We start from the raw sequence: 72,089 nt of genomic DNA, 5'->3' as shown, positions 1-72,089 counted from the left end.
TGGAAGCTTTGGCGATCAGGGATGACACGCTCCGGCTTCCCTATTAGACCCCCTGCACAGCCCAAACAAAAGAAATGGCCGGCTCCCAGCCAAGCACATACATTTGCAAACTGCCGTCAGTCAGTTCCCAAGGCCAGAGGCTGCATGCCATTAACAAAGGAAATGTGAACCGCAGACTTAACCCATTTCATTCTCCCTGCCGAGAGAGTGGCGCTTCTCATGAACCTCTTTAGGAGCTGGCCTCTCCCCCTTGGTCAGGAAAGATATTGCAAGGAGCAGCTCCTGCATATTTTAATCAAATGTGATCTGGGTCAGTAGTACATAAGAACGCTAATACAGAAGATATACATCTCAAGATTCCAGTCAGCTTACTTTCCACATCCAAAAAAAAGAAGCTGCCACAATATTCATTATTTGTTCCCGCAATCTGGATCCTAAACCTATTGGAAACCATTAATTAAGCCCATTAAAGGAATCCTAACCATAATTTCCTTTACTCATTGGAAATAAGCCAGGGGTTCCCAGGTTCCGTCGTTCACAAATGTTACCTCACTTAGGTTTCCCTTTCAGTTTCTATGGACACTATCATAGTTCACTACAGTGTCTGAATGGGCAAACAACCATTTGTGCTTTTTCTCTAAACCAAAAGCCATAGTTTGAAGGGGGCTTTTTATTCTTGTTTGGAAGAATTGCTAATCAACATTTAGTGGTACAGACCTCATAGCAAACAAAAACAATTGTCAGTACTGCTGAACAAGAAACTGGTAAAGGAATCTGTGTGTGACTAGGAGAGAATGCAAGAATCTTAGTCTATTTCTGGTCTTCCACATTTTGTTTTGGAGGCTCATCTGAACTGAGCCAGAGACTTCAGTTTTTGCGTGTTCATAGAGTTGTCAGGTCTGACTCAGGAAATATCTGGAGACTTTTGAGGTGGAACCAGAATCAAGTTGTGACAAGCATGACTGAACTCCAAAGGGAGTTCTGGCCATCACATTTAAAGGGACTGGACTCCCTTTAAGCCTTCCCTTCATTGGAAATAATGAGGGATGGGTCCACTTCTTTTGGGGTTCATAGAATTGGATCCCTTCATCCAATATTTTTGAAATTTGGGAGGTTTTTTGAGCAGAGGCACCTGATGCTATGCTGAAAATTTGGTGCTGCTATCTCAAAAAACCCCATAGCCCCAGATACCCACAGATTGATTCTCCATTATACGCTGCAAGAACTTGTCTCCATAGGGTATAATGGAGTGCCCAGCAGACACTCACCCCCACACTTTCTGATAACCCTGATGCAGGGGGAGGGCTTCCAAACAAAATGAGCTCCCCCAAGTTGCCCTAGTGAGGTCCAGGGCAGCAGTAGAGGTTGTGTGGGTGGCATTCTTACCACGCCTGCAGGGGACACTGCCCTGCACGGGAAACCAGGTTGGAAGTAAGCTCCCTCTCTCATCCATGCTGCCACCATTTGTGTTCAGGGTAGGTTAGAGATGAAGGCTTTGCCTTTAAAGAAACCTTAATCTCTAGCCTGCTCTCATTTGTTCCTGTCCCCTTCTCCCCCCCACCTCTTCTCAGCCATAACTGGACTTAGACATCTTTGGGAAGCACCATTACAGCCCCAACAATCAGGACAGGCTGCAAAGGGAGGGAGCATGGTCATATGGTCAGCAGGGAAGGGGGAATCAGGACTGCCAAGGAAGCCTACAGACAGAAAGGCTAAAGTCCTGCCACCTCCATGGCATCCCAAACAATCTCCCCATGCCACCTGGCCTCTGGAAATGGTTTTCTGAGCATGCCCAGAACTATCACTTGCTGCCAGGCATTATGGGATATGCTATTTCTCTGCCTCCTGGATTAAACAGGGAAACAGAAACAGCTACAATCCCATTGTTACCAGCCATCATTTTTTCCTGCCAGAAATTATGGGATTGATAACAAGAAAAAATCAAATATTTCTCCAGCTTTTGCAGTCTACTGTTTCCTAGCTAATCCTTATTCCCATTATATACTTGGTATTTGGATCATTTAGACTGAACCTAATAACAACACACCAGTCTCTTTTCTCCAGGGTATTGGTGTTGGAAGTAAAGGACAATGCAATGTCTCTTTGCATCAGTACTGCTCAAGGAGCAGTAGAGCTAGTTGACAAATCAGATATTCCTGTATTCTTTCCCCTGCTGCTGTCTCTTTGTTTATCCAGAATGCTTATCTCAGGGACTTCCTTCCAGTAGTCCCTATCTTTGTTCTTTCTCTCCCCAGTCTCCAAGGAAGCAACAAATGCTCTCTCAACCTCTCTCCATCCTAGGCTTAGATAGCTAGAATGCCTAACTCTGCCTTCTTGTTTCGATATGGATTTCTCTAAAAATTAACAGTAACCAATTTCTTTTTTTGTGTGACCTTTATTCTAAGGCAGTTTTCATCTCCTAGTACACAACAAGCTCATGATAACACTTGGGTTCCACATAGGGTTGCCAAACTCCAGGTGATTGCTGGAGATCTAGAATTACAACTGACTTCCAGGGGACACATAACAGTTCACCTGGAGAAAATAGCTGTTTGGGAAGGTGAGTTCTATGGCATTATACCCCATTGAATTCCCTCCCCTCCCCTCCCCAAACTTTGCCTGCCTCAGACTCCACCCCCAAAATCTCCAGGTATATCCCAACCCAAAGTGGGCCACCTTACTCCCATGATGCTGCTGCAGGGTATCATGTGTGCTTTTTATTGCTACCAACACTACCAGCTAACTTTTTGGTGGGAAACAGAATGGGATGGTTACAATGACAAACAAGGGTGAAGTGCAACCAAAGTACTGCAGGCTCAGCTCAGATGTCAAAGAAAGTTGTGTTCAGCTCAAAAGTAACATGGAAATTCCAAATGGGGAAAGTTTGTATTTGGAACTTCCCAATTCTGAATTTCCACTGGATCACCACTTACATGTTCTCTGCTTTTCTTCAATGTCACAATCATGGATGACCAGAGGGTGATATTGTAACTACCAGATCAGCAGGCATCAGAGAATGTAAAGGCGAATACATCTTATAAAGCAGCTTCCTCTGGGGTGGCCCCTCAGTCTGAGAAACACATGTTATAGGCTGAGCTCCTTGGCTGGCTGGCTGGCTGGCTGGCTGGCTAACCAGCCATCCATACTTACTACCTACCTTCATTGCATCATGTTTTTGATGGCCTTTGGTCAGCTTGTCTGTTACAGTGCATGTTCATATTCTCCAAGAATGTTCATACTCTCCAAGAATGACTAATAATTGTGCACATCACCAAACTATACCTGTATATGCAAAATGTACTGATTATAATGCATACATCCTGCACATTAAACATTTACTGTTGCATACATATAACTCACACAGTATATCACTCACACATATATTCAAAATTCTTTCCTGCTAATTTAAGGCTGCCCGACCCCATGCCAAGGGCCAACAATACATCAGGGAAAAGCCAGGAAACAAAGGACTGGTCATCCTACTGTACAGTATTAGAAGCCAGAAGTTTTAATAATGTTCTTGCATCTATTGTACCAGGAGAAAATTTCAATAAGGACACAGATGCAAACTCAGATTTTATGAGCAGAAACATTTACTAAGGAGCAATGTTTATAGTTTCCAGTAATTTATAGCTTTTAAATGCAAAGATATAATGCAAATAAGTTTTCCCTCCCTTCTTCTTCCACTGATCAGCTCATGAATAAGGCTGAAAGGAGCCTGAATTGTAGACAGAGGCAGAGGAGACCGAGAATGAATTAGCTTGCCCCAGCTCTTCTCCCATCCTTTACTTAAAATGTCATCAACTGGCCATGGGATCACTTCACAGCTCAGCACAAAGACTGTGTGCATGGTTGTGTTTCATAACACAACCCTCCCATCTTAGGCATTGAATCAGGAATATTGCTTCATGAAATGACAACAACAACAAAACATAAGAAATCATAGTAGTTCCAATGCAAGATCTTTTTATCTGGACCACAGAAAGGCAGGGTTGTACCTGTAAATAAAAGTCACGTTTCGTTAAGCAATACTTCCCCTTGCAATAGCATCCCAACATAATCCCAGGTTATCTGCCTCTGATGTCAGAACAATTTAAGGTGATTCAATAACATGCTTGTGACAACGTTGAGGTGAAGCTGAATGTCTTAGCAGCCATCTGAACCCCGAGAGCCAGTTTGGTGTAGTGGTTAAGTCTGTGAACTCTTATCTGGGAGAACCGGGTTTGATTCCCCACTACTTCACATGCATCTGCTGGCAGGCCCGGTGCTAGGGGTTCTGGAGCCCCTAGGCTGAGGCCCGTTTCCCCACCCCCAGTCTTACCAGAAGTGACATCATCAGGCTGCATGTGCTACACACCAGCGCTCAGCCCCAGCCCTCCACTACTTCAAAGGGCACCGGCTGGCTCCCTTTGAAGCAGGGGCAGGCCAGCCTGAGCGCTGACGGGGTGCATTTTCAGGCATGGGGAGTTGCGCGGGGGGACAGGCAAGGCTACATGCCAGCACTCAGCCCGGCCAGCTTCCTTTGAAGTGCTGGTGGGGACCGTCTTTGGTGCGAGGCAGCCCGAGGTGGTGGGTGCTGGTGGGGAGTGTCTTTGGGTGCGAGGCAGCGGGGGTGCTGGTGGGGAGCGTCTTTGGGTGTGAAGCGGCAGCGGGTGCTGGCGGGGAGTATCTTTGGGTGTGAGGCGGTGGGCACAGGGAAATGGCAGGCGCAGGGAGAGGGGGCACCTCATGGCGCCCCCGGGCCAAGTGGCGCCTGAGGTGGCCGCCTACTTGGCCTACTCCCATGCACCGGCCCTGCCTGCTGGAATGGCCTTGGGTCAGCCATAGCTATCACAGGAGTTGTCCTTGAAAGGGAAGCTGCTGTGAGAGCCCTCTCAGCCCCACCCACCTCACAGGGTGTCTGTTGTGAGGGGAGAAGATATAGGAGATTGTAAGCCACTCTGAGTCTCTGATTCAGAGAGAAGGGAGGGTATAAATCTGCAGTCGTCTTCTTCTAGAAAAGAGACGTAAAGACAGGATAAAATATTTTTTAAAATTTTAAAAATCTGACTGAGCCTAAGCACTTAGTAGTAGTGCAACGTGCCATGCAATGAATTCAAAACTAAGAAAGGTACAGCAGAGAGTTAATACGTTAATTATTTCAGTGGGAATTATGCACATAATTATGCACTAGATGCTCCAGTGAGGATACTCCATTGCCACTGGAAAGCTTCATATGCAGTGAAGAAAAAAGGGGCGAGGGAAAATGGGTACTTAATTCAGAGGAAGAAAAATCAGTGCAAATTGTAACTATTCCTGACTATACTGGTCAGCCATACTCTGTGTTCCGCAATGCAAAGGGAAAAAACCAACAGATTGTTCTTTGATCAGAATCAGAATCATAAACAATTATTTAAAAGCAAGCAATTTTTCAGTTTTACTCCATCTAATGTAAAACATATTAACTTAAGTGCAGCCGTTTCCTTCTTTGTTTCTTTTGTACCCTGTATCAATTTTATGCAGGCCTCTGCAGACTACCGAGCCACCTACTGAATCATTTGAGATTTATTCTTATTTAATCTCAGAGTAGGAAGAGACTACCATAGTCACCTAATCCAACCCCTGCCAATACAGGAACTACAACAATAATATTGTTTGCAAGTAAGCATCCAATCAAAACTCTAAGGGTGTTTTCGCACTCACGTTTTACTGGCGCCACGACCCTCCTCACGCCGGCGAATCTGCATGGATTTCGCACCAGAAGCGCCGGCGCACCCAGAAACGCCGGCTACTTCCGTCGCTAAGCCAGCGCAAACGTTTTCCTGCATCTTTGCGATTTCCGTTTGCGCTGGCTTAGCGACGGAAGTAGCCGGCGTTTCTGGGTGCGCCGGCGCTTCTGGTGCGAAATCCATGCAGATTCGCCGGCGTGAGGAGGGTCGTGGCGCCAGTAAAACGTGAGTGCGAAAACGGCCTAAAACTTCCAACAACAAAGGATCTACCAGCTCAAAATAGAGACTGTTCCAGTGTCAAACACATCTCATTGTCATTCTGCTCTGCATTTTCATAGTTTAACTGCTTAAATTGTCCTAAAATTATGCCTTAACAACTCTTTACTTACTAATTTTTGTCAAGCGAAGGTGTTCTCCATATGCAAAGATGTTTGAGTATATATATATACCTTTCTGGACTGGAACCTATTTCAGCAGAAGAATACTGCAGGGTGGAACACAAATCCAGTGCCTGGAGATGAGTTTATGCTCAGAACTCCTAGAATGTCACATGTGATTACTGCCATCCCATCATGTGAAGCTGCCATATACTGTCACATAATTGACGTATCAAGCTCAATACTGTATATTCTGGCAACAGCTTTCCAGGGTCTCAGGTAGAGGGCTTTCACATGATCTGTTAACCTGTCCTTTAACAGGAAAACTGTTATAGAACTGGAGAGCTTCTGAATTCAAAGCAGATGTTCTGCCTTTTATCCCAACGATCCCTGTGAACAGATGATGAGCATCACCAGCATTGAGGACCAACTATGTTAGTGAGAGGACAAAGCTGACAGCACAGATAGAGAAGGATCTCCATGTACGGGAATGATTGTGGAACCTAATGCTATGCACATTTGATCTGTAAGTCAAGACCAGGGAAGTAATTACCACTTGATATGACTGGGGTGGTTAATGTAACTTGTTTATAATGAGACAGAAACCATATGTTAGCAGTGGATGCAGCACAGCATGGTTTTAGTTGTTGTTCAGTTGCACAGTCGAGTCCGACTCTTTGCGATCCCATGGACAAAGTCATGCCAGGCCCTCCTGTCCTCCACCGTCCTCTGAAGTCTGCTCAAATTCATGTTTGTTACATCAGTAACGCTGTCCATTCATCTCATCTTTTGCCATCCCCTTCTTTTGCCTTCTGTCTTTCCCAGCATCAGGACCTTCTCCAGTGAGTGCTCCCTTCTCATTTGGTGGCCAAAGTATTTGAGCTTCAGCTTCAGCATCAGACCTTCCAGGGAACAGTCAGGGTTGATTTTCCCTTAGGACTGACTGATTTGATCTTCCTGCAGTCCAAGGGACTCTCAAGATTCTTCTCCAGCATCACCTCTCAAAAGCATCTGTACTTTTGCGCTTGGCCTTCCTTATAGGGGTTATAGAGTGTTTCGAGCCCGTCCCTGTGGCATCGGTCCCATCGTTGTGGGACCCAGGGGGCCGGCGCAGCGGCCCGCCGAAGCAGCCTGTCACTAATAACACAGGTCGAGATGCAGGACAGGAACCCGGAAGTGACCGACAGGCTGCTTCAGCGGGCCGCTGCGCCGGCCCCCTGGGTCCCACAATGATGGGACCGATGCCACAGGGACGGGCTCGAAACACTCTATAACCCCTCAAAAGAACAGCAGTCTAGCTCGCTTCCCCCGAGCCCTGCCGCCATAAGCCTCAAGGGGGGTGGCACCCACACGGGACACATATCAAATGAAAGAGGGAGCGCAGGGCTATCAGAAACAGCCGGCGGAGGGAGTCGGGAGACCACCCCACTGGGGGATCCACACCCCGAAAGTGATGAAGGTGGCGCAGATAGAGCCAACAGAGCAAACAGGACAAAATAAATAGGCTGCATTATGCAGCACAGTTGAGAAAGTGCCTTATCCCATATACTGATGAAGTAAATACAGGATTTGAGAACAAAATTGCACCAGAAGACACAAACACAAAGCTCCCTTACACTGAATCAGTGCTTAGGTCCACCAAAGTCAGTATTGTCTACTCCAGGGGTGGCCAGAGTTGCTTAACAAAAGAGCAACACAGAATAAAGGTCAGATGTTTGAGAGCCGCAAGACATGAACATCGGATATTTGAGAGCCAAGGAAGGAAGGAGGGAGGGAGGGAGGGAGGGAGGGAGGGAAGGAAGGAAGGAAGGAAGGAAGGAAGGAAGGAAGGAAGGAAGGAAGGAAGGAAGGAAGGAAGGAAGGAAGGAAGGAAGGAAGGAAGGAAGGAAGGAGAGAGGGAGGAAGGAGGGAGGGAGGAAGGAAGGAGGGAGGGAAGGAAGGGAGGAGGGAGGGAGGGAAGGAAGGAAGGAAGGCCGGCCGCCCCCTCCCGCCAGCCGCCCCCCCCTCTTTCGGCCCCCTCCCTCCCTCCCTGCCTGCCAGCTTACCTTCTCCCAGGGCGCGGCCTCCCCTCCGGGCGGGCTGGCTAGGAGGCGCGGCGGCGGCTGGTGCTGCTGGCGGTGCTGCTGGTGGGGCTGGCGGCGGCTGAGGAGGAGGCGGCCGAGCCCACCAACCCGGGGCCTCCTGCTACGCCGCCGCCGCAGGTGCCGCCGGCCCGCCTCCCGCTCCGGCCACGGCCTCCGCCGCCGCCTCCGCCACCTCCCCCTCTGCCGCCGCCGGGGCCTTACGCCAGCTAGAGGAGCCGGCGGGCCGCGCGCGCGGTCGGGGAAGGCGGCAAGTGAGGGACCGAGCGTCCCTGCGCGTGCGCACGGTGGTGTGGCGGGCCCTACACCGCCCACTCTCCTGGCCCCGCGCATGGGCAGAGCCCGCCACACTGCCGTGCACACGCGCAGGGACGCTCGGTCCCTCACTCGCCGCCTTCCCCGACCGCGCGCGCGGCCCGCCGGCTCCCCGCTGGCTAAACCGGGATCTCTGATGGTCCCGGTATAGCCAGCCTGGGAGGTGGGAATTGGGGGCCAGAATCGGGACTTTCCCGGGTGACCGAGACGATCTGGCCACCCTACTGGCTCAAGATCAGTGATATCATCATCTTAGTTGTCAAGGACATTGAGATCCTTCTTGTATAATTCTTCTGTGTATTCTTGCCACTTCTTCCTAATCTCTTCTGCTTCTTAGGTCTCTACCATTTTTGTCCTTTATCATGGCCATCTTTGCACAAAACGTTCCCTTGATTTCTCCAATTTTCTTGAAGAGATCTCTTGTCCTTACCATTCTATTATTTTCCTCTATTGCTTTGCATTATTCCTTCAGAAAGGCCTCCTTATCTCTCCTTGCTGTTCTCTGGAAATCTGCATTCAGTTGGGTGAATTTTTCCTTTTCACCTTTGCTTTTCACTTTCCTTCTTTCCTCAGCTATTTGTAAAGCCTCATCAGACAGCCACTTTGCTTTCTTGCATTTCTTTTTCTTTGGGATGGTGCTGATTGCTGCCTTCTGTACAATGTCACGAACCTCCGTCCATAGTTCTTCAGGCACTCTGTCTATCAACTCTAGTTCCTTAAACCTATTCTTTACCTCCACTGTAAATTCATAAGGGATGTGATCAAAATCAAACCTGAATGGCCTAATGGCTTCCCCAGTTTTCTTCAGTTTAAGCCTGATTTTTGCAATGAGTAGCTCATGATCTGAACCACAGTCAGCTCCAGATCTTGTTTTTGCTGACTGTAGGGAGCTTCTCCATCTTTGACAGCAGAGTATATAATCAATCTGATTTCTGTGTTGCCCATCAGGTGATGTCCATGTGTGGAGTTGCCTTTTAGGTTGTTGGAAGAAGGTGTTCGCTATGACCAGCTTGTTCTCTTGACAAAACTCTATTAGCCTTTGCCTGGCTTCATTTGATAAGGCCAAACTTCTCAGTTGTTCCGATTACCTTTTGACTTCCCACTTTGGAATTCCAGTCCCCTGTGATGAGGAGGACATCTTTTTTTGGTGATAATTCTAGAAGGTGCTGTAGATCTTCATAGAAGTGGTCCACTTCAGCCTCTTCTGAATCAGTGGTTGGAGCATAGACTTGGATTACTGTGATATTCCAGTACTCCTGGAGAGGGGAAGGTATGACGGTGGGAACAGGCGGAATTATAAGGGAAGGAGGCCGAGCCATGACAGTGCTCGACCACCTTCCAGCCTGCGTCCCATCCCGACAGTGGCAGGTAGTAGGGCCAGGTTAAATTACTCGCCTCCGTCACTGGTGTTATGCAATGCCATGTCCATAAATAATAAGACCTCTACCCTTTGGGAGTTCCTGCTTGAACAGGATATGGACCTGGCATGCGTGACTGAGACCTGGGTGCGTGATAGGGAGACCGTAGCTCTCTCCCAGCTGAACCCCCCAGGATTCTCGGTCTTCCACCAGTCTCGGACTAGCGGGTGGGGGGGAGGGGTGGCTCTATTCATATGAGAGGCTTACTCCTTCCGGGCTCTCCCGGCCCCGGAGATTAAGGGCATTGAATGTGCCGGTCTGGCGTGGGACGTTGGGGAGGGGTTGGCGGTCTGGCTGGTGTATCGACCGCCTAATGCACAAGCTGGCGCCTTATTGTCCCTGATGGAGGCTGTAGCAGGCTGGGCATTGGAGTACCCAAGGCTTTTGATCCTGGGTTACTTCAGTGTCCATGCTGATGACACGACCTCCAGTCAGGCGATGGACCTAGTGTCATCCATGGCGACACTAGGACTCTCCCAAATTGTTACAATGCCCACTTACCAGGCGGGACACATGTTAGACTTGATCTTCGCGGCGGGAATTTTAGTGGACGATATTACTGCTGAAGCAGTGCCATGGTCGAACCACTACACCCTCAAGGCTTGTGTGGATGTTCCACCCCAAGCCCATTTAGGTGGCGAGCGTATTTTAGCTCGCCCACGGAGCCAGATGGACCCCGAACAGTTCCAGATGGCTCTACGGGATCCCTGGCCCTCTGGCGATTCCCTGGATGACCTGGTGGAGTCTTGGAATGACAGGCTCTCCAGGGCCATTGACGAGATCACACCTAGACGTCCTCTGCGCCCTCACTTAAAGCTAGCACCCTGGTATAACCAGGAGTTGCGGCAATTAAAGCGAGGACTCAGATGACTAGAGAGGCAATGGCGGTGTACTCGAGACAAAGTGACTAGAACATCTTATAGAGAATTTATGAAGTCCTATGAGATGGCAGACAAAGCCGCAAAGAAAACATACTTTGCGGCTAAGATTGCGTCTGCAATTTCGCGCCCGGCACAATTGTTCAACACAATTCGGACTCTTATAACGCTGCCACAGGGCAGTCCAAATTCTAATCAATTGGAGACTGGCTGTGAGGCTTTTGCAAATTTTTTTGCAGATAAGGTCGTGTCGCTCCGCCGCAACTTCCCCGCCACATTGGAGACAGTATGTGAACATGAGGCTCCGTGCCTGTCTTCGGATTGTGTTCTGGATGGTTTCAATGCTCTAAGTCTGGAGGAAGTTGACAGGATCCTCTTGTCTGCACGCCCTACAACTTGTAATTTGGACCCTTGCCCCTGCTGGCTCATTAAAACTTGCCAGAGGGAGCTTAGGTATCCTGTACAGGATATCATAAATAGATCCCTGATGGAAGGGCATTTTCCAGCACCTCTTAAAGAGGCGGTGGTCCGCCCCCTCTTGAAAAGACCAATGTTAGATCCGGCCGAATTGGCACACTATCGGCTGGTCTCGAACTTACCCTTTTTGGGTAAACTTATTGAGAGGGCAGTGGCGTTGCAACTACAGAGTTTCCTGGAGGATGCTTCCGTTCTTGAGCCCTATCAATCGGGCTTTCATCCGGGTCATGGGACGGAGACAGTGCTGGTTGCTCTGGTGGATGATCTTCAGCGGCATCTGGATCGAGGCGGCTGGGCAGTACTGATGTTGTTAGACCTATTGCTGCGTTTGATACGGTCGACCATCGGTTGCTGACCTGCCGTCTCGCCGACGCGGGGATTTAGGGGTTGGCTCTACAATGGCTTTCCTCTTTCCTTGATGGTCGGGGACAAAGGGTGGCGATCAGGAATGAATTGTCCCGGAGGCGCCCACTTGATTGCGGGGTGCCTCAGGGGGCAGTACTTTCCCCGATGTTGTTCAACATCTACATGTGCCCCCTTAGCCAGATTGCCCGGAGGTATGGGCTGGGCTGCCACCAGTACGCTGATGACACCCAGCTCTATCTACTTATGGACGGCCTGCCTGTGTCCCAGAAAATCTGGAACTGGGGTTACAAGCCATGTCTAGATGGCTCAGGCTGAGCAGATTGAAACTAAATCCAGCGAAGACAGAGGTCCTTTGCTTGGGTCGCCATGGTCCAGGGTGGGGGGAGATTTCCTTACCAGCCCTTGACGGTGTGCCTTTGACAGCGGCACACAGGGTCCAAGAGCTTGGGGGTACTATTGGAACCTGCCCTAACTATGGAGGCCCAAATAGTAGCCACTTCCAAGTCTGCATTTTTTCACCTTAGGCGGGCAAGGCAATTGGCCCCTTTCCTGGAGAACGACGATCTGGCAACATTGATCCATGCAATGGTCACCTCAGGGTTGGATTACTGTAATGCCCTCTACATGGGGCTGCCCCTGTGCTGAACCCAGAAGTTGCAGCTAGTGCAGAACACCGCTGCCCGGCTGTTATTAGGGCTCCCTAGATGGGAGCACATTCAGCCAGGGCTTCGGGGACTGCACTGGCTGCCGATAATATACCAAGTTCGGTACAAGGTGCTGTTTATTACCTTTAAAGCCCTATATGGCCTAGGACCTGCTTACCTTAGGGACTGTCTCTCCCCATATGTTCCCCAGAGAGTGCTGAGATCGGGTTCTCAGAATCTCCTTACAATCCTCGGGCCAAAGGAGGCCCGTCTAAAGTCAACTAGGAACAGGGCTTTTTCGATCACAGCCCCTTGCTGGTGGAACCAATTGCCAGAGGAGGTGAGGGCCCTGTGGGACCTTGGGCAGTTCTGCAGGGCCTGTAAGACAGTCCTCTTACGGTTGGCATACTGACATCTGAACATCAGAATATCTGAATACCTGAATAGCTGAATTTTAAGAAGACTGTAGCATAGCACGCTGACAGTTGTGTTTTATTTTACTGTGTAAATTATTAATGTATTTTAATTTTTGATTTATTGTTAGAATTTTATGTTGTGAGCCGCCCTGAGCCCGCTTCGGTGGGGTAGGGCGGCATATAAATCGAATAAAATAAATAAAAATAAATAAAATATGATATTGAATAGTTTGCCTTGGATACAGACTGAGATCATTCTGTCATTTTTGAGATTGTATCCCAATACTGCCTTCCTCATTCTCTTGTTAACTATAAAGGCCACACCATTTCTTCTGCCCACAATAATAGATGTAGTGATCCACTGAGTTAAATTCACCCATTCCCATCCATTTTAGTTCACTGATTCCCAAGATGTCGATGTTCAGTCTTGCCATCTCTTGTTTGACTACATCCAGCTTACCTTGATTCATAGATCTTACATTCCATATTCCAATGCAGTATTGTTCTTTGCAACATCAGACTTTCCTTTCACCATCAGACTCATCCACAGCTGAGCGTCCTTTCAGCTTTGGCCCCGCCGCTTCACTCTTTCTGTGGTTACTTGGACTTGCCCTCCGCTCTTCCCCAGTAGCATATTGGGCACCTTCTGACCTGAGGGGCTCATCTTCCAGCGCCATATCTTTTAGCCTTTTGTACTGTCCATGGGGTTTTCTTGGCAAGGATACTGGAGTGGATCACATTTTGTCAGTCAAATACCTTCTCAGAAGAGATGAGATTCCATTATCGGGAAGGAAGGCTGAATGTAGCTATTTTGAAGACATGTATTGTAGAAAAGCAGCATAGTGTGGCATAGAGTATTGAACTAAGAGCTGAGAGATCCAGTTTAAAATCCACACTGTGCCAGTTGACCCTGGCTTGACTAGACATTTGCTCTTAGCCTAATCTCCTTCACAGGATATTTTGGTGAGGATAAAATGAAGGAAGGGAGAACAATGCACACCACCCTGAGCTTCTTAGATAAAAGGTGGAATTAAAATGTACTAAAAGAAAATTATGAACAAACCAGTAAATTCAGTCCTCCATTTCCATAACAGGCAACTACCTATATGGCCAGTGTCTGGAATCATACCTGTAGCTCAAGGGACATTTAGTACTAGGAATCTTGCACTCCCCATTCTTTTGCACATGAGGATCTTGATCCAACACATGAAATGTACATGCAGTACATGCATCTTCTGGAGTAGATTAGGAGATGTATATATTTATATTAGTTACCAATGCACTGTTATTTAAAGAAACTTTTGTTCACGCTGATATCTGAGATTGTGCTTCAGTACTGTACTCTGAATTTAAGCGTGACAGGGTTTTATGACATCAAAATATTTTAATAGTTTTTACAATGTTTTCCATGACTTTTTAGATTGCAAGTTACTTTAGGCCAGGTGTCCTCATACTACGGCCCGCGGGCCAGATGTGGCCCGCTGATGACGTTTATGCGGCCCGCAGGGTTATGGCAAAATCAGACCGGAAGTGACGTTCGACCTAAACTCGTGTTAGCAACGCACACTTCCGGCACTGGGCTGAGGCGGCGGAGACAGAGTGTGAGGTGATACCGAGGTGAGGTGAGTTCCTAGGCCGGGGTGTGTGGTGTGGGGAAAGGAGAGAGATGCAGAAGACGGAGAACTGACGGCCTGCGGCCTTGTACAGTAACGGCAGTCCGGCCCTCCAACAGTTTGAGGGACAGTGAACTGGCCCCCTATTTAAAAAGTTTGAGGACCCCTGCTTTAGGCGAATAGTCAGCATACCAGTCACCCAAATAACTAAATGTGTGTATAACTTCTAGGTGATGCATGTTACCACTATCTTTCACCAGTGGCTGCTGCACCGTTATTTCTTCTCCATGTTACTTATTAATCTCACTCTGCTTTTGTGGCCTTCTAGGAATGACTCTTTACAGGACAGGAAATTACACTGAATATACATTCTCCACATAATATCTGTCTCTCTCAGTTGTATTTGTCAATGCTCACAGCCTTCCCTTGCAGAAAGCAGCTTTACAATCTATACCTTAAAAGCATAAAAACTATATTTATAACATTTCTTATTTTGCAAATGGAAAACACCACAAGTAACCAATATTGATGGTGTAAGAAGTACAATGTGGTATATTGCTAAAGCCGTAGGAATTAGCAACAAAAGTTATTTCAGTTGTCATTGCATTCTTGTGCAGTTGGATGTTTCCAGAATATGAATGCAAGAAACCGTGTCACAAGGCTCTATCCTGCAGCTGCGTATATCAGATTTCAGTGAGAGCAGATGGCCTTCAATCTTACATATAGTGGACTTCCACAAGATTTAAGCAGCCTGAATGTGCACAAAATGACAATATTCTTGATCCTTCAATGGAGTATGTGTGTTTCTTCTTTTACATGTTTGTACCAAGCTCAGTTTAATTACTAAATGAATAAAATCCTTAGAGAAGTTGATGTTAAAATTTTATTTTGCACAAAAGCTTTAATTTTATTGCCTTAATTAAAGTATAGTAAAGATTTATGAAACTTTTCAGACTGGAAAATATTCTGATATTTGGGGCATAAATGTGTAGCATTCTAGAATCAGTTTTTTAGAATGAAGCTGGAAAAGCAATTTTTACCATAAGCACCACATAACAAATCCTTACAACATTAAAAACAAACAGTACAAAAGCAACATTACATGTGGAATGATTCTACTGACAGCCATTTCACACACAGTACAGCTGCAAACTCAGGATGGACATCAGATTTACCTTCAACAGCAATTACAGTTGAGCATGCTTCCTGGTGAATGAACCATATAAGGGCCTGCTTATCATTTTCACATTATGCAGTTTAAGTGGGGAAAGAAAAATGTTAGGTGTGTAAAGGCCTGCAAAAACACTATAGACATCTCGATTATAATGTTAAATTGGAATAAATTCTCTGATCTTTAAACTATTCCATGAAATGCAAGGATTTTAAAATAATCCAAGAAAAAAAATGAATATTCTTTGGAGTATTACCAAGATTCAAATTAAATTTGTTTACCTGAAATTTTTAATTGTTCAAAAGAAAGTTTTTAACTGGCAGAAAGAACCTTTGATTTTGTATAAATGCAAAATTTATTAGACAGTATTCTTGTAACTTGAAATGCATATAAAGCCAATGAAGTGTGCAAACTGTTATTTTATGTAATTTATTTTGTTATGAATCCACACCCTAGCATATTTTATCTACCTTTGTTTCAGATTCATAATATCACTGAAAATATGCTCTCAGGATACACCCTCATGTTTGAATTTTGACTGTTGTTATTCATGAGTCCAATGTTTATTTTTCTATAGTCATCAAATATTCATTTGAATTATATTTTTGGAAAAGCTTTTCAATGTTACTTAAAAATAGTTATCAATCATCCTCAATGAAAAGTACTGTCAACTGAATAGAAAATTTCAGTATTCATTATAGATTTTCTTCACTTAAATATTATTTTAAAATGTTTACTTTTAAATTTAATGTTAGTTTGGGGATCATATTTAAAAATGCTACAAAAATTTGAGTAAGGATATGGGTTTATTATCCTGTAGGTATAAAAACAGATTTTAGGGCATTCTGCATCACAGAATGAGCATGTTGCGACATTATAAATAGATTTAATATTATTGCAGAGTGAAATAAAAAACATTCATACCTCCTCATTAACCTAAACATGATTTAGCCTCTAAAATTAAGATTCTTTTTAAATGTAATGGAACATAAATGGACAATCATATTTACAAGAATGTTATATGGAAACCAAGACGCTAATGTTAACATAAAATACATTTGGTAAAAATGCAATTTCTTGGCAATCAATGCAGTAACACTGTATACATTTTATACATACAGGTGAAATAAATCCTTAAAAATATTTTTTGGGAAAGAGCAAAATACTAAAGTTATTATTTTTGCATAAGAAAATCTCATTTTGAATCAAAAAACTATTTTGGTCATACACAATATATGAAAAGGGAAAAAAGGCAGAAACACAGCATTGCTTTTGAAATCCCCACACCTCATTTATCAGAGGTGAGATGTTTTCTGCATTTTACTACATTTTCCACTCCAAACTCAAAATGTTCCTAACTTATTTAGAAAAAATAATATCAAGAAAATATTTGATTTACTATGTATCAGTTTCTATCCTATGGGGGTGGGGGAACTGACAGGAATTTCTAAAAGTACAATATGCCATTAATTACATTTTTGTGACTCTACTGTGAATCCTTTCTCTAAGCATTTAAACTGAATTCATTTCTCATCTATTTTGTATCATTTTGTGTAATGCACTAGTACCAATAATGCAGAAGGACTGCAAAGCTACAAAGTCAACACATTTTCCACCGACAATGTCTGTTGTGTATTTTGATATAGTACCTTGTGACAGAGTACAGAGATGAAATCCTTCATATAACCACAACACCTAAGGTACAAGTACTTACTATCAATATTTTAAAGTTACCATTTTAAACTTCTCAGAATGAAACATGTTGTTACACCTCCCTAGAGACTAACTCCTAAGGGTCTTAATGTGCAATAAATGCGCAGTTGCTGCTCAGTTAACTGAATTGTTATTGGGGAGGTGCATCCGAAGGTAGTGTTCTGTTGTGCAGCAATCATAGTTTTCTCTCAGACTGCAACCATTTGTCACTGGGGGAATGAAGTTATGCTGTTCAAAGTGCAATGTGGAATGTGATTCTGTGAGCATCTTGGGTACCTCTTGCCTACTGCTCATATCATTAGTGATAACAAATACCACACTTCCATACTGTGAAATGTTAACTTGAACAAAAATTAAAATGTCTTTGATTTATTTAGAGATTCCACTGTACTATTCCACCACAAGAACACTTAAGTAGCCTTTCATGAAGAAAAACAAAACTGAACAAAACTATCCCTGACTTTTAGTACCACCATTTTAAAATTAATGTCCCTTCTCTTTCTTCCCCCTTATGTTTTTTTACCTAGCTGTAAGACCTGTGTTCTCTCTAGTCACTTCTGTTAGCTGTCTCTTCTGTTAAATATCTCTTCTGTTACTTTTTTTTTTTTAACTGCAAATAGATGATGTGTGTACAGCACAGCAACCACCACACTGGCTCTTCCCAGCCGCAAGGAATTTCAGGATGTTGCACTATCCAATGTGTAGGGACTCGATACTACAACTGGTGGATTAGGCTAGTGTTAATTCGACCAGTTATAAGGTTGATCTCAATAACTTCACATACATACTGACATGGAAAAGAAAATAAATGGTATCTGTATTGAGTAAAACCTACAACACATCACAACAGTAGAGTGGATTTTTATCTGATACCTTAAGTAAAATGCCAAAGGTTTTATTTTGAAAACTTTTGACAATGAACATATTTTAAACTGTTTTAAAACTGTTATCAAGAGATTCGACCAAATGATACATGCCAACAGCACACCAGAACATTACAGTTCCATTCACATTGCTGATAAAGAGGCTATTGCCTATAAAAGCTCATATCACACAGGATATCAGTTTGTTTCTCTGATTCCACATCATGTTTTACTTTGGGGGGGGGGGTAGAATTACCTCTCCTTCCACAAAAAAAACTCCCCAAAAAACCAAATTGATAATAGAACCAATCAAACAAGTCACAATAAGAAAAATCCATAACAATTCCCTACTTTAATAGATACCAATCTATCAAGCAGGAATCTGTCACATGACTTTCACATTTCCCTGCAAATCATATCAGAATGCAAAAACTTTATTTTAAAAATATTTTTAAATCTACAACCAATTATATGTGGACCATATAGTCTCTCTTCAGTGTAATTCTTGGTTGAACATTTACAATAGTGTTTGTAGATACTGAAATTGTTATCTCTGTGTATAAAGACTGCACACTCACACACACACAAATCCCTCCCTTGTTTGGAAAGATCTTCATGTTCTACAATACATCACCAATGAAATGCAAGCACCAGACTAGTTGCTGTGCTACAGTGACTCCAAGTGGATTTGCAAAGTAAATACAATATTGGAATGTAATTAATAAACCATAGTGTGTGGGGGGTGAAGTATGATGGAGGATATAAGATTCAGTAATCCTCCACAAATCTATGAACATCTTTGTCTCCAACAAGTGAGGATACTCCCTATACTTAATTTTGCTTCTGTTGATGGCTTGATCAGGCTCTGCACATGCAAAGAAAGTGTTTTATAGAAGGAGGGAAAGCTAACATTAATTACTGCAGGATAGGCAAACAGCACCCTTAACTGGATCATGGCCAAACATGTACCATCAAATAGCCAGTCAGAAATGTCAGCCTTGAGAGCACCAATTATCTGTTCAGGAATTAAAAAAATAGATCTGAGATTAATGTTACTGTGCCCTCTGCAAAAGTGACAGTTTCTCAAAGCTGACAGAATGCTTCTGCACAAAATCCCTGACATATCATTGTGTGTGCAACTTGCTCCTCCACTATCTGATTCTTTTGCTTATTCTCCTCACGGAAGAGTATTCGCTTGCCAGAGTTTGAATATTTGACTGCCGTCTGATGTGAAAATGTCAATGGTGTGATATACATTTCAAACTGTCATGAATCTATGCCAGATCTTGAACTCCAACATAAACGCACTTGCAGCAAAAAAACATTTCAGCACTTGCAAGAGGAAAGGAAAAGGTTAGAGGCCCTGGATACTGAAAAAATCAAACATAATCTGCTATTTACCAAACAAGCCTTTTGTTATCGGGGCTCAAAATTTCATAGGCTTCTAGCGTGGAAAGCCAAACAGCAAGCCACCAACCTGAATGTGAAGGGTCTCAGAAATCGCGAAGGCGTTGTATGCACTTCTTCAAAGTCTATTTTAGATATTTTTAGTCAATTCTACTCTTCTCTATACCAATCCAAGAACCCACCACCTGAAGCGATCTCTGAGTTTTTTCAATCCGTTACAACACTCCCCACTTTGCTAGAAGCCCACAGAAAGTGTCTTGACCGCCCCATTGATGAGCTGGAACTTGCTGAAGCCATCAAATCATTGCGCACAAACAAATCGCCAGGTCTGGATGGCTTCACTTCTGAATTTTATAAAGCTTATAGTTCTACATTATCTTCCTACTTACTATCTCTTTTTAACTATATTCTCGATTCTGGCTCAGTCCCTCAGTCTTGGAGTCTTGCCAAAATTATTGTTTTACACAAAAAAGAGAGAGATGAATTAGACCCCAAGTCTTACCGACCGATATCTCTTTTAAACACCGACTACAAACTTTTTACTAGCAACTTAACAAGGCGACTGAATAGTTTTATGGCAAATTATATTGCCTCTGATCAGTCGGGTTTCATCCCTGGTCGTGACTTAACTGATGTCACCCAAAAAACACTGAATTTGATTCATCATTGCAAAACCAAAGCTGTTCAGGATGCCTGCATCCTATCTATAGACATAGAGAAGGCCTTTGACTCGGTCGAACCTCTCTACCTGCACTCCTTACTAGAAAGAATGAATTTTGGTCCCAAATTTCGTACTCTTATTGACTCCCTCTATCTCTCTCCTTCAGCACTACTTCGGATTAACAATTTAAACTCAGCTATTTTCAGTCTGTCTAGAGGCACACAGCAAGGCTGCCCTCTCTCGCCCCTACTATTCGCTCTTGCAATTGAGCCGTTGGCCATCAAAATCAGGAACGATGCTCGCATCCATGGTATTCTCGTGGGGACCGAAGCTTTTAAAGTTAGTCTCTTCGCAGATGATATAACCTTGTATCTTACCAACCCTTCCTTGTCACTTCCAGCAACTCACTCTCATCTTTCAGACTTCGCTATCGCCTCAGGCCTCACCATAAACTTTGATAAATCTCTCTTGCACCCCATTACCCTATCTTCTACCTCTATTTCTTTTATCAGCAAGCACTACCGATACAAATGGGTTAGAAAATCTTGGAAACACCTTGGTGTTCACATCCCGTTAGACTTCACTACTCTCCCAACCGTTAACCAGACAGAAATTTCCAAATCTATCAATTCTCTCCTATCCCACTCGGGGAAAAAATTTTTCACCCTTTTGGAGCGTATCTATCTAATTAAATCATTAATTCTACCTAAGATTGTGTTCTATTTACGGGCGGTCCCTCTGTGTGTTCCAGCCTCTCTGCTGCATAAATGGCAATCCCAAATAAATGAATTTGTGTGGCAGCATCGGAAGCCAAGGCTCAACTTTGCCTCAAGTAGACGGCCTATTTCGCTGGGTGGATTAGCTGTCCCAGATATTTCAAACTACCATGATGCTATTATCCTCACTAATTTGGTGAAATATTATAGGTCCTCCTACGTGGCGGACTGGAAGTCGATCGAGGATTTTTATCTCAGGGCCCCCTCTTTCCAGGAGGAACTCTGGTGTGTGTCTAAGCGCGTCAAAACTTCTTCTTCTTCTCCGAACCCTTTTTTGGCCTCCATGCTGCAGGTTTGGCGTAAACACTGTAATAAGTTAGCTCCCCTGACCTCCTCCTTAACCACTTTTGTTAGACAGCCCTGGTTCGCTCCGGCGCTGAGTAAAGACTCGTTTATGCAAGGAAACGTCTAGGACTGACCCGATTTGCTGATGTTCTTCTTAAGGGGGTACTGAAAGATAAAGTGACTCTGGAGGCTGACTCTGACCTTCGACTACCCTGGTTCGAATACCTTCAACTTAAACATTTATTAGATACACATTCCTTCAGTCCCCCTCTGCGCGTCCACCTTGCTGGCTTTGAAAAGATCCTATTTGGTGATTCAATCCCGATCAAAGGACTGATATCAAAAATATATCAATTGCTACTCAGCCCCCTTAATGCAAAGCCGCACTCCTATCAAGGTGCCTGGGCTCGAGATTTGCAGATAGAACTAACTGAGGAGCAATGGCAAGCCATCTGGGGTTCTTCCATATATAAAACGAAAGCAATGAATGTCCAGCTTCAAGCCCTTAAAGTCCTCACACGATGGTACCGTACCCCAGTGCAGCTAGCGCACTCGTCTTCCATCTCACCCCTCTGTTTCAAGAACTGTGGACAGACGGGCACTTTTCTCCACTCCTGGTGGCACTGCCCAATCATAAATAGCTTTTGGAGACAAATCTATCAAGAAGTACAAGAACTCACATCATATTCTCCTCCATTTACGCCCGAATTTGCCCTTTTAAATCTTCTAGATAACTCAAATATCCCCGAATCTGCAGAGGAATTGATCTCACTCATGTTTGTGGCTGCTAAATTTGCAATAGCTCTAGTTTGGAAACAACACTCTCCCCCCTCACGACAAACTTGGTGGTTAAAATTGTGGGATTATTTTGCACTGGATAAACTCACTTATGACTTAAGCCCTCATCGTTCCCAACAAATTGCTTCCTCAAATTTTATAGAAAAATGGCGACCTTTCATTGATAAAGTTTATGCTGATAATAGAATCCCCAATGCCTCATACCACACTATATTGATGTCCTGTCAATTACTTTCGTAACTGCACTCTGTAATGTTTCATGGTGTCATGATTTGATATTTGATGCATACTCATGGTTTTCGTTTGTTATATCTGTATCGCACTTCTTAACTCAATAAAGCATTCTTAAGTTTAAAAAAAAATGAATCTATGCCAACTTTCCATGCTGCTGTAAATTGTTGATGACATCTTTGGTTGTGATAAAGGCTACAGCTGAAACGAGGAACTTCTGGCACCTCTTCCCATTGTAGAATTTGCCAGCTCTCCAAGTGCAGAACTGTTCAGTGGAACTGGGTTTGCTGGGTTTGTAACTATAGCATTGTTTCTCACAATACAAGAACTCGTGGGCATTCGATGAAATTGCTGAGCAGACAGGTTAAAATGGATAAAAGGAAGTACTTCTTCACCCAAAGGGTGATTAACATGTGGAATTCACTGCCGCAGGAGGTGGTGGCGGCCACAAGTATAGCCAGCTTCAAGAGGAGTTTAGATAAAAATATGGAGCAGAGGTCCATCAGTGGCTATTAGCCACAGTGTGTGTGTGTGTGTGTGTGTATGTGTATATATATATATATATATGTATATATATATATATATGTATATATATATATATGTATATATATATATATATGTATATATATATATATATATATATATATATATATATATATATATATATATATATATATATATATATATATATATAAAAAAATAAAAATTGCCACTGTGTGACACAGAGTGTTGGACTGGATGGGCCATTGGCCTGATCCAACATGGCTTGTCTTATGTTCTTATTGTAAGCCTGTTGAGCCAGTTATAAATTCTGCATGATTTGTTTATAATAATATTGGTTGTCTGGTATTGAGCACTTATAACATTTCTTGCATTTCAGTGCTGAACTGAATGGTTGTATTATCGGCACAAGATTTTGAAAAATTGTTTCATGGAATGTAGTTGGTTGAAGTAAGATTTGCTGCTGAGCCTGCTTGCGAGGAGGGCAGGATACAAATAAAAAGTTGTTGTTGTTATTGTTATTATTATTATTATTACTATTATTATTATTATTATTATTATTGAGTAATATACATTTTGATTTTTGGATATTGAGGTTACTTTTTAATAAATGAGTGATTGTTTTTATATAAATAGTTTTGTACATGGTTTATTATGGGGATTGGACGAATCTCTCTACACAGTGGTTATTAATATATTGTCTCACTATAAATCCTGCCAAGCCAGGCATGGAGTGGGCTCATACTGACAGACAGAAAACCCTTCTTCTGTCTTCTTCCAGTTCCCACAATACCCGTGTCAGATCACTGGACTACATCTCCTAGGGTACACTGAGGTGAGGTGCCTTGGAAGCAACACAAAGAGGCACAGTGTGGAGAGGAGAGAGATTCTTTGTCTGCCAGCCCTAGCTGGCCTTCTACCAGGCCTGGCTGTACCAGCAGATGTAGCCACAGCCCAGCCCCAATACAGTAAGTGGAGGAGTATAGAAAAATTCTCATATCAGTTTTATTATTACCTGTCCACCTTCTCCTCTTTCCGACTTCTGTGAACTCTAACACAGAAAAAGCACTGAAATAATGAAAAGATCTGAATATTATCAAATATTAATGACTTCTGTTGATTTTAATTTGTTTTTATTGCCACAGCAACTTTAGTGTAAATGGCTTTTTTGGTTATTTGATTTGTAATTAAAAAAAGAATGCAGCCAGGCACATATGAGACCAAGCGATTCTCTAAATATTGGCCCAAAACTAGTTTTTTCTTGAAAGGTAATATCCAGCACTGAATTGTGCCCAGAAGCAAATTGGTAGCCAACATAGCTCTTTAAAGACAAAATACGTTCTCTGTAACTCCTGCCTGTCAACAACCTTGTTATAGAGTTTTAAAACTTTAAAGCTTCCAAACAGCCTTCAGAAGCAGTCCCTCATAGCAGTAATCCAACTGGTCATGATCAATGCATGGATAAAGGAGGGTTGCCAGATCCAACTCAGGAAATAACTGGGGACTTTGGGGTGGAACCTGGAGACTTTCCTATTCCTTAAAATAAATAATTAAAATACAACGGAGCAATTCCCTTGAATATAGTCTTCATTTCCTCCTCTTTTCTGCCTTCAGAGGGTTCCCCAAGCAGCTGCACTTCCGCTAAATGAAAATGAACACACACACACAAAGCAGCCACAAAGCAACCCCACACTTTTGCGATCTGTGGCAGTTTGCTCACAGAAGTTGCTGGATGTATCAGTTTGCTGTATTTCAACCAACTTCTTCAGACTAACACAGGAAAATGAAACTACTGAACAGAGCAGTCTATGACTATCCATACAAATAATCAAGTTCTGGTTAATTCTTTACTATCCATACAAAAACTTCTGAAATGAATGCCAAACAAACAGAGAAACTATGCTGGCTTCCTCTCTCACACTCTCACCCCTCCCCCTCGCAGCTTTGTCCTGCTGATATTTAAAGGCACACACACCTTCCCAAACTCAAGCAGTTCTTTGCAAGCTTCTTCTAAGCCTACCAAGATTTGAAGGCACATGGTGGCTGTTGGAGGGGAGAATCTTGCAAAACTGAGGGATCTCAACTGGGTGCTGAGGAATGGCAAGCTTAGATAAATGTATCCAGGTCCCACCACTCAAGCAAAGACCACAGCTGGCACACTGTGCAAAGTTAAGCAAAGGCTCTGTGTGACACAGAAACTTATCTAATAGCACCCCCAAGCTGTGATCCAGTTCCCTCAGGAGAAATGCAGCTCAGTTCAAAACAGGCTGACTCCTTAATCCCTGTCTGGCAATTCTGTCAACCAACAACACTTCGGATGGAGGTCCATCATGCCTTTGCTACATGCAGATATTTATATATGACATGGACACACCACCTCTTGCTTGAACGCCAAGAAGTATTATTTCCAAAATTTAAAAAAAACATGCAAGGTTCATAAAACTGAAAATAATTTTGATGTCTCTGCCTTGATGCAGGCTCTCCCAAAATTTTAGTTATAATTATTCTGTACTATATAATTCCTAGAGAAGTTAACTCTATCTAGATGCTAGTGGAGAGGTAAAGGCCCAATTAGGTCCCACCGTCACTGGGTCCCACCATCAGGCTGCTGCTCAAAAAAGGGGATTTCACTGGAGCCAAAACTCTGAGATCCATATCATACAATCAGCCCCAAGACTGCCCTTCTTGTTCCTTTTTCTGTGTAAGCCAGTAGGCTGAATGGTGCACTCTCCTTCTCAGTGGAATTCACTTCTGATTTCTGCACCATACAAACCAGGCACCATTATTGTAGCAAAAAGACAGATTCTAGAGCTAACACATTTAAAGTCTTTATCATATATTAATTTTCATAATCATATTATTTGGTTATTTAGAAATAAGCCATGTATGAAAATTAGCCACTGAAGGACTTCAGTAAGAGGAATCAAGATGTGATTTTACAAAAAGAAGTATGCTACAGTGTGTAGGCCATTTGTTAGATACATGTATCCCAGGTAGGATTGCCAATCCTCAATTGGGGACAGGGGATCCCCTAATTTAGAGGCCCTCCCCCCACTTCAGGATTATCAGAAAGTGGGGGCAGTGTTTTTGAATGTCCGCTAGGCATTCCATTATACCCTATAGAGATTGGTACCCATAGGATATAATGGAAAATTGATCTGTGGGTATCTGGGGTTCTGGAAGGGTGCTTTTTGAGGTAGAGGCATCAGCTTTTCAGCATAGCATCTGGTGCCTCTCCTCAACACCCCCCCCTCCAAGTTTCAAAAATATTGGACCAGGGGGTCCAGTTTTATGAGCCCCAAAAGAAGTGCCCCCATCCTCCATTATTTCCAATGAAGGGAAGGCATTTAAAAGGAATGCGGTCCCTTTAAATGTAATGGCCAGACCCCCTTTCAGAGTTCAATTGTGTTTGTCACACTCTTGCTCCTGGCTGCACCCCCAAAGTCTCCTGGCTCCACCCCCAAAGTCCCCAGATATTTCCTGAGTTGGACCTGGCAACCCTAAAGCCAGGGGTTATTTGACTTGCCATTTGTAGCTCTTCTGAGTACTGTTTCCCAATGTTACACCTGCCCTATGTTTCAGGAAAGTGAGAAGGCCTTTGCCAGGTGGGGCTTGTGATTGGGTAGGTGTTCCCAGGGTGTACAACTTGCCTGCCTGAGTTGCAGGCCTCATGCTAGTAACAGAATAGTAAATGTGACTCTTTTTGGTTGATGGAAATTACAAATGTGACACTCCATGAGCTGTGGAGTGCATTCCATTGATATAAACCCTTGAAAAGTTCATGTTCTACTGAAGAGTTTGATTTGGCATTAGATTAAGCATTTATTTGAACTGCTAAAACCACTAAGACAGTGAAAATAAATTAGGTTAACACTTTCATATTATACTTTCAGTATGAGGTAAATGCTTCCTGTGCTGCGGTGAGCACAAACAGAAATGAAGATGTTTGCTTGAATTAATGAACTAGTGATCACTCTTTTGTCTGTACAATTTCATTTGAAAAGTATGCATTGATATTGTTATTATTTTACCAACAAAATTGCAAATATACAAAAGTAATCACTGATTCTGTACTGAGCCTGCCAAACAAAGTAGTGTTTTGGTGCAGGAAAACAATATCTAGAAGCGTTTCAAAAATACGCGCTTGGCTCTCTGGCTCAAATAATCTGCTTTTTGCAGTCTCCTGATTGGCATGGGTATCCATTGGCCTGAACTACCCTACAGAAACTGAGGCTTCTGAGGGTCTTTCCTTGAGAAGCAGAGTACACTATAGAAATCTACAATGATTCAGCAATATTTATGTCCCTTGAGTTAGGGTTTTGTAAAACTATGAGGATCAAACTCACATAAACAGGTTTTCTCCATAATATCAGAGTAGGTAGATATGATATGATTTTGAGACAGCATGCAGGAACAAGAGTCATTCAGTTTAGTAGGACTGACTTCCAAGGAAATGTGCATAAGATAAAACTGTACAATGTAGCCTCAACAAGTCTGCATTTTATTACATTGAAACAGCCATGCTTGAGAAGCTGACAGTACAGGCAGGTTATAATTATGTATATAAGCAGGCTCTTCTTAAATTCTGGAAATCCAAGGTGACCCCTGCTTCATCTGGTCATGGAATTTTATACCATTAAAGCACCATGATATGCTAGATAGATCCCTGATATTTGTGAGGCTCTTAGCAAAAATATGAAACGGGTCTTGTGGCACCTTAAAGGCTAACGTATGTATTATGGCATCAGTTTTGGTGACCCTGAGTCTATTTAATCAGTTACACAGGTCCATGAAACAAGCTGTGTGCAATCATTAGTGGTCAAGGTCTGGAGATATAAAGGGAAAAATCCTAGAGGTCTATGACGGACCTTGTTCCCATTATAAACTCCTGTACCATTACAGCACCACATGTTGGGCCCATTGGCATGGAAAGGTGTTGTTGGAAAATGCAGTGTCTGGTGTACATTGAAGATGAGAAGACCCTGAAGGAGACATCAAGAAGACAATTAGATGGGATAGTGAGAACAGCACCTTCCCTCTCCTGTTAAGTGTAATTCCTTGTCTGTCTCCAGATGGCTACTCTTAGGGCAATTCCCTTTTTCTTCTCAGAAGTGCCACACTGTCTTTCTCTCTCAGCTAGAGATGTAGTTATAGGGCCATAGCCAGTGGAGTAGCATAGCAGGCAGCACCCTCTATCACATCAGGGGTGCCCCCTATTGCAACACCCTCCCACAAAAAAAAAATTCTTGGCCATGAGTCCTGACTCAAGCCCCTCACCTTCCAGCAGAGCTGGAGCTGAAGGGGAAGCCGCCTGGCCTGTCACCAAAGGCATGAGAGGGACTTTCCAGGGCAGGGTTGACTGAACTGAGGACTTGGTGGGCTTTGCCTGTTCCCCAGGAGCCAGGACCTTTCCTGATCAAGACTTGAAGCAGGGGCAGAGCGGAAGGTTGAACAGCACAAGAGGCAGCTTGACTCCAATGTGGAGCTCTCTGCAGTTCCTTTCTTGCAGCCGCCCTTCCCCACCCATTTAACCTGGCTGTAAAAGACGATTATGTATGAGTCAGAGGGGAAAGTGAGGGTGATGGTGGGATTGAGTGACGGACAGGTTATCCTTTGGTCTGGGGGAACTCAATCCCCCTCCCTGGGATGCACTTTCTTTACTGGGGCTGAGAGGAAAGTCAGCCCCATGGCAATGTGAGTGGGAGTTGCAGCTGGCCAGCAAATGACTCCCACACCATCACAGTCCATTTCCTAGTGCCCCCTGCCAGCACCAGCTCCCCAAGCACTCCTTCTCTGAGAAAATGCCTAACTATGGTCCTGTGTAGTTAGGAACCTATCGCTGTCTCTCCTCTTTCTTATCAAGTATATTAGTTCCTAAATAAACCTTTATCTGCTCTTTAATCAGATTGAACTCAATTGCTGTTTCAATTTTGCTGCCAACAAGGGTTATGGAGACCCAGATAAAGCGCATCTCTGATTAAAGAAAGAAAGATCACCAGAGACTGTTGGCACAAGCAGGCGAGAGCAAAGGAACAAAGATGGCAACCTCCTGTGGCGAATAGCATGATCACAGAGAGCAACTATCTGATTTGAACAGAACAAAGACAACATCTCATTGAAAAAGGGTTGTGAACTGTTATCCAGACTGACTGTCCAGCTGATGATGCAAAGTATCAGCCTGCATGGAATGCCAAGAACAATCGGGTAAGAGGTGCTATTATCACTGGTTTAATAGACAAAAAGGCAGATGTCATTCTGTAGAAAAATAGGTGGTGGAGCTCATCCAGGGATTGTTATGCAGCTGCACATACTATTCAATGGACAAGGAAGTGGAACAAGGAGGTGGGGAGGTCCCATCTGTCCCAGCTCCCTCCTTCATGCCCTAGTCTTAATAATAAGGGCCACCTTACTTTACAATTATTATAAATTATCGTTTGGTTAGATAGTTGTTGGGGAATTTTCTCTTTTTATAATTCATAAACACTTTCTCTTACCACAGTTTCCCAAAACATCCTAATGCTCCCAGGATCAAATACATGAGACCCAGAAACACTTTTCGTAAACAGCAGATAAGATTTTCTATTTTCCAGCATTATCTCAAGACAGTGCATTCAAGCCATTTATAAAAGAAATAAAACACTTTACAGAACAAAGAAGGAGTCAAGTGTATCTTTAAGACCAACAAAGTTTTATTCAGAACGTAAGCTTTTGTGTGCTCCAAGCACACTTCATCAGATGAGGAATCAGGTACAGTGTGCAGGGCTATACATAACTGGTAGGCAGTGGTTTAAAATGCAAAATGTTTTAATTTTACTATTTTGTTATTGGATCTTAAATTTGTACCATTTTGCATTCTAAACCACTGCCTACCAGTTATATATAGCCCTGCACACTGTACCTGATTCCTCATTTGATGAAGTGTGCTTGGAGCACACGAAAGCTTACGCTCTGAATAAAACTTTGTTGCTCTTAAAGGTACATTTGACTCTTGCTTTGTTCTACTGCTTCAGACCAACACGGCTGTTCACTTGGATCTAAAACACCTTGCAGTTAAATAGCAAACTCCTATAGTTAGAACTCTTATACATTCTTATATAGTTAAAATAATTTCTAGTTTTAGTAGTTAGGCTTACACACTCTATTTCTCAGTTAGCAAATCTTATACACTCTTATACCTGCTAAATTCTAAGTTTGCTTAAGCATAGCAGGTATGATTCTATCAGCTCAATCTTTGTTAAAGATCTTTAACCAAGCTTTCAGCTAACCTCCCCAGAATAGCCCGTTGGCTTTCTAAGGGGGCAGCATCACTAAGGGAAATTTCTAAGGCTTATATAGATTCTACCATGAGAACTGATCACTTATCTCTGATAAATATCTCTTTCCCTCGGTCAATCTGACAATTTTCTCACCAGCTGCAAGTACAGATGGGCAACCATACTGGCTAATGTCCATCTCTCTTTGGATCTCAGACTGGACTCAGATAAGGTCTGATGAGAACTTTTATCTGATTTTTCCCATCTCCATTTAACATTTTCTAGCCAAATTACCTTTTTCACATCTAAGATTATCCTCAGATAAACTCTCTTTCTGACCTAGATTCTATCCTGGCAGCTAAATCTACAAGTTTATAGGCATCAAGTGATTTTTAGTGCTCCAAACAGTGTAAAATTACTTAGACCTTTCTTGGATCATTTCCAATAAGGGGATCAGCTCTGACTTTTTTTGCAACAATAGTTATATGTTATTTACTTTCAGTGCCATCCTAAGCAGTTACCATTCCAAGCCTTCCATTGATTTTGAATGGTGCAACTCTCTTCAGGATAGTTTAAGAGAATAGCTGTGCTGGTCTGCATTACAAGAGCTAGATTTGAGTTCACTAGCACCTCAGAGAGCAACATGATTTTCCAGGTAAAAGCCTTTCAGAGTCTCAGAAGATGAATGAAGCTTTGACTCTGGAAAGCTTATACCCTGAAAATCTTATTCTCTAACATGCCTATAGTTGCCAAACTCCAGGTGGAGATTTCCTGGGGCTGCAACTAATCCAAGCCATAGATATCAGTTCATCTGGAGAAAATATCTGCTTTGGAAGTGAACTAACTGTAAGGTGTTATATCCCATCTGAAGTCCCTCCCCTCCCCAAACCCTGCCCTCCTCAGGCTCCATCCCAAAAATCTCCAGGTATTTCCCAACTCTTACATTCCTTAACATGTTGTATACTGGTAACCCTTAATGTGCCACTAGACTCGAATGTAAGTCTCGTTAGGATGCCACCATTACAATGCCATGGTGGCACACACAGAGAGAGTTCTGCGGTTTGTGTACTTTTTTTTGCTTGTGCCCATTAATAGATTTTATGCTGAGCACCATCCTCAAAAACCACTCCTCCTCCCCAAACCAGCCTGCCAAAAAAGAAAATAAACCGCACTTGAACTTTGCACATCTCCTCGGTACTTTCCCTCTCGTATGGTGTTTTTGAGGCGGGGTGGGAAAGCTTGCAAGTTCTTCCACCACCGTCTTGCAGCCTGAAACGGTGCACGGCGTTATTTTGATTCGGCCATCAGAGACACAACACGGGCGCCCACCCTTAGGGTTTTTTCATTCCGCTTTGCTGGCTTCGTAAAAACAATCCAGTGTTTATAAAACGCGGTTTTATTCAACGCGACGCGGGTTTGCTGGTGGGGATGGTCTGGTTGCTACAGCCACTCACCCAGCGCAGCAAAACCAGACTCAACCTATCGCACGGCCGAGCTCGCACAGCTCAAGCACTGCGGGAATCTCCGACTGAAGTTCCTCTTTCGTCCAGCCCGCCTCTTCTTGGCAACGAGGAAGGTGGGGCGGAGGGAACAGCTCGTTTATCTGCTTTAGGAACGGAAGCGACCGAAGCGGCCGCTGTTTTTCTCCGCCCTGCGGCCCTCTCGCCTTGTTTTTGTCCTGGTTCCCCTCAAAACAGCAGCAGTCCCTTTCCTGGAGAGGGGAGAGATGGGGGTCGCGCGGCCCTTTGCCGCCTTGGCGCTCTTGGCTTTGGCCTGCTGCGGTAGGCCTGGCACGGAGGAACCGCAGATTGAAGGTACCGGCGGGGGCGTGGGAAAGAAGACCGTTTGGGCTCCAACTCATGGAAAGGCCTTAGTCTCTGTACGCGGCGGGGTAGACCTTTGAATTCTAGCGAGAGTGCACTGGCTGGGCAAAGTGCAAAGGAAAGGGACGCTGCGGGGACTTCCTTGTATTGTTGGACTTCTGTGGTGCTTGCTTCTAGGACTGTAGATAAGATTGGCTTAGTTGGTTGGGTGAGGTTTCCACCCACTCACCCCCGTCCCTGTGTTTTTCTGTTTGCTTTCTGGATAGGTTGAAAAGGGATGTAAAATACAACAGCATAAACCAGACAACGTGTTTTGGATTGCTATTTCTCAATGGAGGTGGGGGAGAAATGTGTGTTAAGGAGAAAGTGGTGCCTAGATTGGTTTTAAATCTTGTGAAACCATTTATAGTTATAACTGCAATGAAAAAAGACATACAGCATAGCCCCCTTGCCTTTTTCTTTCCTTTAGTTTTCATCTTATTTTTTCCCAAATTCTGGTGAGTTGATTTGTTTTAACTGCAGATCTGCTTTAATGGTCTCAGCATTGTCATTTGCTCTTTCTGACTGTGGCTATAATTTGTTTTATTTAAGCGATTTATTATTCCACTTTTCTTCCTGATTGGGGCCTAAATCATTTCACAAAGAAGTATAACAAAGAAGAATGAACAGTTTGAATAAACAATATGCAAGTCAGATAAACATCAAAAAGCAAAACACCAGATCCTGGGCAGGTCCTGGATCTGCTCATTCAGGGGTCATGGGCTGAGGCAGAAGGCCCAGGGTTTGTTTGTACCTGAATACAAGGAAGAAAAGAAAAGCTCAACCTTGATGTTATACAGCTGGCAGTTCCCAGACTCCCCACCCTTCAGAATTTTGATCAAGATTCCTTATTTTTATCAAAATGGAGGACCTTATCGATGCCCAGCATAGACTGTTGGCATACTAGGATGCTTACCTGAGAAGGCTATAATAAGTGGGTTTCTGTGTTTAACAAATCAATACTAGTAGGGTTCTCTGATGGTACATAATTTAAAGCCACGTGAGAATGCATGATTTGGATTAGCTGAAAATCTTGTTTTGCTGAGTTTCGCAAGCTTCCCCTTTGGGAACTGGGAGCTTCAGCTTGCATCTGCTGTTGATCGTTGCTCTGTTCTAGAATATGAGACAGTGAGTTGTGAGCAAGACCCAGATCTTAATCCCTCTTGGAATTCCTGCAGCTTCTCCCTTATAAATACAATGCCTACTGATTTTAAACGATGAAGGAGATCAGGGGTCGTTTTTGCAGAAAAAAGGGTGGTAGAGCTCATCCAGGGATTGTTATGCAGCTGCACCTACTATTCAGTGGACAAGGTGGGAAGGAGGAGGTGGACCTGTTAGAAAGGTTCAGGAGCATAGCTGAATCCGAGACCTGAAGTAGATGATATTTTTAGATAATGGAGAGAAAGAGAGAGGCCATGTGTTTAATAAGCATCAGGAAAGACTATCACAATGCATCTTATGAGATCCCTATAAGTCCTTGAGTCCCAATGAGAAAGGTGTGCTACAAATAACGCAAGTGAATATAGGTAGGAGTCAAGTCCTACCAAGTGTTAGTGGTGTGGGCAGATGTTGTCCCCAGCATAGTAATTTACTCAAATGCAGTTTTGTGCATGTAGTGAAAGAAGTGCATGGTAACTCTTAACTTTACATAGGAAAATAATTAGAGCTATTTTTATGGTTTACTTGTGTGCCATTTATATTTGGTGTCGACACTGCCTGTAGCAAAGAAAGGCCCTCTGTTTAACCAGAATGATTTTGTTTTGTTAAGCCTGTGACACATTTCTTAATTTCATAACTCTGCTTCAAAATAGTATTGATTTAAGATGAGGGGTTTAGACTGTATTCATGCTCCCATGCATTCATGTATGTGTGTTTTTGTATGCATACCTGCAATATATTGCACGCACACACTGAATGAAGTGTTTTTGTGTTACGAGTTGGTGTAGCATAGTGGCTAAACTGTGGAGAAAATATAGCTAAAAGGTCTATGTCTTCAGAATTCAGATTTTCTTAGATGGAAGACCTAGGTATAGGACTAATATCAACCAATAGCTTGCAATCAGGGTTTTTGATTGAGTGCTTCTGTGCCATTTGTTCTACAAAGAATGCTTTGTAGAAATTGAAGTTATAGTGCAATTAATGTGCAAACAAATGTGATTTCCTTCCTCAGTGAAAGCTGAAGATGTTTAAAATAGAAACTTTTTACTTCCCTTCGTCTATGTTAGGCTGAAGAAAAATGCAAAGGTGTACATCATTTCTAGCTTTACAAATATGAACATATATGAACATATGAAGCTGCCTTATACTGAATCTGACCCTTGGTCCATCAAAGTCAGTATTGTTTTCTCAGACTGGCAGCGGCTTTCCAGAGTCTCAAGCTGAGGTTTTTCACACCTATTTGCCTGGACCCTTTTTTGGAGATGCTGGGGATTGAACCTGGGACCTTCTGCTTCCCAAGCAGATGCTCTACCACTGAGCCACTGTCACTCACTGTCATTTACCCAATTTAGAGTCAAATAAAACCATAACTTATGCCTGCTGTTGTGGAAAGAAGTCCTGAGTATTTGTTTTTTTTTAAAAGTCAAAAGGGTTGATTTGTGGATTGATGTACATGCACAATTGCAGTGACCTCCCTTACCACATTCTGGATATTGAACCCATTCTCCCTTGCACACTTTTAATGTAGGTGGCTCCATTCTCCCCCCCCCCCCCCCGAGTTCTTACCTGCCATTATACTGGGTAATCAGGACTGTCCTTTCTTTTGGTGTAGTGGTTCAGTGGAGCCAGTTTGGTGTAGTGGCTAAGTGTGCAGGCTCTTATCTGGGAGTTCCCCACTCCTCCACTTGCAGCTGCTGGAATGGCCTTGGGTAGCCATAGCTATTGCAGGAGTTGTCCTTGAACGGGCAGCTGCTGTGAGAGCCCTCTCAGCCTCACCTACCTCACAGGGTGTCTGTTGTGGGGGGAACAGATTTAGGAGATTGTAAGCCACTCTGAGTAAGAGACAAGAGCAGGGTATAACTCTGCAGTTGTCATTGTCTTTTGGGGTATGTGTGACTTTCAGTCTGAAACAGTAGGTTGTATTGTCTGTTACCTTTATTTACTTTCTTTTCTTTAAAAATAAGTTAGCTGTCAAAGTCAGCTGCTACAGCCAAATTCTAAATAATTCAGAATTGCAGTTTTCAACATGCCTGCTCTTTTTAGAGCAGGCGAGGAGGAGTTGCCCCAAAGAAACAAATACAAATGGACAGGGCCTTTTTTTTGTAGCAGGAACTCGTTTGCATATTAAGCCACACACCCCTGATGTGCATATTAAGCCACACACCCCTACCAGTCTGGCTTCCGCCCGGGCCACGGGACGGAGACGGTGCTGGTCGCTCTGGTGGATGACCTTCGGCGACATCTGGATCAAGGCGGCTCGGCGGTGCTGATGCTGTTGGACCTGTCGGCAGCGTTCGACATGGTCGACCATCGGCTTCTGGCGTGCCGCCTTGCCGACGCAGGGATTCAGGGGTTGGCCTTGCAATGGCTTTCCTCTTTCCTTGACGGTCGGGGACAAAGGGTGGCGATTGGGGAGGAACTGTCCCGGAGACACACGCTTGACTGCGGGGTACCTCAAGGGGCGGTCCTCTCCCCGATGTTATTTAACATCTATATGCGCCCCCTTGCCCAGATGGCCCGGGGGTATGGGTTGGGTTGCCATCAATATGCTGATGACACCGAGCTCTATCTGCTTATGGACGGGCGACCCGCCTGCGCCCCAGAAAACTTGGACCGGGCGTTACAGGCAGTGGCTAGGTGGCTTAGGCTGAGCGGGCTGAAGCTGAACCCGGCGAAGACAGAGGTCCTTTGCTTGGGTCGCTGCGGCCCGGGAAGGGAAATCCCCCTGCCAGCTTTTGACGGCGCTTCGCTAACAGCGTCGGGCAGGGTCAAGAGCCTAGGGGTGCTGTTGGAGCCTTCATTGACGATGGAGGCTCAGATAGCAGCCACTGCCAAGTCCGCGTTTTTTCATCTTAGGCGGGCGAGGCAGTTGGCCCCCTTCCTGGAACGTGACGACCTGGCAACAGTGATCCATGCTACGGTCACCTCGAGGCTGGACTACTGTAATGCCCTCTACATGGGGCTACCCTTGTGCCGGACCCGGAAGCTGCAGTTGGTGCAGAACGCTGCTGCCCGGCTATTATTAGGGCTCCCTAGATGGGAGCACATTCGGCCGGGGCTCCAGAGTCTGCACTGGCTGCCAGTAATGTTCCGAGTCCGGTACAAGGTGTTGGTCATCACCTTTAAAGCCCTATATGGCCTAGGACCTGCCTACCTTAGGGACCGTCTCTCCCCACACGCTCCCCAGAGAGTACTACGCTCAGGCTCACAAAACCTGTTGGTAGTCCCCGGGCCAAAGGAGGCCCGTCTAAAATCCACCAGGGACCGGGCCTTCTCAACAACGGCACCTTACTGGTGGAACCAGCTGCCGGAAGAGGTACGGGCCCTGCGGGATCTAGGGCAATTCCGCAGGGCCTGTAAGACAGTCCTCTTCCGGCAGGCCTATGACATTAACTGACAATGAAAACATCCTGGATGGAACAAAATGTATTTATAGGCCGCCGGTTTTAATTATCCTATTTTATCATGTTTTTTATTAACCTATAGTTTAATTGTATTTTAAATGTTTCAATCTGAAGTTGTCTAATTTATCATGTTGTAAGCCGCCCTGAGACACTTAGGTGAGAAGGGCGGGGTATAAATCTTAATATAAATAAATAAATAAATATAAATGTAGCCAGTCCTCCAAGAGTTTACAGTAAGCCCTGTACTAAACCCTGTAAGTTCTTGGAGGATTGGCTATATTGGGAGGGTGTGGCCTAATATGCAAAGGAGTTCCTGCTACAAAAAAAATCCCTCCAAATGGAATTATCTACCTGTCCATTTCTGTGCAATATGAGATTGTAGTGACATTCTATCATAGAACAAGAATACTACTACAGTAGAAAGCTGTGTTATCCAGCACTGTATTCTAGCTCTCACTGCCACCGGTGCTACTATCTTGCTGGCAGTGCCCAAGGCAAGATCCCTGGCTCCATGTTCTCATGCCACCAATCAGTTGTATAGCATGCAAGGATATAAAAGGCTGGAATTCATCTCAGCCCTTTAAATCCATGCCCACTACACAGCTGATCAGCAATATGGAGGGGATGCAGTTCTGGTCATGGACACTGATTGAACTTCTGGCTAGTGGGCAGTGTTTGTGACCAGGAGCAGTCATTGGAACCTCACATGGTTAAGCATCATTTGTTGTTGTTGTTATCTGGCAGCCTCACTTCTCTAAGGATGTCAGTTAACACAGATTTTACTGTAGTACGATTAATGTGCTTATCTCCCCCACCCTGCTGGAGACAGGGAGAGTGTGCATGCTGGACTGTTATGGTGCCAATACAGCATTTTGTTAGGAAACACTGCATAGCTGTATGGTGGTTGCATTCAGGGCTTTCTCTGGCCTCTGTTCAGTCTGGTTGTGTGTTCTGTAATTAAGTATCTCTAATGCTTATCAATAATGCCCAACAGATTTTATTGTGAGCATTAGAATTGTTCTTTGTAACTGTCATTGGTTCATAAAACAGTTCAGAATTGTATAGCACTTAGGATGGTGTTAGATGTTTGTTACGTTATATGGGTTATGGTTTTCTTTGGGGGTTCTTTTCTTTGATCTGTATGATGTTACACACCATTGAAAAGGAAAAGGAAAGGTCCACTATGCAATCACCAGTCGTTTCTGACTCTGGGGTGATGTTGCTTTCACAGCGTTTTCACAGCAGACTTTTTACGGGGTAGTTTGCCATTGCCTTCCCCAGTCATCTATGCTTTTCCCCCAGCAAGCTGGGTACTCATTTTACTGACCTCGGAAGGATGGAAGGCTGAGTCAACCTCGAGTCAGCTATCTGAAAACCCAGCTTCCACCGGGGATTGAACTCAGGTCATGAGCAGAGTTTAGGACTGCAGTTCCACAGCTCTAACACTCCGTGCCACGGGGCTCTTTTACACACCATTGCTTTGCCTTAATTTTCAATGTAAACATAAAATTTTAAAAAGGCAGGAAGACTATAAGAACAGCTGCCATAGTGTTGTTCTTTGAGAAATATAGCCGTGCTATATTTTGCTAACAGAGAGAGAGAACATGCATTAGCATTGCTATACTTGTGGTGATTGAATTTTCGAGACCTGTTTATAGTATGGCATTGGAAGAACATATCCATATAGCTTCGCACATGTCCTTGAGATTTTCGCAGCATGGAAGAAAGTGTGGTGAGCATGCCTTATACTTGCCAGTGTCTCCAAGACTCACTGAGCCACCAGCTGCTATTGAGGTGAATCCTTGAAGCACAGTCAGTGCTATTGGGGCTCTCCTTTCCTCACATGTCTCTGGACAGGTACAAAAGTTAATCTTCTGTTCACCCACACTACCCATTTGCCAGCAGACCAATATCTTTATTGGTTGAAATTGCACATTTTAAAACACTGGAGCAAAAAAAAAGAGAGTTTCCTATGCTAATTTAGAACATTTATATACCCCTTGTTGGTTCAAGAGCCAAAATTGTTAATTTTAGGGGCGGGGATTGTTTTCATTTATAAAACCATCCTTTTAAAGGGAGGTTGTCACACTATAGTACCTGGTTTGATCATAGCCCTGAACTCTGTACTGTAAAGGATTGTAGTGAGTGGAAAATAGAGACATTAAAAAAAAGATTATGTGGGGTACATTAATGCAGGAGAGTAGAAAAGAGTATTGTATATAGTGTTCCCTCTAAGCTGAGTTAGCATGAGCTCACACACAGTTTTTTAGTCTCCAGCTCACACATTTTTGTCTTAGCTCAGGAAAAACAGCCCCAGAGCAGGCTAATTTATGCAGTAGCTTACAACTTTAATGCCCAGTAGCTCACAAAAAAATTTTGCTTACAAAACTCCACAGCTTAGAGGGAGTATTGATTGTATATTGTAAAAAGATTAATTGATTTTCATGGGGTGAAATGGTATGCAAATTCTCTGCCTGGCTGTGCCTTGGAAAGTCCCTAGCTCCAGTAAAACAGTTGTTCGGGGCAGGTAATAATTTTTTCAAGGCTGATTCATGCAAAACATGTCAGGTGTTTGCCCCAGCTGATGCTCCAGGCTGGTAAGATTTTACTGCCTGTCTGAACATATCTGAGGGATACACTGTAGCTGATGTCGAAAGATTTTCTTGAAACCAAGCAAGCTTCTTTGTAGCTTGAGGCAGGGTTCCAGTAGTAGCAGCTGAAGGAAGGACCTACTAAATGTGTCAGCATATTTTGAGGTAGAGCATTGGGTGATACATAGTGCTGGCCTTCCTGATGGCAATGGCAACAGCACTCTCAATTGCATACACTGGCCAGTGCTGTTGAGGAAGGGATGTGTAGGTGGTGCAGGCAATTGAACATAGGCATTAGGTGTTCTTGCAAGCTGGAGAAGAATATACAAACAGATAGGTGCATGCAGGTGTGGGGGTGAAAAGAGAGGACCACCCACTTTCCACTCCCATTTTGGCTCAGCATGAGTTTCAGAGAGATTTTTCTGAAAATGAATTTACTTCCCAAGAAGAGGCAGGTTTGGGGGAGTGCCCTGGAAGTGACATCACTTGGTCCTTGACACCACAGGAAATGACATAATTCCTGTCTCCCAGCTCCATCCCCAAAGTCTCCTGGCTCCACCCCCAAATTTTAGTGGGCCACGAAGGAGGTGTAAAAATAACCGGGACACGGGAAAGAAAAGTTTGGGAAACCTTGTTCTAAGGTAATATAGGGTGCAGAAGTTTGCAGCTGTCTTTCAAATATTGAGCATATTTTCAATTTTACTTGTACACAACTAAAGATTTAGACTTTAAAATTGCATAAATAATGCCAAATAGTACAATTTGGTTTGATAGGATAGTAAATATTGTACAGATTTAAAAATTTTCCCAGATTTCAATTCCCAGGTATTATTCCATGGCTTCAAAATTTTGAGTAGTTTTACAGCCCTATATTGAAAATAAAATGCTGGATTTCCCCCCTTTAAAAGTATCTCATAGCAATGATCAGGCTCTAGAGTTTCATTGAATATATGCCTGAGATACATGTACTGCATGTACAAAATATTCATACATGCTGCTGTTAACCGCCCTGAGCCTGTCGGGGGAGGGCGGGATATAAATCTGATAAATAAATAGTCTAGTCCTTTTATTACTTTGGATTTTAGTACATTCAATTGTAATGTTACACCTTGGTAGACAATAGTGTTTAAACTATGGCTTATACCTTGTAGCACATACACATACAGGCTTCTTAGTGACTATTTCAAATTTTGTTGAATTCTGTTAAAGCATTAATAATCTTTACTTTTGCAGTGCTTCTACCAACTAATGTTGAAATAAAAACATATAATTTCAAGACCTCCTTACATTGGGATTACCAAAACATGTCATCAGAACCTCTGTTTACAGTACAAATCCTATGCTATGGGTAAGAGTATTTGATATTGACTGCAAATATACTTTGTCTTGCATGTTATGCTTTTCTGTTTCCTCGAATTTAATTATTTTCTTATAAAGGATCAGTAACAAACACAAACTTGGGGAAACCTTGAAGTTTGCCATACTATATAATACATTGAATATGAATTTCTAACATTTCTCTTTTTCTTTTGTAGTAGCACTTATACAGAAGTAAGTTCTTGTGTAAATATATCACAACATTACTGTGACCTCTCCCAGAAGATCAATAAGAAATGCCATCAATTATGGGCAAGAGTTAAAGTTCTCGTTGGATCACATGAATCTGAATATAAAAAGAGTAACGCATTTCGCCCTTTCAGGGATGGTGAGTTGCCAATGAAACATAAAATGTTCACTCTTTAATTTTAGCCACCGTTCAGAGGTAGTATATTACAGTATTTTTGTCTCTGCAGGTCACAATACGTTGTTTAGTGTCTGATTAATGACATGAGATTTGAGATTTTTTCATTATTAGTGATATTAGTGATTAAAACTGAGTCTTCTACAATGGCTTCTCCTTTCCTAAAGAGAGAGGTACTAGGCAGGTAGGAAATTGCACTTTGTGTGCTGTTTAGACCCAGGTAGTGCTGCTCCTCTGTGGCACAGAACTGCAAGCTGATTCTTCCTTGTTGCATGCCTAAAGTAAGGGGCAGAGCTCTGCTTACCATGCCTGACCTAGCTGGGGTCTTCACGGCAGGGCTATAGTGATGGTAGAAGATCTTGTCATACCTAGAAGTATACACATTTTATTTTTCTTAGGAAATTGCTTTTTGGAGAAAACATGCCAAAACAATTCCCCCCACCTTTTATGATGGAGTAGATCTGAGAACTTCAAAAAGGTACAGTAGGTTTAGATGTGAGATGATCAGAATTCAGTCTTTCTCACGCTCATCAGATGCTTTATACATTGTTGATAGTACAACTCTGTCAGTGTACATGTCATCTTGCAGACTTGCATAAACAAGTAGACTGATCATCAGTATATCTACTTCTCAATCTGGCCAAATATGTGAATACTTAAATCCATTAACAAGTAAGACAGATCTTTCTACAAACTTGTCAGAAGCTTTGGGTTTTCAGAAAAATCAGAAAACTTTAGATAATAGCAGTAGTGTCTGTAGCTTTATAAAATGAGTGCCTTATCAGTGGCCTTTGCTAGGCTAGTACAACAGTATTGCCAGCCTTCAAACTTTGGTTTCTGTCAACAAACTAGTTGCTGAAAACAACTATCAAAATATACCTATACTTTCCAGTTTACTGGAATGGCTTTTCTTAGTATAGTGTCATGCACTTCCATATTAATATAAGTCTTGTTGTTTCAGCCCGAATTGGACCACCAAAGTTTAACCTCTCTGTTGTGGATGATGAAATTATAGTTGTTATTGAGCATCCTCTCACGCCTTATCATGAGAGGTACCCACTTAGTGTGAAGGAAAACCTCACTGATTTCTCCTATAAAGTATTCCTCTGGAATCAGGCAAGCCCACAAAAGGTATGTCTAAGACTAAACCTTGCCTAATATAAAAATAGTTTTGATGTAGCTGTTACCTGAAATGGTCCCATCTTTACATTGGGGATATTAGCTATGAGACAGGGGGGTGGAGGGCACAGGGAGGTCACACACCTTTAGCAAGAAGACTCCAGATTTGAAATGGATTTAAAGGTTTTTACTGAAAAATATGCTGGTTTACAATCACACTCAAGCAATCAAAATATACAGTCAAGAACTAAGAAAATAAGGAGTGAAAAACAGAGACCTTTAGGACCATTTATGAGGTGATATTTCCTTTCCACAGGGGTCATTTTGTAGAAAAAGAGGTGCTGGAGCTCATTACATTACTCATTAGCATAATTCATTTGTATATGCCACATCCCCTAACATCGACAGAAGTGCATCAGTCACAACTTATTAAAAGATTTGTTTCAGGAAACAAATGAGTTCTGGGTATCCAGGAGGAATCAGTGACACTGAAAGCTGCATTTAAACAAGCCATCACACCCCAAGCAACCGTGTTAGCTCTCAGGGCAGAACTAGGAGAGGGTAGCTAAATCTTGGGGAAATGTGATGGGAGGGCAACAATGCCAGTCAGAACCACTTCTAGGTAAAGATCAAAGAGTTCTGAATGGCTGCTAAATGAACTGTTGAGAGCACTGCCAGAATAACAAAGCAGTTTTGATACTGTGATTGCAAAACTGCTACCTGGAGCCCAAATTAGACAAAATGCTGAAAGATCCTGATTGAATCTCCCAGCAGCAGCTGTAGGGGGTGCATTTAGGGAAATATGGAGGGGTGTTACAACCAGTGTTCCCTCTAAGCTGTTAGGTGAGCTAGCTCACACATTTTTGTCTTAGCTCAGGAAGGATGACCCCAGAGCACACTAGCAGCTCACAACTTTAAGGCCAGAAGCTCACAAAGTAGAATTTTTGCTCACAAGACTCTGCAGCTTAGAGGGAACATTGGTTACAGTCCTATCCCAGAACCATTTTTTGGACCTCAATCAATTTTGTCGCTGTTACAGACACAAGGAGTCCTGCCTGGGAAAAGCAAGCTGGGGAAGTGGGCTCAATCTGCCTCTTTCACCCTGCTCTGCAAGCAACTCCCTAGCCTCTGCCTCTTTCACCCTGCTCTGCAAGCAACTCCCTAGCCTCTTTCACCCTGCTCTGCAAGCAACTCCCTAGCCTCTGAGGCTAGGGAGTTGCTTGCAGAGCAGGGTGAAAGAGGCAGATTGAGCCCACTTCCCCAGCTTGCTTTGGGTTGATGGGTTGAAGGTCAAAGCAGTGATTGAGTTACCCAGCTCCCTCCCTTCTCCCTTCCTTCACTGGGAGAGCAGCTCCCTGCCCCTCAACAGAAGTTCAGCTCGGCCTTCATCTGGGACAGTGCTGCCTTGTGTGTCAGTTTCATGGTCCCTGTAAGGGCATCACACGCACACACACCCTACCTCCTCCCAACAGTGCTGGGCTGATGATGAGGAGACAGCTCTCACACACGCACACACTGCCTACCCCCCCCCCCCCTCGCAACAGTGCTGGCCTGGGGAAGAGCACCAGGCCGCACTGCTGACAGGGAGATGGCTCTCTCACGCACACACACTGCCTCCCCCCCCCCCACACCACTGGGTGAAGGGCACCAAGCTGTGCTGCCAACAGGGAGATGGCTCATGCACACACACCATCTCCTCCCCCCATATAACTCTGGCCTGGTGAAAAGCTCTGGGCTGCGCTACTGATGGAGAAATGGCACTCCCTCACACACACACTTCCTTCCCTCCGCGGACAGCACTGGCCCAGCGATGAGTGGCGGACCATGCTGCCAACGGGGAGAAGGCTCTCATGCATACACCACCTCCCCCCTTCCGGACTGTGCTGGTCTGATAAAGAGTGCTGGGTGGTCTGCCAGCAGGGAGACAGCTCTCTCTCACACACACAAACCACCTCCCCCCAACAGCATTGGCTTGGCAAAGAGCACTGGGCTGGGATGCCATCGGGAAGACAGCTCATACACACACTTACTGCCTACCTCACCCATCAGGTTTCCAGAGCAGCACTCCAGGCAGCTCCACTCCAAACTCAGGCCTGCCTTTCCAGATGTGCATGCATCTGTGTAAAAGAAAATGACAAGAGGGATGTGCACAACCAATGTGTCATGCCAAGGAGACCCATAACTACCACATATGGTAGAAAGAACCTTCATGTTTTTTACATTTCAACATCTATCTGGCATCTTATTGTTCATCTTTGCCAACTTTTTAGGAGTCATATACCATCTATACATCATTTTAAAACATTTCTCTTTAATACTATGACACGTCGAAAGCTTTATAGAGTTCTTCCACAAATATTCCCAAGTTTCCATCTGTATTTCTTTATTTACATTTATTGCCCACTTAATCATTTGAGATTTCACTACTTCATCTTCCGTAGACCATTTTAAAAGTAATTTATATAGTTTTGAAATTAATTTTTCATTGTCTCCAAGCAGAACTCTTTCCATTTCTATTTGCACTTTTCTTATTCCTTCCGTTTTAATATCATTATCCACCAAGCTCTTTATTTGTTGCATTTGGAACCAATCATATTTATTATTCAGCTCTTCAGCAGTTTTCAATTCTGTTTTGCCACTTTGTATTTTTAATAGTTGATTATATGACAACCACTTTTCTTCACCTGTCTCAGCTTTACTTTTATTACTTCTGCTGACACTATCCATAACGGTTTTCTCTCATCTCCATATTTCTTATATTTCATCCATGTATTTAGCAAATTATTTCTTATATAATGGTGAGAGAAAAAAAAATCTATCTTTTTTCCCCATAATACATATAAGCGTGCCAGCCAAATTTATTTCCATGACCTTCCAACGCTAAGAGTTTTTTGTTTAACAGCATTATCCATTCTTTTATCCACACTAAACAAACTGCTTCGTGATATATTTTTAAATCTGGTAATTGGAATCTGCCTCTCTCTTTTGCATCTGTTAAAATTTTCATTTTAATCCTTGGTTTCTTCGCAGCCCACACAAACTCTGAAATTTTTCTTTGCCATCTATTAAATTGTTTACTGTCTTTCACAATCGGGATAGTCTGAAACAAATACATTATTCTTGGCAGAATATTCATTTTAATTGCAGCTATACTGCCCAGCAATGACAAATTGTTTATTCCATTTTAACATATCTTCATCCATTTTACGCCATAGCTTCTCATAATTATTTTTGAACAAATCAATATTCTTCATTGTTATCTCCACACCCAAATATTTTACCTTAGAGGTAACATCACAACCCGTTAGCCTCTGCAATTCCTTTTGCTTATTTACTTGCATATTTTTACATAGAAGTTTTGATTTTTCTTTATTAATACAAAGTCCCGCCAATTCCCCATATTCTTGTATTTTAGCTAACAACAAAGGTGTGACTTGTATGGGGTTTTCATTTATAAACCTTATATCATCTGCAAATGCTCTATATTTGTAAATAAATCCTTTTACTTTTAATCCTTCTATTTCTTTATCTTCTTGGATTTGCATCAATGAGATTTCAAGAGTCATTATAAACAACAGTGGGGAAAGCAGACAGCCTTGTCTTGTACCTTTGCTAATTATCATGTCTTCTGTAAGATCTGCATTTATACATAGCCTTGCACGTTGTTCAGTATATATTGCTTTTATCATCCTTATAAAGTTTTCCCCCAACTCCATTTTCTCCATTACTGCAAACATAAAGCCCCAATTTAAATTATCAAATGCTTTCTCTGCATCCACAAAGAATACTGCTACTTCCTTTTCTGGATGTCTTTCATAATATTCTACAATATTTACAACAGTTCTAATATTGTCTCTTATTTGCCTTTTGGGGAGAAACCCCGCTTAATCTTCCTTTATAAAATTTGTCAAATGTTGTTTAAGCCGTTCTGCCAAGATTCTTGTGTATGTTTTATAGTCATTATTTAATAGTGAGATTGGTCTATAATTTTTTACATTCGTGACATCTCTATCTTCCTTTGGAATCAAAGAAATAACAGCTTCCTTCTACATATTTGGTATTTTCCCTTTTATTCTTATCATGTTCATCAATTTCTGAAGTTTCAGTATTAACTCCTCTTTGAAGGTTTTAAAAAATTTTGCTGTGTATCCATCTGGCCCAGGTGCTTTTCCATTTTTCATTGCATTAATTTCTGCTTCAATTTCTATTTTTTCAGTTGGATCATTCAAAACATTTCCCATATTTTCTGTTAAGGGTGCTATTTTAATCTTTTGTAAATACTCTTCCATCTTTTCTTTTTTTATTTTAACACCCTTAAATAATTTGGCATAATACTTAAAGAATTCTCTTTTTATTCCTTCTTGATCTACCACCTCTCTTCCCTCCACCACAATTTTATTAATAATTTTACTTTCTCTCTTTTTCTTCAGTTGCCAGGCCAAATATTTTCCAGGTTTATTTGCTCCCCCAAAAGATTTTTGCTGCAATCTTTTTAGATTCCATTCCAGTTCTTTATTTAACAAATGTCTCATTTGTGTTTGTAATATTGTAATCTCCCTCATAATTTTCTTTTTCCCTGGCCTTTTTCTCAGTTCCCCTTTTTTCTTTATTTCATTTTGAATGTCCAGCATCTGTTTTTCTTTTGCCCTCTTGTCTTTATTATTCAATGTAATCAGTATTCCTCTCATTACTGCTTTATAAGCATCCCACATTGTCTGAAATTCTATATCTTCTTTATCGTTTATTTGGAAGAAAGCTTTAGTTTCATTTTCTAGAGATGTCACTATTTCTTTATTCTGTAGTAAATCTTCATTCAATCTCCATCTTCTCAACTTTTTAGACAATTTTGTAATCCACATTATTGGATTATGATCAGCCCCTATTTTAGGTAAAATCTCTATTTTCTTTGTTATAAGGCCTAAATCTTTATACCCCACAACATGTCAATTCTGGAAAAAGTTTTATGTCTTGCTGAAAAAAAATGTATAGTCCTGCACTTCAGGATTAAATTTCTTCCATATATCTTCCAAATTTTCTTGTGTGACCAATTCAAAAAAAGACTTTGGCAATTTTCCTTCTTTGCTATTATTTTTTCCCCCCAGACCTATCCAGTGTGTTCTTAATTGTTTCATTAAAGTCCCCCATTATCAAAACTTGATCATATGTCACTTCATCAAATTGTTGTATAATGTCTTTTTAAAAAGCATCCTTTGCTCCATTTGGTGCATACGGTCCCAGTAACGACCTTTTTTTGCATTTAATATTTCTACCACTACAAATCTTCCATCTTTATCTTTAAACACTAATTTCGGGTCCAATTCTTGATTAATATAAAAAAATCACTCCCCTTTTCTTCTCTTCAGCCAATGAATAAAATTCTAGTCCCAACTGCTTATTCCATAAAAATTTGTAATCCTTTTGTTTGATATGCACTACTTGTAAACAAATTATATTACAATTTTGCTTTTTAATCCAATTAAACGTTGCCTTTCTTTTTTGTGGTGAATTTAGTCTATTTATATTCCAAGCTAATAATTTGTAATCCATCATGGTGCAAATTCTTTATGTTCTTCATAAAATCCATGCAGTTCCTGTGTGCTTGTAATTGTAATCCTTTTTCCTTGTAGCTCAAAGCTCAAACCTTCAGGTATTATCCATCTATACCTCATTTCATTGTCCCGTAATTTTTCTGTCAATTTCTTATATGCTCTTCTGTCATTTATCACTTGTCTTGGCAACTCCTTCATAATTCTTACTCTGCTGCCTCCCACTATCAATGGCTTTTCAAAGTTTTTATTCATGATTTTTCCCACCATTTCTTTTGTCATATATCTTATAACCACATCTCTTGGTAGATTTTTTTTTTTTTGCATATAGTGAATTCACTCTATACATATAGTCATACATGTTTCTAGTCCCTTCAGGATCTTCCTTCAAAAATTCTGCAATTATTTTTATTATCTATCCTTTCAAATCAGTTTCTTCATCCTCAGGTACTCCTTTCAGATGTATCTGGGTCTCCATCAATTTGCAGTCATGAATTGCCACTTTTTCTTGTATTTTTAACAAGGTGGAATCATGTACTTTCACTCTCCCTTCCACCTCTTGCACTTTTTTTAATGTCACCACAGTCTCATTTCTGAGATCCTCTATATCTTTTTTTAGCTCTTCAATATCTTTTCTGATTTCTTTTTTAGAAGCAGTTATCATCTCTTTCATCCCTTTCATTATCCTGGCTTCCATTGCATCTAATTGGTCCTGCATTTTCTCCAGTGAAGCAGTCCTTGCACGGGTTTGCTTGTGGTTTGACATGTAAAAACACCAAAAATTTTGACCTCACCAAATTAAATTTCAACTATCACATTTAAACGAGTGAGGCTTGCTCTTTCCAATAAGCCTAATTTCGCTGTCCTCAGAGCCTCCTGGGCTCAGATATTAATTTTTAAAGTTTTTATTTTTTTCAAAATGGCGGTCACAACGTTATGCTTCACTTTAAAAAAATTTTCCTTTTCCTCTAGAGGCTTCTAAAGTGGTTATTAACAATAATATCCAATAGTCTTTACCTTATAATCGTTACCTCTGTCGGCTCCACCAATTTTTAATGTCCCAAACACTTTAAAAGTTTAATTTAAATTTTAGCCTCCTAGCAATGGCCGCCGATGTTTTTCTATAATATTATAGTCCTAGAGTAGGCTGGCTGCTTCAATGATTTCCCTTTTCCATCCGATACTTCCTGCTTTGCTTGCCACCAAATCCCATTTTCGCTGGTAGAGAGATCTCACGATATTTGATGTATTTCCTGTGTTGGCTGTGGGAGCTGCAAATCTATGATGATGGGGCTTTTTCTCCAAAACCACAAGTAGACAAAACAATAAATTCCTTTCCACTTTTTAGCACTGTCCTTTAAATTTACAAAGTCCAGATTTCGCCCCTTCTCCCCTTCTTCTTCCAAGCTTTCTAGATTTCAATTTTCCACCTTCTGATTTTATTTTGTTTAACTTTAATTAGTCCCAGAATGAAAGATAGCAATCTGTACCTTTTCTGTAGTTATCCAGATCAACACCGGTTTTGTATAGTTTTAGATGTTTAGCAGTATCAAAGCAGATTAGGATCCTGTCGAGCTTATGTCAAATAAATGACTCTGGAAACTTCTGCAGATGATGAAAATGCAACTCATCTCCGGAGACCCCTCAAAGCCTCAAAGGAGCCCCCCCTCCCCGGGTCTCCCTTTTAGCCAAGGTAAATCGCCTCAAAGCTTCCTGTGCATATCTTGGACTGATCTCTGACTGAGAAAAGTAGGCAGTAGGCATTAGATTGCCTTCCACTACCCCGAACAGAAGTTCCAGCCTACTCTCCTGAGAAGCAGTTCAGCTCGGCATTTTCCAACCCTGGAAGGTCCTGGTTGAAACTTTTTTAAAACCCAGACTTTTTACTAAGTAGTTTTATATTTTTAGCTGTTTTACTTCTAGTATGACATATGTTTATGAATATTTTTAAGATGCTCATTGGTTATTTTATGCTGTTTTTATGCCCCTAGCATGTTTTTAATGGCTTGTTTTGTCTTTATATAGTCAACCTGTGCTATTTTTTATTATACTTTGATTTTTGTTTTACTTATAAATTTCCTAAAGTAGGACTCTCAAGAGGCAGCATATACATTTGCTTAATAAATAAATAGAACTGAAGAATCTGAATTTTCAGAGGCAGACAGAATGGCATAAAAGGGGAACAGAACCAGATTATATACTTTGCAGTGAACAGAATCTGCAACAGAGCAAGAACTAAATTTGTTTGGAGATCCTGAAACAGAGAGGAAGTTACAAGGGAGCCAAGTCAGATGAATAGGAAGAAACGGGAAAGAACCAAGTGACCAAGAAAAAAAAAGTTGAAGTAGCAGAATTGCCTGAGCAAAAGTAGGGGACAGCAGAGGGGAAGAAACCAAGAGTGGGTGGCTTTGCCATTCATAAAAAGGTTTTCTCAGTTTATAAATCTCAAGTGATAAAACTGGACAGAACTATATTTTGTTGTTTTTGTTATTTTTGCTGTCAACAGTTGACTTGCATCAACCCAGTAGTTTCAAGAAAAGAGGTAGTTTGCTATTGCCTGCCTCTGTGTAGTGACCACTTAGTATTCCTTGATGGTCTCCCATCCAAATACTAACTAGGTCCAACCCTGCTTAGTTTTCAAGATCTGACAAGGTTGGGCTAGCCTGGGCCATCCACACTGGTTTATTTTATTTATTTATTTATTTTATCATATTTATAGCCCGCCTTCCCCAAACGGGCTCAGGGCGGCTATAGCTGAATAAAAAGCCACCGGATTACCCTTCTGGTTTACTTAGTTGCAGAAGGTAATTTACCAGAAATAAAGTTCTGAATTTAAGTTCTTTCTTTCAGGATGATCCAATTGAACCAGAAGAATGTGATATGTATGGGTGTGTTGCGTATCTTCAGGCTCCTTTGGGGTTCACATACTGTGTTTCAGTTCAAGGAATATCAGAAGCCTATTCGCTGTCTGGTGAAGAATCAAAAGCAAGCTGTATTAGTCTGTCTTCCAGATATCCATTAGGTAAAACTATTTGATGACACAAAGGACCTCATAATGTGCACATCAGTGGCTGTCGGGGATTGTGGGAAATAAAATCCCAATTATATTATCCAACCTGATTTTCATAACACTTCCATAACCTTGAGTACCCACAAAATAATTGTATTTTCAAAATCAGTAGTGGGTGTTCATTCTTGTCTTTCCTGATAGCAAGTATTCATAGGGTTCATATGTCAATAAAAAGACATAAGGCAAGCAGAGCAAATCCTCCCTACCTCCCATTCTTAAGAATAGCTGTTTCTAGGAGAGCTGGTGGCCCCTTGAACTTTTTGTGACCAGGATCTTCCTAGGTGACGAGGATTATTATATTTCCTAGTGTTTCAGGAATCACTAATCAGCATTAATGGTAGGGCTTATTATTGAAATGTCATGTATGCTGCTGTCATTTATACAGTGCCTAATGTCAGCTAAAGGTTTCCCATTATGATCCCATAATGCCAGTTCCCATGACAGAGACAACCAGGGAGCATGTTTACTCATTAATAAATCCTGTTCAGTTGAATGGGACTTCCTTGAAATTACGCTGAGGATTTTCAGCTTTAAGTCAGCAGTCTCCCACTTCAAAACATCACTCTTCTCCCAGCATGGGTGCAATTTTTTCTTTAATCAATTGTTCCTTTATCAGTTAGGTTCTGAAAAATACCACCAGTTTGTGGTTTGATTGAGTTTGTGTATTCACGTAACAACACTTTGTCACAAAACTGAGAATGAACTTTGTGTGTGTCCGCACTTGGAAGTCATGGCGACCTCTGGTAACTGACTTCTACTGGGGGCCTGGAGAATATTTAGAGTGATGGCTGAATAAAGCCTGCCCCTGTCCTCCCAAGTGCTGGTATTTCAAAAAGGTTTCCCATCCAAGTACTTGCTAGAGTCAACCCTGCTTAGCTTCTGAGATCTGATGAGATCGGGCTTGCCTGGGCTATCCAGGTCAGGGTGGAATGAATTTTTTAAAAAATTGTATTTCTGAGTCAAAGTGGAGGAAAAAAATCAAATCTAAAAAGAAATGGGAAGTGAACCTGCACTGGGAGGCTGAGACCAGCATACTCACTCTGCTCTCCAGCTGTAGCACACAGCCAGCATCTTACAGTCCTTGGTTGGCTCTTCCGCAGTCACTTGAGAATTGTGAGTTTGTTTGTTCCAATAAACATGGACAGCTGTTTCAGATCTCCTTTCTGAGCCCAGAATTCATAGTCTCCAGACAAACAGTGTTGTTTTTAAAGGAAACGCTGCAAAAAGCTTGAAGCAGGTAGACCAGTGAGGAGTCTGTCATTTGCAAAGTGTTCAACTCCAAGGGAAGCAATGATTAGGAAGAACAAAAGTGCAATGAAAATTTTTTAAATGGAATGAGGGAAAGGAAGGCTGCTGGAAATTAATGGGGAAGAGACTGCACTACAGACAGCTGTTTGATAGAGAAAGGGCAAGGAGAAATACAGGCCAATCATTAGCACTTTGGTAGTCTGCACAGGGCAGATTGGCACTGCAGTTGCATTTAACCTAAAAATCACTACGAAGCAGAAGGTTGCAGCAGTTAGGCACTGTCCTTGTCTGGGTCCTCTGTAATTACCAAATGAATGCTTTGTGCTCATTCCAGAGTGTCTGACATTGAAAAAACTACAATTTCAGTGCTAGGGTTTCTCCAGGTACATCTAGCCTGGTATTTGTTGCAGCACCAGCCTCAAAGTGAAATTTGGAGAAATAGAAGCAAGTGGCAAGGAACATAACAACTGCAATGATGTGGAATAATTGGCCTCAAGTAGGTACTTACAGTCATGTCCAAGCCTGATTTTGGTGCCTAGTGTTAGAATCTAGAGACTGGCTGGAGATTCTGTTGTTATGCCAGCTAATCCCTATTCTGCTAAAGTGATCTTGTGGTGATATTGACATCCAGATTCTTGATCCTATATAACTTGAGTATTGATGCTGCAACCACCTCCAGGTTTAGCCTTCTGGCTGTCACTGTGACTATGACCTCAATCCAGTTTTGTTGTGGGTTCCCCCTGAATACAGACCAGGCTGAGGTCATTGTTGGTGACCTGGGATTAGTCTATTGGTAGGATCAGTCATTCTTGTCACTCGGATACTTGCATCTGAACCTCGATTCTCAAAAGCAGTTCTCTAGAGAGCCAGCAATTGGCTCTCTAATGTAGATGGAGTTGGGCATGAATCAGGAAGATATGTTTCATGGCTGAACCACAACTTGAACCAAGCTGGAAGGCCCGTTTATGAAGCAAACTGGTTTGTGTGGTCCATGGCCTGCAGGCCCCATTGAAAAGGACTGCAGTCCCTTTAAATGGGGGTTGCAGAAAGCCTGAAAAACAGTGGGGAGGTGGGGAGAAGCTTCCTCCAACTGTTCAGCTGTTTCGACTGCCTTATGCAGTCCCTTTAGTTTAACTGGAGAGCCAGTTTGGTGTAGTGGTTAAGTGCATGTACTCTTATCTGAGAGAACTGGGTTTGATACCCCACTCCTCCACTTGCACCTCCTGGAATGGCCTTGGGTTAGCCATAGCTCTGGCAGAGGTTGTCCTTGAAAGGGCAGCTGCTGTGAGAGCCCTCTCAGCCCCACCCACCTCACAGGACTGTGGGGGGAGAAGATATAGGAGATTGTAAGCTGAGACTGATTCAGAGAGAAGGGTGGAGTATAAATTTGCTATTCTTCTTCTTAAGGGACTGCAGAAGACAGACAAAAAAATAGCTGTGGGTTGGGGAGGAAGCTGCTCCCTGCTGCTCAGCTGTTTGGTTCTGTCTTCTGCATTCCCTTTAAACTTTAAAAGGACTGCAAAAGATAGCCTGAAAAACAGCAGCCAGCAGAAAGAGAAGGGACTTCTCTCCTACCTTTCTGCTGGCTGGGGCCTCAGATCTTAGTCCCCTCTTCCATTCTTCTAGAAGTCTTTTTCCTTTCTGCTGGTGGTGACTCCCCATGGCCAGCAGAATTGAAGGGGAATGGAGTTATCAGATCATCCCTTCAATTCTGCTGGCAGGAGGGAGCCACTGCCAGTTGAAAGGAGGGAGGAAAGATTTCGAATCTTCCCCCCCACCACCACATTCCTAGCAGGGGTGGGAATCACCCTGGAAGAGACTTCTCTTCCACTGTTCTCCTGGTCATGGCTTTCTGCAACTGGGAGAAAGGGAAAGATCGTCCTGAAAGGAGCTTCCTTTCTCCTGGCTACAGCTCACTGCTGCCAGGAGAAAGGGGGCAGGGATCATCCTGGAAGGGACTTCTCTTCTGCTTTTCTCCTAGCCATGACTTGCCATGACCAGCTGAGAGAAAGGGGGTGGGGATTGCCTGGTGAAGGTATTTCATGTAGCCCTTTAGCCACCACCACCACCCCCCCCCCCCGCTTTGAAGCTGCAGGGAGCAAAACTGAAGGATTAAACTACTGCCAGCCATTTAAACCTTTTGTTTGCTCCCCACTGTTTTGAAGGGAGGGAGCAAAACCAGAGGGTTAAATATGGGGGTAAAGTGCTTCCAAGGAATGGTTCACTTCCTCCTCTCTGCTGGCCCAGCTTACTCAGGCCCCCTTGCACAGCCTGTTTAAAGGGGCAAATTGAGGGAGATTGAGACAGCTGAACCGGCAGAGAGGGACTGAAGCCCCAGAAAGCCAAACCAAACTGACCAAAAGTCCAGTAAATGTTCCAAGAATGTGCCTTCCCTGATCATTGGTTCCCGAGCTCTGAACCATCCCAAGTTTGGACCAAATTTTGGCTTGTGAGCTAGTTCATGCCCATCCCTAAATGTAGAGCTAGCTTTTGTCCTTCATACCTTTGTACTATTGTAGTGTGTTCTTTACCTGTGTAAGAGTTTGAGAACATCTGACAACATAATGTAGCTGTCTGTATCTAATCTTTTTTGGAGAACAGAAAAGGTTAGGATATCATAAACAAATGAGAGCAGACTTGCTTCTTCAGTATTCTCTCTTTCAGAAATTTATCCTGGTAGAAACCTGCCCACTCAGAACTATAAAGTCCTTTAGCATCTGTTTTAAAGTAGTCATGCCATTATGTGCTATCACAAAAACCTGTGATTTCAGATTATACCCTGGTGGTACCATGCAGATTAGCTGTTTACTACTTTGACAGGGGCAACCGTTCTACGAAGCACTCCCCCAAACCGATCACCCTATTGTTGCTTTAGGTGTCAAAATTTACCTTTCAGAAAATGGTACAGTAGGCACAGGTAGTGATTGAAAACAAGTTATGTAAACAGACTGGCAGGGAAGGGATGGGATATATACATAGGTTTCTGGAATTTGTAGTGTGTTCTTTACCTGTGTAAGAGTTTGAGAACATCTGACAACATAATGTAGCTGTCTGTATCTAATCTTTTTTGGAGAACAGAAAAGGTTAGGATATCATAAACAAATGAGAGCAGACTTGCTTCTTCAGTATTCTCTCTTTCAGAAATTTATCCTGGTAGAAACCTGCCCACTCAGAACTATAAAGTCCTTTAGCATCTGTTTTAAAGTAGTCATGCCATTATGTGCTATCACAAAAACCTGTGATTTCAGATTATACCCTGGTGGTACCATGCAGATTAGCTGTTTACTACTTTGACAGGGGCAACCGTTCTACGAAGCACTCCCCCAAACCGATCACCCTATTGTTGCTTTAGGTGTCAAAATTTACCTTTCAGAAAATGGTACAGTAGGCACAGGTAGTGATTGAAAACAAGTTATGTAAACAGACTGGCAGGGAAGGGATGGGATATATACATAGGTTTCTGGAATTTAGAAGGTGTAGGCAGACAGTTAAAACTGAACACAACTATGTCTGAGGTTACTGACTTCACAAGATACAGTGTTTCCCTTCAGTTGGTTTAACTTTCACTGAAGGTATCCTCGATGTTAAAGATCTTTTTATAATTGTTCTAGATTTCCAGTTAACTTCCTCACTTTCTAATCACTCAATCTTGAGTGTACCCTGCTTTGTCCTTTGGTTATAAGACTAAAGTCTCTCCACTAGACCTCTTTCTCTGGTGAGATCATTACTATCTTCCCTTGAAGATAAATAACCTGTGCCTTTGGCACCCTTTTGAGGGCCTTTCACTGCCACCTCAAATCCTTTTGCGAAAACCTGATCTACCAGAATGTCTTTTCCCCCTTGGACACTAAGCTTAATACAGGAAACTGTTTTCCTTCTCAAGATGTGATTCTGTGTTTTACACATACAGAGACTGTTCTTAACTGCTGGGGACAGCCTCCCACCAGAGTTTCCACTATACAAAACTACCGTATACGGACTGTGAATCAGACACTGCTTTGTTTCTTGTCATACACTAAAGAGTATCACAAAGACCACTAATTTCTTTTCCAGTTGGTCTTCAACTGCTCCACCTCAGTAACTGCTTTCTCCAACTAACTGCCATACTCTTTTGAGGGTTAGAAGCAGTTCACCAATCAGAGTGAGTTCCATTAGCTGTCACTCACTTGCAGTTCCATTAGCTGTCACTCAATGCCCCTGTATAAATCGATGGTGCGGTCTCATTTGGAGTACTGTGTGCAGTTCTGGTCGCCGCACCTCAAAAAGGATATTATAGCATTGGAGAAAGTTCAGAAAAGGGCAACTAGAATGATTAAAGGGCTGGAACACCTTCCCTATGAAGAAAGGTTGAAACGCTTAGGGCTCTTTAGCTTGGAGAAACGTCGACTGAGGGGTGACATGATAGAGGTTTACAAGATAATGCATGGGATGGAGAAAGTAGAGAAAGAAGTACTTTTCTCCCTTTCTCACAATACGAGAACTCGTGGGCATTCGATGAAATTGCTGAGCAGACAGGTTAAAACGGATAAAAGGAAGTACTTCTTCACCCAAAGGGTGATTAACATGTGGAATTCACTGCCACAGGAGGTGGTGGCGGCCACAACCATGGCCACCTTCAAGAGGGGGTTAGATAAAAATATGGAGCAGAGGTCCATCAGTGGCTATTAGCCACAGTGTGTGTGTGTGTGTGTGTGTGTGTGTATATATATATATATATATATATATATATATATATATATATATATTTGGCCGCTGTGTGACACACAATGTTGGACTGGATGGGCCATTGGCCTGATCTAACATGGCTTCTCTTATGTTCTTATGTTCACCTCTTAGCATGCACATGCCTGCTGTCTGCCACAACTACCAAGGAAGGGATGCTTGGCATTGGATACGATCCCTGCTTATTTGCAACATGTAACAAATCTAGACATAAAATAGTAGTAATGAAGATATTCACTGTCCTGCCAGTGTTTCAAACTGTTTTTTTTTTCATTTTTGCAGGTATAATAGGAGCTGTCATAGGAGGAGTTGTTTTTTTTGTTGCTGCTCTTGTGATTCTTGCAATATTGTTGGTACGTGTATGGGCTAGGCAAAGAAACATTCCACTGCCCAAATCTCTGGTAAGTTCCGTTTAACAGCCTACAACATCTCTTGTTCTCTGTGTTTTAATATCCGAACAGGCTTAGTTTTGCCATTTCCAGTGTTTATATTGATACTAGACGACAATCAATAGAGCAAACCAAGTTCAAGTGAAGAAGATTTCTTTCCAAATTCCTCTGGTATTCTCAGATTCCATGTGCATACAGAATACAAGTATTGTCTGATGGTTATAACACAAACTGATCAAAGCTATCAGAGCGGATATTTTATCAGTAGTGCTAAAATACTGTTTGTAGTGTCATCCTTTTTTTGTCTTTGTCAAATAATTCAGCAGTTTCATGTTTTATTGTTTCCTGAAGATGCCAATAACAGTTTCAGTTTGGATGCTTAAAAGCAGTAGCTCCCTGTGTACAGCTTGTTCCATCAAGCGGATCAGTCCATGTATTAGTGGGTCATAATCAACCTTAGTGTCACCTTAATCCTAGCGGTGTCTCTACTGTCACTTAGTCCATGAACTGGTGGGAAGGTAATCTTAAGTGAAATCTTTGTGGCCATCTTGAACCAAGAAGGTAGGCAGGATATAAATATTCAGCTTTGTTATTGTTCTTCAGACTTCTCAGGCATTCTTTATTATGAAATTTGTTTCCTACACACAGACATATAGAGAAATGCATTCATTCTGAAGACCAGGAACCAAGAGGCCATATGATACTAGGTCTTTCATTTACAGGTATCACAGTTGTTATTTAGTGTGTAATGCTCTTAAGCACTATGAAAAGAGCACAATAGAAAGGGCACACAAATTTACATTCTAGTAGAGGCAATGCAAAACAAAGGACGGTGACTTGCAAAGCTCTGAGACCTTTTAATTTTGCTTTAAGCTATATATATCCATCCCCTGAATATGTCAGGTTTGGCTGTGGTGTCTCATGGAAGTTTTATGTAAAGGAATGCAAAAGGAAGAAAGGACAAGAAGGCAATAAATACATTTAGTTACCATCTATTATGTAATGAACATATGTAGTTTGTAAGCGATGTACTTAGACTTTTCCCTGCAGCCGCTGTGGCCGGACCTGCCTGTCCCACATTGGTCTTGTCAGCCACCAGCGAGCCTGCAGCAAACGTGGACTATTGCACCCTTCTTAAATCTTCGTTCGCGAAGCCAAGCCGAGAGAGAGAGAGAGAGAGAGAGACTTAGTCAGCACTACTCTTTAACTTGTTGAAAAACAGTCCATGGGGCATATTTATTTGCCAAACAATGTAACTAGCAGCTAATTATTTCTTTTGCTTTACATTTTTAAGGTTTCTATAGTAAGAAACATAAAACCTGTCAACAGCTTTGAGACAAAAACAGATGGGAAATATGCTACTATATCATCTTTAAGCTATAAACCAGTGTGTGAAGATGGAAAATCAATGGAACCAATAGATCACTTAACAGAAGCTGAGACCAGTGACCTTGAGAACTCAGGCAAGATTGTTATTGAATCTCAGACTATCCAGGAAGCCAGAGCTGAAGAAAGCTGTGAGAGTGAACAAATCCATGAAGCTAGTGACACATACTTTAAATCTACCAGTGGCCAAGAAGAAATGTGTAATAGTCTTCCAAATGGGGATGTTCCCAAAGTAGATGTACATCAACCCACAGACTTAGAAGCATGTAGAAAGTTGTCTGGATATGACAAACCTCACTGGATACGATCTGAATCACCAGTTGCATAGATGCCCACTGATGAGTTAGAAGTCACAGGGAAAAGTGTATCAAGCTGAAGGACTGAGAAACAGTTTGCAAAACTGAAGATGAACAGAATTACCCTCCACTGTACCAGCAGATAACATAGTCCTCTATCTGCTGGTGGCTAGAGATCCAAGGACTATACCAGCAGTGGCCAAGCATCTCTCTACCATATTTTCCTTAAAGAAATAAAGACTTCTTATCAACTGCTCAAGATCTGTGGATCAAAGGAGCTTGAAAGAATGAAAGGAATACACTCCTTTTCTCTTTATTACATGTGCATTGTAGTAGGAATAACTTGAACTATATAATAGAGGTCAGAAATTACTCAATATTGGTTCATTTTAGAAATGCATTATGATCCTGGAGGCATAGCTAATTTTCCTGATTTTGTATAATTAACATTACAACCTACAGATCCTGGACACATTGCACTTTTTCACCAATTTTGTTTTGACATTATTGCCCTCAAATGTTAAACAGAGTGTTACTCCCAACAAACATTTATTTCAGTTTTGCGAATTAAGATATAAAATAGTGGCTCTTCATTTCTTGTTTTCATTTAATATTTTTCTGGTTGAGTTCTCAAAATTCTCTGTAGCCACTACACTAAAATCTTTGATTTAAAATTTAATACAAAGCTAACATGTTCTCTTTGTTTTTTCATCCATTTTACTGAAAAATGAACTTTGAAAAGTCCATTGTCAGGACCCAGAAATGCAACCCAAATTAGCTAGCAGGCATAAAGGAGCTGTGAGAATCATTGGCATTAATTTTAACCTAATAGGCACATGATATGTATTTTCTACCTAGGATGTCTTTTTGTTAAATCTTCTGTATATTCCCTTCCCTCAGTTCTGCCATTTAAATATATGTGTCAAGCTAGTGTTGGTTAATTTTTTTTAATTGACATTGGTATGTATTGGAAGCTAGGTTTCAAAACAGATTTCTAGCAACTCAAAAGCCATGGAGTTTTTTTACCTTCTTAGATGTGCTATACCGTCACAGAGCAGATACTGAAGACAGAGTAAATGTTCTAAAATGTTGACTTGTGTTTAAAGATCATCAGTTTCCACAATACCTGCTCTCTTATAACTAGGAATGGGCACAGACCTGAACCTGAGCCAAACTTTGGGCTTAACTTTGCCAGGTTCATGAAGCCCGAACACTCACTGAGCTTCTGCTCAGTTCAGAGGTTTAGCTTCCCGTGTGCACTCTCCACTTTCTGGTGGTGCCAGGCACTATTCCTGGTGCAACTTGCATCACCCAGAAGTGATGTGAGCACATTGGGGTCAGCACCCAGTGCCACCCAGAAATGACATGAGCGTGTTGGGGGTGCAAGATGCTTGAATCACTTCCAGGGATCTGAACTGGTTCAGTTTGGGCAGCTTTTGTGCTCAGGGGTTTAGTTCAGGGCCGCCCGGTTAACAAACCACAAACCGAACCAAGTTTTCCTGGCTTACTTACAGCTATAAATCTTGGGCATGATTCAGCCCAAATGAAAATCGTTTTAAGTCTTCCTTAGTTCAAAGGGAAGGGCTAAGAGCTTGTTTGTCCCTCCTATCTAAAATCAGTGGGACTCAGAAGTGCTTGTCTTTGGTTGATCATGCCTTCAGTTTTCATAGCCATATATTTTGGGGGATATCTTGTAGCTATATTGTATATTGCTTGTACATTTTTTACTGAAATTTTGATGCTTTCAAGTTTGTGAGAACTTTGTTTATAATAATGTAAAGTTCCCTTTTTTCTGCATGTGACCTAATATAACTGCATGAAACCAACACTGATTCTTTGTAGGGGGCAAACAGGTATAAAAATCACTGTTGGTCATGGGAGTGTTTTACATATAAAAATTTGAACAATTAAAGCATTATAAAATGTGAATTCAACAAAACTTGAGAAGTTTATTAACAAGAGTTTGATCTTAGCACAGTAGAAGGATTTATAATAACTGGATGCAAAGCAATTTGAAAAGAGATCAAGATGGGTAGCCATGTTAATCTGTCTGTAGCAGTAGAAAAGAGCAAGAATCCGGTAGCACTTCAAGGACTAATAACATTTGTGGCAGGGTACGAGCTTTCATGAAGAAGTGAGCAGTGAAAGCTCATACCCTGCCACAAATTTTGTCAGTCTGTAAGGTGCTGCTGGACTCTTGCTCTTTTCTACTTTGAAAAGACAGTCTGTAGAATAAGTCTTTAGCCCAATAAGTACATATGAAGATGGGATTGAGCATATACCTAAATGCTTTACAAGAAGGAGGAACTGGAATCTGACTTTTAGTTGAGGTCACTGGGTTGTGCTAGCTTCTATTCAGCCATGTGCTTCTTTCAGTGAAACAGTTTTTGGGGGGGGGGGGTTAGAAGGGGAGAGGGGCTATGATTTCTTCTGTTTCTTGCTGTCCTACATCAGACTCCCTCTTTGACTCCTGTGCTGTTCCTCAGGGTCTGTAAGAAAATTAGAGGAATCTCAGTAGGCTGCAGCAAGAAGAGAAGTGGGGAAGTCCTGCTCCTTGAAGTCACTGGATGTTTGGGTACATATTATTGTGTTTAATGCAGTTTTCCAAATTAATTCCTGCTGCAACAGCTCTTTGTCAATAATAGTCTTGCTGAATCTGCATAATCTTATTTGTTCAGGTGCTAGGAACTTTAAAATCCTAGCTGAATGTCGATAATTCAAGAAAGCGCAGAACTAGTTGGCCTCCTAATAACCCAAACTGGATTTTTGGCCTAAATTCAAAGATACTGACTTTCAGAAGTCTCTGAATTTTTTCAATGTTTGCAGATGGTGAACATCTTTAATACTTGCAAAGTCTGTGAAATAAGTCCAGTTTAGATGTTTTGTGGCTCACTGAACTTGGGGATCTTGTTTGAAGCAATGTGTTGAGTAAATGTAACATTTGAAATGTCATATTGAGGACCCCATATTCAGAGATGGAATCTAAATGGGCTACTTCAGTTTTTTCAAAAATAGAGACATAGTTACATCCTTGAATATCAAATATGTACCAACACCTATATGATTTTCTTAGCACAATCAGAGGATTGTATGACATACCACACCCCATCCTTTGTTTCAGTTTATGCTTTCTGTGTACTTACCCCATTCTATGATAGTCTTATCTCGGTTTCCTGCTGCTTTTTCAGGAGCATGTGTCTTGACTGAGTGGTGTTCACTCTTTAGCTTTGGCTTTTTCAATGAACATGATAAAACTTACCTGATTATATGGTTGAGTTCTACAAACTAATGACTTCCCTTGTGATGGTAAAAGCATCTTGGGACAGACTGAGAGGAGCAACCACTTGGCAGGCAATCCTCTATGAATGAAGAATAAGTAAGTCAGGAAAGAAACTTTGTGATCAGATTGTATGTTCGGTACAGAAGGGTATATCTTATTAACATTAAGGTTGCAATAATGAATCTACCTAACTACATTTTTATTTCATTGACTGGCAAGGTGGCCTTTTCATACTCAAAAGATAATTCGGAGTGGGGGGGGGATGATAAAATGACAGCAATGCACCAGATGCTCCAGTCTCATAAATTAGGGAAAGATTATGCACAGCCAGCTGTACCCTATAAATGCCCAATTTTTTATACTACACCGTGACTCTTGGTGTTTATCATATGGCCTAGCATCTGGTCAGCTCAGTCTCCCTCCTATATATCTGTTCTAATCAAGCATAGCTTTGGGAAATTATTTATGTTTAGGACTTGCTCCCAGGTTGAATTGTTCCTTTAATTTACTCTTGTTATAACAACGCAGTGTGTCCTTACAAGATCAGGGCAGCACCAAAATGGCCAAGGAAGCAAACTTCAGACATGATGGATGAAGAATATATTAAACAGAGTGGACAAGAGCATGTCCCATGTCAACAAGATGCTCTTGTATTTTTTTAAAAAAGATGCTCTTTTATAATTGTGCTTTTAAAAAGGATGTCTAACATCCAGCTTGAGAGTTGTATTTCTTCCCTCGGTGATATTATCCTTTATGGGCATTACAATGCTTACTTAAACTCTGCAGCAAGAACAGCTAAACTTTCCAAGGCTCTTGAGTTGCTTACCAGGATCAAGACCTCCCCCAAGCATCCTAGCACATAAACACCCTTCTGTATTTGTGAACCTACAGCTAAATTGTTACCTGCTACACAGTGTAGGTATTTTTCCCATTATAGATTTTGCTTGTTCTTGATCAGTTTCTCTCCTGCCTTGATACTACTCTTCAGGATATAGAAGCATTTGATAAGGGTTGATGACTCCAGTGCTGGGGTGCAAGGAGAAACAGATCTGTTTCTTCACAGCAGGATGGTGATCCATTTGGTGTTCCTAGTGAATTTGAACACTGAATGTTTCATAATGTTTCATTTCTTTGTTAATATCAAGAGTATCAGATGTACTTAGCCAGTTATGATTGAAAATCTCTGACTGGTAACATAGACTACCCTGTCTTTCAAACAGTTGTTAAAAATAAACTGCCAGTCCTAAAGTGTTCACTTTTGTGCAGGGAGTGAAGAGCATATGGGATTTAGTCTTTCATCTTGAAAACACTTTTTTGCTTTTGAAACACTATTTTATTTTAAAGGGTTTGCTTTAGATCTTTAATACTATATGAACCACCAGATCTCTCCCTTGCAAGATACTGAGCTTGTCTTACCTTGTACAAAATAATATTGTAATCAGTGAACTGCGGGCAAGAAATTAATGCTATGTAGGGCCGACTTTGAATATCAGAAGGGGTTTTTCTCCTGTCTTGCTTGACTTTTTCTACCATTGCAAACAGCAACTGTGAAGTCTGATATAGCTTTTCTCCCCACTATGCACACTGTTTCTAGTTCCCAGTAACATACAGAAAGCAGCCAGAATACCATGCAATTAAAAAATAAAATTCCAAATTGACTCATTGTTATTTAAAGCCCTAATCTGTGATTTGACAACAATGTTAAATCTTCAAATGTGGTATAGGATGTTTCCTAATGTCAGCAGATGGCACTGTTGCTTTATTTTTCCCATGTGCTGATATCACTGCTATTGATTCCAGCTAAAGCTGGGAAGATTTCCATAGTTTTGTACTTAGTAATAGCTATCTAATGAAATGTGCCACTCAATCTTCTGTCTCCAGTAAATCAAAGAATGGCAGGGATGCATTTCTTTTTGGAATTGTAGTTGGAAATAAATACATCACTGTGTGTTTTGTCTTTCATCACTGTATTCCACAAAACTTTTCGAGCAGTCTCAAAAATGACACTGGAGATGGGGAAAGCATCCCCATCAACAAACAGTATGTAAAAATGTCACCTTCAGCATACAGAGGGATCCAGAAAGAGCGATACAGAGAAAATCATAAATCCAACCTCTGCCTTAAGGTGACATGTTGATTTTTGCAGCATCCTGGGACATAGGAAACCAGCAGGACGTATGTTGAATGTAATTCCAATTGTCATTGCATTTGATAAGCTGACAGAATGTCAGAAAATGGGGCAATCAGAACACCTGGAAATATTTGAAGAAAAGAAAATGAAGATGTTTTCATAGACAAACCCATACACATGCTAGATTTCATACCCTGCTCATATACAAAACATGAAATCTGGGCCAAGAATGCCTGATCATACAACAGCAGTAGGAAGATAGACATGGAGGTCATTTCATGTACCTACAAATCCAAAGTAATAGATAAGCAGTACAGGTTAGGACAGAGATCAGTACCTCCTGGCACAAAATTCACAGGGCTTTACTGCTATATGACCACAGAACTACAGACCTTTTTGTGAAAATTGCAGTTTTTAGGGCACCCTTCTGGATTATGCCACCTGCGAGCCAGTATGTCTACAATTCATCTGTTTCTATCAAAAAACTGTCATGTAAGTTTGATTCTCGGAGACAAGACCATATGAAGTACAGCTGCTGCATGTTCAGACAGCATGGGACTTTGCAGTCTACTGTTTTAATGATAAACCAGTTCCCATCTGTTGGAAAAGGGGAATTTATATAAAATGCACTGTCCCAGTGGCTAAGGGCATCCTTTTTTTAAAAAAAAAACTAATGTAGGTAGTGTGTGTACATAACCACTTTTGCATCCTATATTCTGTCCCACTTTCACCCATTGTTGGAATACAATTCTGTTGGAATAATGTTATGGCAAGTTTGCATTAAAAGCAAATGTGTATAATAATCTAGTAGAAGATTCAGAATAGCCTGTAATGTGTCATGGATGCTTACAAAACATGGGTGTAGGGTTTTGAAAATAAGGTTCAGGTTTTCACATAGAGGCACAAGCTGTTGATACAGAAGGTGTGAGTTGATCTAAACTAAGATGCAGTTCTATGCACACTCACTTAAGTGAGAATAACTTTCACGGAAGTAATTTCTGTGTTAATAGAATCAAGCTACGAAATTTGTGTGTCTTGACCAGCTCTTTCTCCATTTCTGTCCTAAATTCATATAATAAAGGCAATTATATGTATTCTGCTTCCATTGACTGATGGTTAAACATGGGAAAACTCTCTGGGATCCTTAATAAAGCACACATGCAGCCTGGGAATCAGCCACCGGTTGTGTGCCTTAATTGCCATCCTCCATTCACAGTGTTACTACTAGGATTCCAGACAATGCTTCAAAATCATTTCAGTCTGGTGTTTTCCATGTTGTCCTACAGTCTTTTCCAGAGCTTTATAGAGGTGATATTTTGTCTTTGAATAAAATTACAGAGCTAGCCTGTTATGTGTGAACTGAGGAGGCACTACTGTTGTGTTTTGCAGAATTAACAGCCTGCATTGACATTGATAACACTCTCACATTTTGTGGCTGCCATTTTAAAATACCCAATAAGAGAGTCTCTTAAGGTCTGATTGCAGAGAGGAAGTATCATCAGGAAGTCAACATGTTTTAATTAAACTACAATAAAGGGGAAACATGAAGTTCTGCTTTTATTTTGCTTGTATGCATTAAATATTTTTCATTTTTGTTGGCGAGCAGCATGGCAACCAGGCCAAGTTTTAAGCAGTTTATTTTTGTAAGCTTCAGTTCCATAGGGGTACTTCACTTACATCACAAGTTCTGGTCCTTTAAAAAGATCAAAGGAGTCTGATGAGGAGTATAATTGATTAAATGAAGCAAGAGCATCCCTGAGATTAACCTGTCTGGAACAGACAACAGAAGAAACAGGTATGGTGAAACTGTCTAGAATGTTGCTTTTATCATATCTGGAGCGTGACTGAGAGAGTGAAGGAGAAGGGAGGCAGGCAAACAGCCTGACTAGCTTTTAGGTGATGAAAGAGGGGTCACACCAAGTCTTGTTTGTGGATGTTCTGATGCAGGGTTGTAAAAGGAGCGCAGTGTTCTATGGTCATGTGAAATGACAGCTGTAACTGTTTCCAACTGATAGTAGAAGAGCAATGCAAGAGGTTTGCTATAAGATCTTGGGGTGTTAGTCTCAGAAATGGCTCACTGTAACAGTGAAACACAGGAAATGTCACTAAACTGTCAGTGTATGTCATCTCATTGATGCCTTCATTTCTTTTATTGTTTGGAAAGCTGAAGAATAATAATTCTTGGTATTTTCACAGAATATTCTTCAAATTGCTTTCAAAGAAAAACTTAGGTGTTGGCTTATTAAATCTTCTATCTAGGATGTGCTTCTCTAACAGATTTCACCATTCTTTGAACGTTTCTCTCTGTTTATACAGTCATCTGTTCCCTGTGACACCAGTGTGAGATTTTCCCATTAACCTTAATGGGAAATCAATTGGTTCCCTAGCTGGAGGAAAAATACAATGAAAATGGGTGCCAGAGCTTAAATGTTCTGTAAAAAATGCCAAACAGAAAAGGGCAATTTATACAACGGGTAACTCAGCACGTGTTCCTCTTTGGAAGATGATTCTATCACAAATTCCTGTTTGCATCATCATGTTAAGCAACCATGCCTATAAAAACTACTAATGAAAGCTGAAAAGTTGGCAAAAAGTGGTAAACAATTTTATATAAGCATGGAAATACTCCAGTGTTGACACTTCCTTTTCAGCAGCCAATTTTCAAAGGAGGAATAGAGGTTTCTTATCTTCCATGGTATTATGAGGCTGCTCAGTTTCCCTGGGCTGAATAGCATTTCTCTGAGGACAGTCACAAGCCTGGCATAAAGTGGACCAGAACAGATTTCCATCCTCTTGGATTCATTATGATAGTTGATAAAAATAAATGGGACTTATTCCCTTCAGAGAGAAGATGATTTCTCCTCAAATACTGGAATTGTTTGAGAAATACATGAATAAGTTAAGCCTTAAAGCCTCAGCTTTAATAAAGGTCAGAAAAAAAAACAAATGATGGATAATAATTCAATTATTAATGACAGTTTCATTACAAAAGAACAAATTTTGAGTCCAGAAGCACCTTTAAGACCAACAATGTCTCATTTAAGACCAACAATGTCTCAGCTGTCTTAAAGGTTCCACTGGACACAAACTTTGTTCTTCTGCTTCAGACCACAGGGCTACCCACCTGAATCTATTGCAAGATAAGAGAGCAGGCGGCAATACCCCACAACTTTACCTCTTCTAATACTTTTAGGTATGACATTTTGCAATGGTCAAACTAGGGAGCAGAGAGTAATTGTAAAGCTCAAAGCAAATCCATTAGACAGAAGAGATTCATACAGACAACTCTGGGTGAGAATTAGCAAAAAAGGGAATCTGAGGAAATCTGACATAAAAATTTGCACTTAGACAACATTAAGAGAACCTCAGTTCAGTCTAGTCAGGTTACTGTTGATATAAGTCAAGTTAAAATAACTTTGAAGCTGATGTTTATAAACTGAAAATGTCAATCAGATCATGCTAATTTATTTCATTTATGGTGGGAATGCTCATATGTATAAAGTTACTGGCCACAAACAAGAAAGAGAAGCATTTATAGAAAACAGATGTGGAAAGGAAATCCAGACAAGCACAACAGGAGGGGGGCAGCTTCCCAACTCTTTAGACAGAGAAGAAAACTAGCAAAGACTCATGGCATTTATTTCCCACACAATGACACTGTATTTCCAGTCTCAACACCAAGAGATGAGGCAATTCATCCAGTTAATTTCCACTTATAGGACATGCACAGCATCTGAGGGTCAGTATATGAAGAAATCAACCTGATGCCTGCAGGCACAGCCTGTCCCAGTGTTTTTGCCAGCTTCACAACAAAGTGAGTAAGATTGGGGAAGTCCTACTTCGAATGTTCCCAAGTACACAAGCATGAGGAAGGGGGTTATAAGGTTCAATCCTTCAGATATCTTGCTCAAAATAAGATTGGGTTCACCTTAAAGCACAAACTCACAAACAAGCTGCAACCAATAAAATCATCCTTGATGTAATTTAATAAGGCACAACAACTAAATGCATTCTTGTCCTGAGATTTGTGTGATAGAAAAGGGAAAGGGACTTTTGTTCCCTGATTTTTTTTTCCAGAATCCAAAACATTAATGCAAATAAAAACAAAAAACCAACCTCAACAGTGCAATCCTATGAAGATTTGCTCCAATCTAATGCAGTTGAAATCAATGGCCTTAGACTGTAGTAATTTGCTCCAATCTAATGCAATTGAAATCAATGGCCTTAGACTGTAGTAACTCTTCATAGGACTACACTGATATCTTCTGTAAAATTATGAAATGCTTGTCACTGGTGTCATTTGTATTTATTTTTCTTTTTTATTTCATTTATATCCCATTTTTCTCTCAGGTGGGGAACCAAAGCAAGTTACATTGATCTCTCCATTTTGTCCTAACAACCTTGTGAGGTGGGTTGGGCTAAGAATGTGTGCCTTGCCCAAGGTCTGTGTGAAATTGTTTTCTGTGGCCCAAGAAGGTAGGACCAGAACCAGTGGGTTGAAATTAAATCAAAAGAGTTTCTGGCTCAACATTAGGAAGAACGTCCTGACCATTAGAGCGATTCCTCAGTGGAACAGGCTTCCTCAGGAGATGATGGGCTCTCCTTCCTTGGAGGTTTTTAAACAGATGCTAGATGACCATCTGACAGCAATGAAGATCCTATGAATTTAGGGGGAGGTATTTGTGAATTTCTTGCTTTGCGCATGGGTTGGACTAGATGACCCTGGAGGTCCCTTCCAACTCTATGATTCTTCCAACAGACTTCCTTGGCAGAGTGAAAATTCAAACCCAGGTTGCCCGGAACCTCACTGGCTCACTCAGAATGTATTTATTATGTTACATCATAATTCTGAGCACATAATTCAGATTTTCTTGGTGGAGAATTTGTGTGAAGGAGGTGCACAGACCCTGTTCTGTCTACAGTTCACAAAGACTGAAGCAGGACTGGATCTCTGATCCTGTCCTGGATGGAAGCCCAAAATCATATCAGCTTTGCTCCTGGAATGTAAGTTCCAATTTTCCATGGGCTTTTCTTCTGTGTATCAAATATCTTCAGATGCTTTTTCGACAACTGAACTTCCAATACTGTCACATGGAGGACACAGCACAGCAAACCAGCTTGTTGCTTGGGCACAATTGGTTTTCTGTAGACCTGTAGATGTGGCTTGGGATTTCTGTGACAGAAAGATGATGGAGGAAGAAGTGGGGTCAAAGTGGTCTACAGCACCTCATCCCTTTCCCAGTGCCAGAGAACTATTCCATCCATTGTAAGGTTTTGCCCCAACAGACTTGTAGAGTATGCAGCTTCTACTCTATTGGCACATCCATGCTTGAATTGCTAAAGTAAAGTGCATAAGCTAAGGTTGAGTTTTTCAGGATTAAAGCATCAGAGCAGTATTTGTTTCTCAATAGGCTGTGTGGTTTAAGAATTAAGCTGTTATTACTTTGCTGTCTTTAATCATACCTGACATACCTTTTGATCTCCCAGATGTGTGCACCTAAGGAACAGGGTGGGGGAAATACACAACTGCCATGGCAGAGATTACACTGTATTGGTTGCCTTGACAGGTAAACTAGGCTAATAGGTCAGCATCCAAAAATAATACAGACTACAGGACTCAGCTTTTCTCAAGAAAAGAGAGATGAAAGCTTGGAGGAGGGAAACACATTTCCCACCCAAAAATATGTTTAATTCAATTTTTTTCAACAGAGAAAGTAAACCTTTGAATCTGATTATCTTGGACCATATTGAGGCCCAGGTAGCAACCATCCAGCAATGCTTGGAGTAGGAAGTAGCCAACATCCAGGTGATCATGGAGCAGCTCATGTGTGGCCTACGGGCAGCTAGCCCATGGACCTGGAGGGCATAAGGGGGCATCTGCACCAAGCAGTGTCTGGTGGCATTTGGCCCTGGCAAATGCCCTGTCTCAAGGTATGCTGATGCCCACCCTGCTCATATGCACAGAGCAGGTATTGAAGACACATTGTTTTAAAATGTGAGCTTACACTTTAACATTGTAAGTTATGCTCAGGTGGGGAATTTCAATGTATGGTGTAAAGATGCGAGCTTTAGATTTCTTAGACACTGGGGGATATTTTGGGACATGCGATGCCTGTACAAAATGGATGGGCTCCACTTTAACTAGGATGGAACCAGAAAACTGGAATGTGATATAGAAGATGTGTCAGACCAGCTTTTAAACCAAACTGGAGGGAAAGCCAACAGAATCAGAGAAACATCTGGTTTTGCGCAAATTTGTCCTAAAGGAAAGACGAAAATAAGGAAAATAAGGGTAAACTAAAGCAGAATAGCCAGCCAAAGAAGTCAAAAGGGTGGAGTGTAAAAGGCATGTGTGAGAGATATCTTGAAGGAAACACAACATTTTATGTAAATACCAGAAGCCTCTGACTCAAAATGGGGAAGTTGGAGTGATTGGTTTTAAGGGAAACATAGATATAGTGAGTACAACAGAAACCAGGTGAAAGGCATACAGTCATCACTGGATACAAATTCTACAGGAATGGCATGGAAGGGCATACTGGAGGCATTGATATGTACTAGGGTTGCCAAGTCCTCTTCAAGCCCCGGCAAAAATGATGTTATCAAAATGGTGGTGTGCACATGGGCTGCTCTAGGCGTTTCTGGGAAAATTCTATGGTTTTCCCGGATGCTCTAGCCATTTGGGAGGTTAAAACTCTATGGGTGACATCATCGTGCCAGCCATGTAGGGGGAGGTTCCCAATGTGGACCGGCGGGTTGGGAACCTCCGAGGCAGGGGATTCCCCGCCTGGACCGGGGGTGTGGCAGCCCTACTATGTACATCAAGGTGAGCATAGTGTCTGTCAAACTAGAAGACTTAAAAAGAGCCAACTCCTCCACAGAATCACTGAGGGCAAATAGCTGTACGTAACAATACCAGGGCCCAAAAGTAATTTAGTACTGGGGACTTGCTCAGGTTAATCTTGAGACAGAAAACAAAATCAGGGAGGTATTCAAAGGGGAGGGGAGGGAGGGCTGAGCTCAATGGAAGAGCCTCCGTTTTGCATGTAGAAAGTTCCAGTTCCCAGTATCTCCAGTTAAAAGGACCAGGTAGTAGGTGATGTGAAATATATCTACTATGACCCTGGAGAATCACTGCCAGTCTGAGGAGACAATACTGGCCTCGATGGACCAATGGTCTGATTCAGTATAAGGAGCTTCATGTATGTTCATGAGAGAGAGTTGTAATAATGGGCAACTTTAATAATGGGCAACCTTCATATTGACTAGATAAATACCTATTCCAGTCATGCCAAAGAGGTAAAATTTCTAGATATCCTATGTGACTGTGTCCTTGAACAGCTTGTCATGGAATCAACCATAGGGGAAGCAAACCTGGACTTAATCCTCTGTGGTGCTGCCCATGACATAGTGCAAGATGTGGAGGTGGTTGAACCGACTGAAAACAGAAAGCTCCAAGGAACTCCAACATGGTAATATTTGACTTCAAAATGAGAAATCTGCTTTTAAAAAGAGAGAGAAGACGTTGAAAGGAAGAATCAAGAGTGCAAAATCTCTTGGAAAGGCTTGGTATTGCTCAAAACCTCAATATTTGAGATTCAGTTAGAATGTATGCTACAGGTCAGGAAAGGTAGTACAAAGACAAAAGGTCACCAGCATGTCTTAACAAGCAAGGTGGAAGCTGCTAGAGAGGCTTCCAGTTCCCAAATAAGGAAAACAAAAAACAAAAGAAACTTGCACAAAATAAATACAAGCAAACAATTAAAGATGCAAAAAAACAGATTTTGAGGATCATATCGCTAAAAGCATAAAGACCAAAAATAAAGAATTCTTTGAATACATCAGGAGTAGGAAACACGTTAGGGAAGCAGTTTGACCACTAGATGACAATGGAGTATGAATAGCCAATATGAATAGCCAAGAATATATGAATTCTTCTCACTGCTGAAGATATATAATGTCAGATACCTGTTCCTGAACGGATGTTTTCAGGAAGGCAGGGTGTGGAGCTTAGGGAAATAGTAGTGATAAGGGAGAAAGTTCTAGAACTTATAGACAAATTGCAATATAACAAATCACCAGGATCCATCCTAAAGTTCTTAAAGAACTCAATTTTTTTTATTTACAACAACAACAACAAGCCTTTATTGGCATAAAACAGATTTAGCAGTATAAATAACAATGTAAGTAATAT

General features: G+C 41.9%; 1 protein-coding gene across 1 annotated transcript; it reads left to right on the top strand.

Moving 5' to 3' along the window:
* The first annotated feature begins 31,489 nt into the window (after positions 1–31,489).
* Positions 31,490–60,423, top strand: IFNGR1 (interferon gamma receptor 1). Its single transcript, XM_060240064.1, has 7 exons — positions 31,490–31,766; positions 40,201–40,315; positions 40,503–40,672; positions 41,670–41,839; positions 50,224–50,395; positions 56,696–56,814; positions 58,097–60,423. The coding sequence occupies exons 1-7, from the start codon at positions 31,679–31,681 to the stop codon at positions 58,514–58,516; spliced, it is 1,254 nt and encodes a 417-aa protein (XP_060096047.1). The 5' UTR covers positions 31,490–31,678; the 3' UTR covers positions 58,517–60,423.
* The last annotated feature ends 11,666 nt before the right edge of the window (positions 60,424–72,089 follow it).

This window comes from Heteronotia binoei, chromosome 1, assembly GCF_032191835.1.
Source record: "Heteronotia binoei isolate CCM8104 ecotype False Entrance Well chromosome 1, APGP_CSIRO_Hbin_v1, whole genome shotgun sequence".
Lineage (NCBI taxonomy): Eukaryota > Metazoa > Chordata > Lepidosauria > Squamata > Gekkonidae > Heteronotia > Heteronotia binoei.
This window is presented reverse-complemented; position numbering and strand designations above follow the sequence as displayed.

Coding starts and splice junctions, on each gene's coding strand:
- IFNGR1 (XM_060240064.1), top strand. CDS start 31,679: ATGGGGGTCGCGCGGCCCTTTGCCGCCTTGGCGCTCTTGGCTTTGGCC. Junction 40,316..40,502: donor GTACAAATCCTATGCTATGG/GTAAGAGTATTT, acceptor TTTCTTTTGTAG/TAGCACTTATACAGAAGTAA. Junction 41,840..50,223: donor ATCAGGCAAGCCCACAAAAG/GTATGTCTAAGA, acceptor TCTTTCTTTCAG/GATGATCCAATTGAACCAGA.